Genomic DNA, 72,089 nt, shown 5'->3' on the forward strand with positions numbered 1-72,089 from the left:
GGACCCTACAAAGTGGTCTGGGAGGTGAGTAAAAGGCCGCGGGGGGCTGTAAATTAAAGAATACAATTAATAATAAACATTGTCATTATACTTAAAGGTCCCACGCTGCTTCTGCTTCCAAGTATGATCATCGCTGTGCCGCCCGGTAACCAAAGGACTTTCGTGACATCATAGCATGTGACCAGTGACATGTGAATGTTGTATATCTCATTTGCTACAGACTGGTCACATGACTATGATGTAATTCAAAGTCCTGTAGTGTCAGCATGCTCGCCGGTACTTGGTGCTCGCCCGAGCATCTCAGTATTCTCGGTATACTTGGCGAGCGCCGTGTACCGGCGAGATGCTCGGGCACATGCTCAGCTCCCCCTCCCTGCATGTTGGCGCTCTTTACAGAATGAGCCCACATGCAGGGATTGGCTGCCACACACTGTAATGCCACCACCGGTGATCGGAGATCACCGTTGCTATCGTAACCCGTTTGTTAGGTTCCTATGGCAACGAAGGCAGCGGTGACATCACCGCTTACTTACCCGCAGCCTGTGCTCACTCATTGAGTTATTACACAGCACGGGGAGTAGCAGCATTCATCCTCCCTCGTGCTTTGTGATATAGCAGAGCTAGATGGGTTGAAGACCAAGATCGTGGAAGCGTGAGAGAGAGTAATAAAGTTGGAGTCCCAAAGTGTGTCTGTGTATTTATTTCTAATAAAGTATTTTTTCTCTGTGTGATGGCTTTTTTAACCCTTTATTGGAGATTCTTAATGGCCGAGTCAAACTTGGCCTGACATTAAAAATCTCTACCTTAATACTAGCTGGTAAAGCTAAGCTGGTATTAACCCAATTTTACCCAGCATGCCACCCGATACCAGGGCCGCTGGAAGAGTGGGATACAGTGCTAGAAGATGGCGCTTCTATGAAAGCGCCATTTTCTGGAGAGGCTGTGGACTGAAATTCGCAGCGGGAGAGGGCCCAGAAAGCTTGGGCCACCCTGTGCTACAGATTCCAGTCCCCAGCTGCCTAGTTGTACCTGGCTGGACACAAAAATTGGACGAAGCCCACGTCTTTTTTTTTTAATTATTTCATGAAATTCATGAAATAATTAAAAAAAGGGCTTCCCCATATTTTTGGTTCCCAGCCGGGTATAAATAGGCAGCTGGGTGTTGGGGGCAGTCGGTACCTACCTGCTGTACCTGGCTAGCATACAAAAATATGGCAACTTCCACGTCATTTTTTTTGGCAAAATTGTTTTTTAAAAAAAAGGGCGTCCCTGTATTTTCCATTGCCAGTGAAGGTAACACTAAGCAGTGGGGGTTAGCAGCCAGTAGCTGCTTGGATTACTCTTAGCTAGCAATAGAAAATGTAGCGGGGGCCCACGCATTTTTTTTTTATTATTTATTATTATTTTTATTATTTATTATTTATAACTAAAAAAAAAATAAAACATGGGCTTGTGTGTGTGTGTGTGTGTGTGTGTACGTATATACAGCATATATATATATATATATATATATATATATATATATATATATATATATATATGGCTCTGGCAAAAACTAAGGGACCACTGCAAAATTTTCAGTTTTTCTGATTTTTCTCTTTATATTTTTGAGTAAAATGTAAATTGTTCTTTTATTCTATAAACTACTGACAACATGTCTCCGAATTTCAAAGCAATACATTTTGTATTTATTTTCTTAAAATACTAGTTCATAGAAGAAAAGAGCAATTTACATTTTACTCAAAAATATACCTAGAATGAAAAAAAATCAGAAAACTGAAAATTTTTCAGTGGTCCCTTAATTTTGGCTACAGCTGTATATATATATATGTTTACATATATCTATCTATCTACCGTATTTATCTATATACATATATATATATATATATATATATATATATACACACGCACACACACACACACACACACACAATATATACAGTAGTTGTATAATAATAAATAAATAATTAAAAAAAATTACGTAGCGCTCCACGGTATTTTTGATTCTCAGTGCGGATAAAGCAGACTGCTATGGGCTGTCACAATCACCCCATCTGCCTGGCAATCAAAATACAGCGAAGCCCATTAATTTTTTTTTATTTAAAAAAATAATAAAAAAAAGCGTGGGCTCCTGCCGTAATTTGATTGCCAGTCAGGTAAAGCAATCTGGGGCCTCCGATTCTCGGCAGAAGTGGCTGCTCCTGGAAATGGCGCATTGTTTCTTAGCACCATTTCCAGGCGCTTTACCTTGCTCGTTCAGTGGCCCTGGTGGCGGTGGCATGCTGGGCAATAAAGGGGTTAATACTAGCTTTGAATTCTCAGATGGTACTAAGCCCAAAATTCATGGTATCACACCAAATTTGACATGGCCACCATGAATTTCTAGTAAACAGTAAAAAAAACACAACACAGAGAATTCTTTTTTTTATAAGAAATAAAACAAAAAAAAAAATTTAGATACTCCATCTTTATTATAAAAAAATCCGTAGTCCACAGGTACAGCAATGTCACCTCTGATTCATCACTCTGTACAGACAGTCTATGCAGTGTGAGAAGCAAAGAGAGCAATGAGCAATGTCAACTCTGCTTCATCGCTCTGTACAGTAGCGGCTATACAGAGAGAGATGCAGGCTGACACTGAGGCCGAAGTTCCACTTACGTGTGACTCGTGCAGTCTTGCATGGGCATTTACCCGAATGGACTGACATTCTCCGGACATGAGCGCCGACTGCTCCTGTCAGAAGAGTGTGCGGCCGTACCGGCAGATGCCGACGCGACACTAGCACAGTGACTGTCAAAATTCAATTACCAGGACCTTCATAACGTCATAGTCATGTGACCAGTCTGTACCAATGTGGTAATACAGCATTCACATGTGACTGGGTCACATGGCTATGACGTTATTGACGGTCCTTTAGTAGTCAGTGCTGGTTACCGGGCGGCACAGCAATGATCGGACGGACGTAGAATCAGAATCGGCTGCGAGGCAGAGTCTGCAGGACGCGTTGCGGGACCTGTTAGTGTAATCATAATGTTTTTAATAATGTGCTTTATCTATCTTTATAGTTCGAGATCGCCCATCCTTACTCGCTACTCCTAACGAGTAATTACAAGGATACTCGCGGAGTAACGAGTAGCCCGAATACCGTACTACTTAGCGAGTACCGAGTAAAAGCCAGTATACTCGCTCATCCCTTGTGACCATCAATATAAATAACCCAGATCCTACCTCAATAACCAAATTGATGTAGATACTCATCATACGGTTAATATTGCCAACTAAAAATATGCTGAGACCACCAATACCAAATTGTGTTTATGCCCCCATATGTAGATATAGATAGAGGCATATACTGTACATACTCAGAAGGATATACAATAAGATAAAACAGGTAAATATGGAGCATAACATTAACAAATACTTAACTTGAAAAATGAGGACATAATATTCCCCTACTATGCAAAAAACTGTCCATATCACTGGACCGATGTAAATGGCAGTTTCAAAACTTAAACCCTAATGAGCCGAAGAGTTGGTACAATAATTGATAGTAATGTTGAATGACTAGAAAAAAAAAAAAAAGACATGAAACAAGACCTTCAGCACCTGGTGGTCTCAGGAGGTCTCCCATCCAAGTACTAGCCATGCCCAACCCTGCTTCGCTTCTGAGAGTGGGTGTATCCAGGGTGGTATGGCCTCAGATAAATGGTGCATATGTCAGTGTGCCGCCCCTGTGGAAGCAGCTGAGCTGCTCGGATCCGGGTTTGCTGTGGCTCGAGGGTCTCCAGACCCGGGGTCGTGCAGCAACTCAAATGAAGGGGAAGTATGTACAGGGGAATTTAGTTATAGTTTGCGAGGCCACCCGTGGTGTATGGTAATTGGGAGTACCGCCGCTGCCGTTGGGAGTACCTAGGGTGATGAAGTGGGGCAGCAAGGTGTCGTAGCCCTCCATGGGTAGTGGGAATGCCCCAGGACTCAGAGTGGGATGCCGTGGGATGCAGGGGTCACTCTCGTACTCACTCAGTCAATAAGCAGACGCTGACAACTGGGTAAACCAACTCTCTGGGTGCCGCTGCCACTAAGGGGAGCTCGTCCGGGTCCCGTCCCCTATAGTATTTCCTGGTGATCCGTGACCTGACTCCTGGCACTAAGTTTAAATTCAACATGGTGGCGCAGTAATATGGAACTTGCCGGGCCCCGTTCTCCACTGTGGCTAAATGTGGGAGCTTTCTCTCAGGGCTCACGCTTGGGATTTTTGGACCGTTTTGGATTGGAAAGTCCTATTCCCCTCGTTGCGCTAATGCCCCGATTCTGGAGCAGGTGGGAACAGATCATAAAGGCTCCGTTCTCCTCAGGTAAATTGTCGGGTTGCCTGAAGCTACTCACTGACCTAGGGTACGTGTACCCTGTCATGCCTTCGGTCCCGAACCGGTGATAGTGCTAGGCTGCCGGCTGTCCTCCTCGACAGGTCCAAGCATCTTGCCACAATCCCCTGTAACCGGGTGTCTGACTCCTCTAGGTCCAGACTACCGTCTGCAACCTAGACAGCTTCTCTTGGGAGCCAGCGCTCCCAACCTCCTCTGAGCTCCTCACAGCTCGAGGGTTCCTCACTCACTACTGACTACTAGTGTTGAGCCACCCCCTTAGTGTTCGAGTTCGGTCGTCGAACGGCGGCTTCGTTCGGCGAACGTTCAGCAAACGTTCGACGAATCCCTTCGAACCCCATTGAAAACAATAAAAAAGGCAAACACAAACACATAAAAACACATTGTACATATACACATACAGTTAATAAACAGTGCCACTAAACTTACAGGTCCCCGCAACGCATCCTGCACTCTGTCTCCTGCCGCTTTCCCTTTCGATCATCGCTGCGCCCTTCCGGTAACCAGCACTGATGATAGGACCTTCTGTGACATCAAAATAGCATGTGACTAGTCATGTGTCTATTATCTCATTGGCTACAGACTGGTCACATGGCTAGACGTCATGCTAGGTCCTGTCAGTGCATCTCTCCGGTACGCGGTGCTCATTTGAGCATCTCCGTGTACTGGCGAGATGCTCTGGCACATGGTCGACAACCCGTCCATGCATGTCGGTGCTCTTTACAGAGTCAGCCCACATGCAAAGACTGGATGCCACAGCCAGTGAATAACGGAGATCACTGTTGCTATAGCAATCCGCCTGTCAGCGGTGATGTCACCGCTTACAGCCCGCAGCCTCTGCTACCTCACTGAGTGATTAGACTGCCCGGGAGCAGCAGCGTCTTCCTCCCATGCAGTGCTGTCTGATGTAGCAGAGCTGCATGGGTTGAAGGAGAAAGAAGACAGAAGACCAGGATCGTGGAGGGTTGAGAGGGAGTAATAAACATGGAGTCTCTGATGTGTCTGTGTATTTATTTCTATTGAAGTATTTTTTCTTTGTGTGGTGTCTGTTTTTTAAACCCTTTATTGGAGATGCTTAATGGCCGGGTCAAACTTGCCTGACATTAAGAATCTCTGGCTTAATTCTAGCTAGTAAAACAAAGCTAGTATTAACCCATTATTACCCAGTGAGCCACCCGGCTTCAGGCTAGCTGGAAGAGTTGGATACAGCGCCAGATGATGGCGCTTCTATGAAAGCGCCATTTTCTGGGGCGGCTGTGGAATGCAATTCGCAGCAGAGGGGCCCAGAAAGCTCGGGCAAATCTGTGCTGAAGATTGCAATCTCCAGCTGCCTAGTTGTACCTGGCTGGACACAAAAATGGGGCAAAGCCCATGTCATTTTTTTTTAATTATTTAATGAAATTCATGAAATAATTAAAAAAACGACTTCCCTATATTTTTAGTTCCCAGCCGGACACAAATAGGCAGCTGGGGGTTGAGGCAGCCGTACCTGCCTGCTGTACCTGGCTAGCATACAAAAATATGGCGAAGCCCACGTAATTTTTTTGGGGGGCAAAAAACTTCTGCATACAGTCCTGGATGGAGTATGCTGAGCCTTGTAGTTCTGCAGCTGCTGTCTGCTCTCCTGCATACACTAGTAAATGGAGCATGCTGACCCTTGTAGTTCTGCAGCTGCTGTATGCTCTCCTGTATACACTAGTGAATGGAGCATGCTGAGCCTTGTAGTTCTGCTCCCCCTGTCTCTCCCTCCAGCATACAGTCCTGGATAAAGGATGCTGAGCCTTGTAGTTCTGCAGCTGCTGTCTGCTCTTCTCCATACAGACAGACAGCAGACAGCAGCTGCAGAACTACAAGGCTCAGCATACTCCATCCAGGACTGTATGCAGGAGTTTTTTGCCCACCCAAAACATTACGTGGGCTTCGCCATGTTTTTGTATGCTAGCTAGGTACAGCAGGCAGCTATGGACTGCCCCAACCCCCAGCTGCCTATTTGTTCCCGGCTAGGAACCAAAAATATAGCGAAGCCCTTTTTTTTTTAATTATTTTATGAATTTCATGAAATAATTAAAAAAAAAAAAATGACGTGGGCTTCGCCCAATTTTTTTGTCCAACCAGGTACAGCTAGGCAGCTTGGGATTGGAATCCACAGCGCAGGGTGCCCAAGCTTTCTGGGCACCCCTGCTGGGAATTGCAGTCTGCAGCCACCCCAGAACATGGCGCTTTCATAGAAGCGCAATTTTTGTGGCGCTATATCTAACTCTTCCAGCTGCCCTGGTGACGGGTGGCTTGCTGGGTAATAATGGGGTTAGGGCTAGCTGTATATTATCAACTGGCCCTAAGCCCGAAATTCATGGTGTCTCGCCAATATTAGACATGGCCATCATGAATTTCTAGTACAGATAAAAAAACCCCACAACACACAGAAAAATATTTTTCTTAGAAATAAAACACAACACAATTAGTGACTCCATCTTTATTGAAATAAAGAACCCCCCTCCGCGGTAATCCTGGGTCAAGGGTCCCGCGCCGTCCAATCCGGATCCAATATCATCTGATCGGTTTGCTGGAAGGCAAAGAGATCACATGATGTGTCAGGTTCAAGGGAATGAATCACATGACACAGCAGCTCATTGTATAAACGGCTTTTATACAATCAGCTGATGCATCAGTGCACAAAACCCCAAAACAGACTACACACTTCTGTGCAGACTCCTTTCCGACAGCAGCAGTTGATAGTTTAGCCGGCCGGGCGGTAAAAAGCCAGCCTCACCGCTCGACTTATAGTGTCAGCTGATTCCCTCAGGTGACCAAATCAGCTGATCATCGCCAGGTCTGAGAGAGAGAAAAGAGACAGAAAAGAGAGAGAAAAGAGAGAGAAAAGAGAAGAGAGAGAGGGAGAGAGAACAGAGAAAGAGAAGAGAGGGGGAGGGATTGAGAGGGAGAAAAGAGAGAAAAAAGAGAGAGAGGAGAGAGTGAGAGAGAGAGAAGAGAGAGGAGAGAGAGAAGAGAGAGAGGAGAGAGAGGAGAGATAGGAAAGAGCAATGCAGCCTCATTTCTTGAACTGCTCTGATTTTAGTGGTGTGTCCTGCGGCTCACAGCTGATGTCCCGCTCCTCCCCTCAGTGCATAATTAAATTAAATATAATTATAAAGAAATAATAATTATAATTTAAAATAATCAAATTGTCTCTCCAGGACTGGAGACAAACTCTAGCGCAGCGCCCCCTGTTGGAAGTAGCGATCCTAAAAGTTAAATGTGGATTTTTAACAACCCTTTACATATAACTTAGGATATATATGCCAGATCAGAATCCCAATTTGCAGACACGGTGTTTCGGAGTGCTTGCCCCTCGTCAGTGCAAAGTATGGGGTGTCTGATCTGGCTCATGAGAAAGCTATGCGGGGATCACGGGGGAACACTATTCTCCTTATGGAGACTTTGCAAGCCAGTCTGGCTTCTTTCAAGTAAGGGGACTTATAGCTGCCATGCCCCTCTGCAAAATATTCAAATTGTCTCTCCAGGACTGGAGACAAACTCTAGCGCAGCGCCACCTAATGGAAGTAGCGATCCTAAAAGTTAAATGTGGATTTTTAACAACCCTTTACATATAAGTTAGGATATATATGCCAGAGCAGAATCCCAATTTGCAGAGACGGTGTTTCGGGGTGCTTGCCCCTCGTCACTGCAAAGTATGGGGTGTCTGATGTGGCTCATGAGAAAGCTATGTGGGGATCACGGGGGAACACTAATCTCCTTATGGAGACTTTGCAAGCCAGTCTGGCTGCTTTCAAGTTCAATTTAAAATAAATTAAATTCTTTACCTGGGACGGCCGGTACTCAAATTTGTGAACTAATTCTCCTTAGGCAGTAGCTCTAAGCATTGACCGACTGCCTCTAATGAAAAGCATAGGAAGATTTGGTAGTCTTGACCTCTGTTTTGCACTTGAGAATCAAGAAGTGGATTTTTCAGCTACAAAGACGAGAGAGAGAGGGAAAAAGAGAGAAAAAGAGGGAAAAAGAGAGAAAAAGAGAGAGAGAGAAAAAGAGAGAAAAAGAGAGAGAAAAGAGAGAGAGGGAGAAAGAGAGAAAAAGAGAGAAAAAGAGTGAAAAAAAGAGAGAACAAGAGAGAACAAGAGAGAGAGACAAAAAGAGAAAAGGAGAGAAAAAAAGAGAGAAAAAGACAGAGAGAGATGAGAGAGAGAAGAGAGAGAGTGAAGAGAGAGGAGAGAGAGAGAAGAGAGAGAGAAGAGAGAAGAGAGAGATAGACAAGAGAGAGAGAAGAGAGAGAGGAGAGAGCAATGCAGCCTCATTCTGTGAACTGCTCCGATTTTAAAGGTGTGTCCCGCGGCTCACAGCTGATGTCCGACTCCTCCCGTCAGTGCATAATTAAATGAAATATAATTATAAATAAATAATAATTATAATTTAAGATTAAAAATAAATTAAATTCTTTACCTGGGATGGCCGGTACTCAAATTTGTGAACTAATTCTCCTTAGGCAGTAGCTCTAAACATTGACCCACTGCCTCTAATGAAAAGCATAGGAAGATTTCGTAGTCTTGACCTCTGTTTTGCACTTGAGAATTCAGAAGTGGATTTTTCAGCTACAAAGAGGAGAGAGAGAGGGAAAAAGAGAGAAAAAGAGAGAGAGAGAGAAAAAGAGAGAAAAAGAGAGAGAAAGAAAAAGAGAGAAAAAGAGAGAGAGAGAGGGAGAAAGAGAAAAAGAGAGAAAAAAAGAGAGAACAGTGCATAATTAAATTAAATTATAAATAAATACTAATTATATTTTACAATGAAAAATAAATTAAATTAAATTCTTTACCAGGGCAGCCGGGACTTGAACTTGTGAACTAATGCTCCTTAGGTGGGAGCTCTAACCATTGAGCCACTGCCTTTAATGAGAAGCATAGGAAGATTTGGTCATCTTGACCTCTGCATTGCAGAGCGAAGTCTCCGGTAACAGCGCGGCTCACTTCAGGTGCTGCGTGGAGAGAACACAGAGCGCTCGTGTTCTACGGCGCTCCCTGTCATCTTCATATAGCAGAGCTGACAGTGTCATGTGGATTACTTCGGCCCTGGATTGTTGTTTGGGGATTAATAAAGAGGTAAATGAGGGTTTTTTTTGTCTTTTATTCCAAATAAAGGATTTTTCATTGTGTGTGTTTATTTACTTTCACTTTCAGGATAATCATGGAAGGTATCTCGGGGAGATGCCTGCCATGATTAACCCCTTATTACCCCGATTGCCACCCCACCACGGAAATTCGGGACGAGCTGGGTAGAGTCCCGGGACTGCCGCATCTAATGGATGCGGCAATTCCGGGTGGCTGCTGGGTGATATTGTTAGGGTGGTGGGTTCCCCATAACGTGGCGCTCCCCATCCTGACAATACCAGCCTCCAGCCGTGTGGCTTTATCCTGGCTGGTATCAAAATTGGGGGGACCATAGTTTTTTTTTTAAATTATTTATTTGTTACTGCACGTTATAGACCAGCCCGCCGGCGGCTGTGATTAGTTTCAGTGAGACAGCTGCCACTCATCGTGGGGGCGTGTCTAACTGCAACCAATCATGGGCACCCGGTGGGCAGGGAAAGCAGGGAATACCTGATTGAATAATGAAGCTGCAGCCATTTTCAAAAGAGGAAAAGCTGCCGGAGATTTGTGACAGCCGTGCAGCACCGCGCCCGTGATCGGTGAGTAGGAAAGAGAGAGGGATTGTGCTGGGGATGCAGTACGCATGCAAATACACAACATGCGCACATAGCCTTACTGTGAAAAGCCATGCTTCGGTGATGGAACCGTTATCGAACGATAGCTCGAACTGCCGAGCTTTAAGCAAATCGTTCGAGTTCGTCGAACGACTTGAACACCCCCTAAAATCACTCGAATTTGAAATTGGTGAACCGTTCAAATCGAACATCGCTCAACTCTACTGACTACACTCCTCACCTCCCCTCCACTCCCTAACCCCCTAGGTGGGCGACTCTATTCCACTCCAAGGTGTCCACTGGTGTGCCTGGTGGGTGTGGTGCAGGGTGTATTTAGGATTTGATCTACTGTTGAAGGCAACACTGTCAGATAGGGACCCAGAACCATGAGGGACTTGGAATACTGCACGGAAGGGCAGTCTGTGCAGTACCCTATGACGACCTGATAGTCCAGGGGCGTCACATCAGGCGTTCATTCAAACCAAAAAGAGTCTGTGAATTTAACTGAAATATCCACTGGAAATCCTTTTGTAAAATATGCATATTTCAATCCCCCTTTCTTGGACTTGGTCTAATGACCTCTACCATGCAAAAGGGGATACATTTCTTGTTGCCCTGGTGAAATTCCCACACATGTCTTGCAATGGGGGTATCCCTCTTGTGCCTGATATCCCCCAGATGTTCCCCAATGCATATCCTGAACTCCCTCTTGGTTTTCCCAACATAAATGTATTGACATGTTCATGTGGCAACATAAACCACCCCACATGTTTTGCAATTAGCAAAATCTTGCATGTAGTATTGTCTATTAGATGCACTCAGCGTCGGACTGGCTACCGGAGGAATCTCCAGTAATACCAGGCCTGGATTCAGTTACCTGCATAGCACTCTGGTGCTCTCACCTGAACTCCGGAGATAAGCCTGCACTGTCTTCAGCTGTCGTATACTGAACCGCAATCTCCAGGAATCAATTACTTGGCGCTCGCGGCTCGGTCCTGCAGACTCTGAGATCAGTCCAGGCTGCAGCTAAGAGCTCCGGAGTGCAAAGCAGGTAACTGAATCCAGGCCTGGCATTACTGGAGATTCCGCAGGTAGCCAGTCTGACGCTGGATGTACTATCTGTAAAAAACTTAGAGGGTCTCACCCAAGTGCAAAAACGGCAGTCATCACAATGAAATGTCCCAAGAGATCATCTGTCCAGCCATGTACCTTCCTTTGGTGGTCTACGTTAATGGCTATCAACAAGTTGGTCACCCAGTGATGTGCCCTACCTAAAAGTGACAAGTGGGCGAGATGGTACAATATCACTAAGGTACCAGCAGACCTTATCTGAGGGCTTCATACAGGGTTTCTGAGGGTGAGTCTACGTTGAGCGGAGGTACCATATGCAATTTTTAGGGTGCTGACCTCCGCGGCAAGGTAGGGTCAGTTCTTAGGGCACCTTAGCTTTTGAATATCTTAAATACCTAACTTTGTTGCCTATCAACCCCCCCACCCCCTTCTTGTTCTTTGGTGCCTGCCTTTGTGTTTTTATATGTAATAAAATTGTATGTTTTAGGAATTGTTTTGCTTGTAAACTCACCATTGGATTCCTCCTGTATTGTTATTTGTTAGCCAGTTTTTATCTGGAACTGATCTATAGTGGGACTGGTATAAATTATTGCATTTATACAATTGTAGGCCAGCTTCCAAGAACAATGGGGGAGAGTTAAATTACACAAATTTATGGGTCAATTAGTTTAGATGTTTTATGGTAAAATAGATTTACGAGGCAAAAAGAAAACATACATACCAATCAGGAAAATGACTCACAAAGCAAATAAAATATACAGTGCCTACAAGTAGTATTCAACCCCCTGCAGATTTAGAAGGTTTGATAAGATGCAAATAAGTTAGAGCCTGAAAACTTCAAACAAGAGCAGGATTTATTAACAGATGCATAAATCTTACAAACCAACAAGTTATGTTGCTCAGTTAAATTTTAATAAATTTTCAACATAAAAGTGTGGGTCAATTATTATTCAACCCCTAGGTTTAATATTTTGTGGAATAACCCTTGTTTGCAATTACAGCTAATAATCGTCTTTTATAAGACCTGATCAGGCCGGCACAGGTCTCTGGAGTTATTTTGGCCCACTCCTCCATGCAGATCTTCTCCAAGTTATCTAGGTTCTTTGGGTGTCTCATGTGGACTTTAATCTTGAGCTCCTTCCACAAGTTTTCAATTGGGTTAAGGTCAGGAGACTGACTAGGCCACTGCAACACCTTGATTTTTTCCCTCTTGAACCAGGCCTTGGTTTTCTTGGCAGTGTGCTTTGGGTCGTTGTCTTTTTGGAAGATGAAATGACGACCCATCTTAAGATCCTTGATGGAGGAGCGGAGGTTCTTGGCCAAAATCTCCAGGTAGGCCGTGCTATCCATCTTCCCATGGATGCGGACCAGGTGGCCAGGCCCCTAGGCTGAGAAACAGCCCCTCAGCATGATGCTGCCACCACCATGCTTGACTGTAGGGATGATATTCTTGGGGTTGTATGCAGTGCCATCCAGTCTCCAAACGTCACGTGTGTGGTTGGCACCAAAGATCTCGATCTTGGTCTCATCAGACCAGAGAACCTTGAACCAGTCTGTCTCAGAGTCCTCCAAGTGATCATGAGCAAACTGTAGACGAGCCTTGACATGACGCTTTGAAAGTAAAAGGTACCTTACGGGCTCGTCTGGAACGGAGACCATTGCGGTGGAGTACGTTACTTATGGTATTGACTGAAACCAATGTCCCCACTGCCATGAGATCTTCCCGGAGCTCCTTCCTTGTTGTCTTTGGGTTAGCCTTCACTCTTCGGACAAGCCTGGCCTTGGCACGGGTGGAAACTTTCAAAGGCTGTCCAGGCCGTGGAAGGCTAACAGTAGTTCCATAAGCCTTCCACTTCCGGATGATGCTCCCAACAGTGGAGACAGGTAGGCTCAACTCCTTGGAAAGGGTTTTGTACCCCTTGCCAGCCTTGTGACCCTCCACGATCTTGTCTCTGATGGCCTTGGAATGCTCCTTTGTCTTTCCCATGTTGACCAAGTATGAGTGCTGTTCACAAGTTTGGGGAGGGTCTTAGTCAGAAAAGGCTGGAAAAAGAGATAATTAATCCAAACATGTGAAGCTCATTATTCTTTGTGCCTGAAATACTTCTTAATACTCTAGGGGAACCAAACAGAATTCTTGTGGTTTGAGGGGTTGAATAATAAATGACCCTCTGAATAAACTTTTCACAATTAAAAAAAAAAATAAAAAAAGAAATAACATTCTTTTTTGCTGCAGTGCATTTCACACTTCCAGGCTGATCTACAGTCCAAATGTCACAATGCCAAGTTAATTCCGAATGTGTAAACCTGCTAAATCTGCAGGGGGTTGAATACTACTTGTAGGCATTGTAGGGCCTCATTCATCAAAGCTTTAAAACCAGGATTCTGGCATGAAAACCATTGAAAATGCACAACTTATGCAACTTGAGGTGGTGCTATAAATTTGCAACTTTTTGCATTATCACAACATTTTCGCACAGCTCTGGAAAAGTGAGCAGAACTGAGATGAGACAGAGTCGTTGTGACTTCCACACGTGAAATTCATTTGCTATGCCATGCAAGAAATTTTACTCTAGTAGGGACTGGAGTAAAGGCCCCGTTACATGCAGCGACGTATCTAACAATATATCGCCGGTGTCACGGATTCCGTGACGCACGTCCGGCATCGTTAGCGACGTCATTGCGTGTGACACCAACGAGCGGCCGTTAACGATGGAAAATGCCAAATCGTCAACCGTTGACACGTCGTTCATTTTCAAAAAATCGCTGATTGTTGAGGACGCAGGTGGTTCGTCGTTCCCGAGGCAGCACACATCGCTATGTGTGACACATTGGGAATGACGAACTACAGCTTACCTGCGGCCACTGGCAATGAGGAAGGAAGGAGTTGGACGGGATGTTACGGCCGCTCATCTCTGCCCCTCCGCTTCTATTGGGCGGCCGCTTAGGGACGCCGCTGTGATGCCGCACGAACCGCCCCCTTAGAAAGGAGGCGGTTCGCCGGCCACAGAAACGTCGCAGGTAAGTCCGTGTGACGGCTCCTAGCGATATTGTGCGCAGCAAACGACGGGGCGGTTACGCTTGCTATCGATATCACTAGCGATATTGCTGCGTGTAAAGCCCCCTTAAGATAGGTGGTGAGGCACACATAGTGGTGTACATCACTCGTACGACAGTGCTGATTCATGAAGAGACATGAATCAAGAGCATCAGACTCCAGCTCATCTCCTCAAGACCGTCATTAACAATGCCAGTCTTGATGATTCGGGGCCATATACTGTATACTAGTAAAATATGTTACGGAACACTGTAATGTCTACTTAATACTGTCTCTTTTTTGGTTTAAAGATCACAAAAAAAACAATTACAAATTGAAGAACTACTTGTTAGTATAAAATTAGACAACATTTGACATCCTGCATGAGTCAGTGTAATATATTTAGCACAAGTTTTTGCTTTCTAAATGTTAGATGACTAGTAAATCTGCAGCATTCTTTTTGAGAAATTGACTCAGACCATATAGTACAGCTTTAAAAATGATTATTGTCATATCTGGGACATGGGGTTAATGGATATTACTAGCGTAGGGTCTGTATATTAGTGTGAAATGGAGAGGTTGGTATCAGAATATAGTGGGTCGCAGATCAGAAATGAAAGTAGATTTTTATGATAAAAGTGGATTGAAATAGATAGCACTGAGTAATAAAATCATAAAGGAAATATAGCATACACCTGAAATATAACTTAAACATGGACCACCATGCTGTCCAAACAACATTATCTAAAGTGCCTAGAGATTTCACAACAATTTTACGTGCGATTTGCCTTATGCAAGGGCATGAGTACTACTCTAGTGGTGCAATGAAATGCACTCAGTGTACAGGAGGACCTGTTGGTGGATCAGCACAATAGCTTACAAACGTATTTACAATACTAACCTCCCCTGCCCTGTACCCCATTCAAAGCAGCAGGCTATTTGGGTGCCAAGCTTTAACAGTCACTGGAGTAGCTACATATCCGGTGGCTGACAGCTTTCAGGAACAAATTCAACGATGGGTTTCGTACTGGTAACACCCGAGTATGTCTTCTCAATATTAGTCCTTGTTATGATAGCAAATGCACAGCTTCCCAAAAGTGATGGGTGAACCCCCCGATGGTCGTGTTCAGGAGACTCTCCCGAGCTTTTTGTAAAGTTTGAGTTTGGGTTCTGAGAAAACGCGAATACCAACTTGGACTTTACAGTTATGGGATGAGGCAGGCGGTCTGTAAAATAAAGAATATAGTTAATAATAAACATTGGCATTTTACTTACAGGTCCCGCAAACGCATCCTGCGCACTCACTCAACCGCTATCTCCCAGCCGCTTCTGCTTCTAGGACCAATCATTGACTTCCGGTGGTATTCACTGCACTGGTCGTCACTCAGCAGTCTTCGGCTATTTTTGGCCGTGTTCATGGTGATGTCAATATTCACTATGTGTTCGGTACGGACCCTGAACTTTACAGTTCAGGTTCACCTATCACTAGTTCCCAGGTGTGTAGCTCACACACTCAACAGAACAGTCATTCTGGCAACCAGTTTCAGGACTCTGGGTAAATGGGCTGAGAGCAGGTCACAGCACATCTGCACTCTACAGTTTTTGGTTCAACTCTAACCTTTGTGCACCTGACCTCAGAGAGTCTCTTGGCCAGCTTGTGCAGATGCAACCTGCAGACAATACCTCCATTCTCTTAAATTAGTACATCTCAACTGTCCGACTCTCTTTCCCAAACATATTTTTCTCACAGGTATAGGCATAGGCAGGGAGTAAAAGAGATGGAGAGGAAATAAATGATAATTAGAAATGATAGTCAGACATAGTCAAGGAAGTAAAGTACTGTCAAATTCATTTTTCTTTATTCTTTGGATAGTAGAATATTATGTTAAGTATATTATACAATAATAAGTATATTATATTAAGGCAGAGATGTAGATAGAGGGGTTCAGCACAAAACACATTTGAATGGGCCTCTAAACAAGGAGACCCGCATTTACATGTTTACAATAAAGGAGGCAGAAGAGAATGTGGTTGCTGAATAATAATCACTATTAGAGATAAGAGGATTATTCAAATTCAAGTCAAATTTCTGGAAATTTGCAATTTAATGAGCATTTGAGCACCTTACAATTAAACTGTACAATGTTTGGTTGTCATTTTGGGTTAATTGTGGGGAGCTGCAAATGGTTAAAAAAAACCCTAAGGCTATGTGCGCACTAGAAAAGTGATTTTTCTCAAGAAAATTTCTTGAGAAACTTCTGGGAGTTGAAGATTACCGCACCTGCGGTAAAAAAAATGCACCAAAACCGCGGGGAAAACGCATGCGTTTTTCCCGCGGTTTTACCGCGGTTTTGCCACGTTTTTTCCGCAGGTTGGTCCTTGCGGTTTTTTTATGCTGTAACTGCAATAAATAATATAGATAATAGATAGATAATCGATAGACAGATAGATAATGGATAGAGGGAAAGATGGATAGATGAATAGATAGATAGATAGATAGATGAGAAAGACCTATATAATGTCCCACTTCCCTGCATTTTCTAAGCTGGCACCCTTTAGTGACTTTCATGTGGCACTAAAGGGTGCCTAGCCTTGTATTTAGCCATAAAATAAATAAATAATTAAAAAAAAAACACGTGAGGTCCCCCCATCTTTTGTAGCCAGCTAGGGTAAAGCAGACGGCTGCAGCCTGCAAACCACAGCTGGCAGCTTCACCTTGGCTGGTAATCCAAAACAGAGGGCACCCCACGCTGTTATTTTACATTAAAAAAATAATTTAAAACAAAAAACATGGGGTCCCCCCCAAATTGGATCACCAGCCAAGGTAAAGCGGACAGCTGTGGTCTGGTATTCTCAGACTAGGGAGGTCCACTGTTATTGGACACTCCCCAGCCTAAAAATAGCAGGCCGCAGCCGCCCAAGAAGTGGCGCATCCATTAGACGTGCCGATCCTGGCGCTTCGCCCCAACTCATCCCGTTGCCCTGGTGCGTTGGCAAACGAGGTAATATATGGGGTTGATGCCAGATGTGTAATGTCACCTGGCATCAAGCGTCTATCAGATACCCGACATCACCAACCCAGTCAGTAAGAAATAAAAAATAGACAACAAAAAAAGTTTTATTTGAAAAAACACTGCCCCAAACATTTCTTTCACCAATTTATTGAAAAGAACAATCAATTCCACGTCTGGCGTAATACAATAAGGGGAGGGGGGGGTCCCATCGCGATCCATACCATAGTGACTGTCCCATTCAATGAAGAACAGAATGTTCCCCATTGGCTGGGAGAGCAATGCAGTGACCTGAGCTAACATCAATAGCCCAGGTCACTGCAGGGAATGATGAGCACTGCTGTCAGGAGGATAGATGAGATCATTACCTGCTGTGATCATCTCCTGTACTGCTGACATCAGCGCTGTCACTGACTTCTATGCCCGCCGCATTGTCAGCAGTATCGCGAGAGCCCGTGATGTCACCGCTAGTGACAGTCTCGGGCCGCTCACGAGACGGGCATAGACAGCAGTGTCCGCGGTGACGTCAGGAGGCAGGAGATCGTCACAGCAGGTAATGATCTCTTCTCACCTCCTGACAGCAGCGCTCAGCATCCCCGCCGCTGCCAGCACTGCAGGGTGTCAGTGTCTGCCTGCGCTGCAGCGTGACAAGCTGCTGATACTGTGGGCAGACACTGACACTGCAGGGCTGGCAGCCGCGGGGTTGGAGCGGGACACAGACTGCACGGGCACCTGGAGGTCACACGGAAGTGCTTCTGTGCGGCGTCCAGGGAGTGTGACGTGTGTTTACTCTGCTCTGCTTCCTCTTCCTGGCATAATGACATCACTTCCTGCAAAACCGCAGGCAGCGATGAGCATTACCGCAGGTAAATCGTGGCTATACCGGGGGTATACCGCACATCATTTGCTACCTGCGGTATACCCCTGGTATTTCGCGATTACATTACAGTGAATGGAGTGAAATACCGGGGGCAAGTACCTACGGAAAAGAAGTGACATGCACATTTTCTCAAGAAATTTTCTCAAGAAAATCTTTAGTAAAAATTTCTGGAGAAAAAAACGCAGTGTGCGCACAGCTATTTTTTTTTCCCATAGGTTTTGCTGGGAAATGTCTGCAGAAAGATTTCAAACATTTCTCAAGAAATTTCCGCAGCAAAACCGCAGGTAAATCCGCGGGTAAAAACGGCTAGTACGCACAGGGCCTTAATACTTCACTGCTCACCTCTCCTGCTGCCCTGACGTTCACTGCCTGATGTTCAGTCCTCGGGGTCGCTTCTTTCAGCCATTCTACACTTCAATTGCCTGTTCTTCAGTATGGGACTTCTAGCCAGAAACAAGATATAGGGAGGCACTAGATGAGTATTTGAGGACACTTTTTGATCAAATTTTAAAAATCCACTCACCATATCATGAAAATCTTTTTTTTTTTCTAAAAAATGTGCAGAACCAGATTCCAGGAAATCTATTTAAGCCTGTCATGGTTACTAGATTAATGAATCTTTAGGTATTTGGATATGGTTATAAGATTTCATATTCAAATGTGTGGATCTATGTTTTGGCATCCTAAAATATTTATGGTCCCACCCATGATTTACCTTCTTATGCCTTAAAGGGTTTGTCGAGGCTTCGGGCGCTAAGCTGCAAACAACCTCTTTAAGGTGTACATAGTGTTTCTTACATCACAGATTTATATAGAAATTGTGAAAAATATTGTGATGTATTTTATCCAAAGCTGATGAAAGTGTTTTATCCATGAATTATGACAATATGGTGGTATATTCAAGCGCAATAAAGTGAAACACGGTGGCTATAGAATTGTAGATCCAGATTTTATACAGTATCTGAGCATACAGCTTCATCCAAATCAAATAGTACAAACATATTTGGATTTATTCCTATTTTTTTAAAACTACTGCATGGATAAAGCCATCCATTGTGTGTGTTTATCACAGAGAAAAAGAAGTAAATCCCTTGAGTTTATCCTAGAACTCTATTACAAATTAAGGTACATAGGTCAAGTTTCTTTCTTAGATTCAGTACAGAATTTCCACTGGTGTTTTGAAATGTGAACCTTGCGGTGGTTGCCTTCTTCAAGGAAACATTGCTGGTGCTTGTCATTGATAGCTACACAGCTATATGAACTGGTTTCCTATAATAGACTTAAGAAGCAAACTATGCCCTGGACTACAACTTGCAATTCAAAACGGCCTTCTAAAATAGTTCTCGGAAACTAATACAAATATATAAATTAACCAGCCTTGTTTTCAAATCCTAGATAACCTTCCTGCCCATGCCAGATGCTAACACGCTGGTATCATGTACTCAACTATGTTTTTGTTATACAGATTAAAATTTTGAATTCAATGTAGTTAGATTCAAAAGAAATGTTAACCTATGTTATTTAAAACAAAGGTTAAAATTTAATTGGACTGTTTATTGGCATTTTCTAGGTAATTTGTACTTTCAAAGAAGAGTTAATAAATAAGAATTTGGAGAAACATTGCAAGTAATCTAAGATTGTTTACCTACAGAGATCATATACAGAGACTGTTTTTCCTATTCAGATGTATTGGCCATATTTACCAAAAGAGAACAGAAAATACTGACAAGACTTCACTGTACTATTGCTAGGACATTCTGGCAGAATAAAAGTCGGGTCAATATAATTGTACTTACTGTTTTTATTTCTGCAAATAGCATAACAATGATATAAAAAACACCAATATCTCTGTAAACATTCGCCAATTTATAGCCAGAAACTCGTGGCCACAAATACTGTATGTATGTGCATACTCCTCATCAGAATTGACTAGATGGGCGAACCCAAGCTCATTACAAGTGTATTGAGTGAGGCCGCACCAATCTAGTCTGAATGTTGCCACTACATGACATCTTTGCCTGATCTATCACCGGCAAATCCCCACAACGCATAGTGCCTGCAATGTGAGGATTTACAAGTCTGCAGTAAAAAAGAGTGACAGAAGACTTGTGGATTTTGGCCGGGCAACGTCTTTAAAGGGTTGGTTTAGTACCTCAAATGTCGTTTCTAAATATCTATTTTTACCACCTAACCACTTTTGTAATTAGCTTTATTACACTGTACCCTACATATCTATAAAGGAGTCTCAAATGTGATGTCAAAGGAAGCTGGAGCTGCACTCACTACCACAGTGTCAATCTTCCTTCTGAAAAAGGATGTTATTAGAGGGTGGCATTGCATTTTTTTTTTACTTTTTTTATGCATTGTCAACCTCTGTAGATCCATGATGATAGACACTGTAGGAGATGTGGGTCCAGCGCTTGCACTCTACTTCTATCTATCTCTGGAGGTAAAAAGCTTGAGTGACTCCAGCAGCGGCCCACAACTTCTAGCACCCCTGTTAAATGAATCATCATCAGGGGGGGTCCTGGTGTCACTCACTGCTTCTATAATTGCCCCCTGATGTTGATTTGCTTAAAGGTGGTAATAGAAGCAGTGAGTGACACCATCAACACCCAGTGATTACTGCTTGCACTAAAAACTACTCTAATCGTGGGTCACAAGTGCCTAGTTACAACTAAAACAAAATTATAGTTAATTTATGAGTATATTTTATATTTGTTGCTATTAGATGTTCAATCTAACATATCTGTTATTACAATATTTATATCTTGCATAAGTTGTGTTCACATCCAGGGGTTAGGGAGAATATATAGAGGCAGAGACAAGGTTTAGTTAGACAGAGAATAGTGTAAAGAAGAGTTTAAAGAGAACTGGTAGTGTAAAAGTCAGCAAATACCTAGTTTCTAGAATAGGTGTATGTGGCGAGGTCCAAAACCAGAAACAGAAACTGTAATGTAGAATGGAACAATGCAGTGCTCTACCCCATCAAAGTGAGCACCAGACCCCAACCCGGGCATCCTGGGTCATATCTGCAACCAGCGCAGTGGCGTACCATCAATAGAGGCAGGCCACACCACTGCTATGGGGCCCGTGACCTGATAGGGGCCCCGTGGTGGCTGCCCGCTGTGTCTGCGATTTCACTTTCCTCATTCCAAGAACGGGCTACCCGGTCACCAAGCAGCTGATTAAGGCTGCAGGGGGCCCACACTGTTTATATAACTGCAGTCCGCCGCAACACAGAGGAGCAGACACGCCCACACTGCACACCAGGTGGCCTCTGCTGAAATGGAGGGAATGGACAGGCAGCATCTCCTCCCAATCAGAGAGGTATGCTACATGCCAGGAGGAGAACAGCCAATCAGGAAAGGGGGCAGAGCATGTTCATTAAGAGCGGGAGAAAAGAACATATGGAGCTAAGCAGGGCAGAAGGAGCCCAGACCTGAGCATTGCAGCAGAGAAAAGAGGGAGATTGAGCAGAGAAAACGAGGAGAAGTGAGAACAGAAGGAATAGAAAGAAAAAGCAAAGGACAGGATCTGAGCACAGCCATGAGAAGTAGTAGCAGGTGAGTAATATGTGCAAATGTTACTGCTCTGTCTTGTCACTTCACTGTGTGTGTTAACCCTGTACTGTGACATCACTGTGTGTGTTAACCCTGTACTGTGACATCTGTGTGTGTTAATCCTGTACTGTGACATCTCTGTGTGTTAATCCTGTACTGTGACATCACTGTGTGTGTTAACCCTGTACTGTGACATCTGTGTGTGTTAATCCTGTACTGTGACATCTGTGTGTGTTAATCCTGTACTGTGACATCACTGTGTGTGTTAACCCTGTACTGTGACATCTGTGTGTGTTAACCCTGTACTGTGACATCTGTGTGTGTTTGTGTGTGTGTTAACTCTTTACTGTGATATCACTATTTGTTATCCCTATCTCTGTACTGTGACATGTTTGTGTGTGTGTGTTAACCCTGTATTGTGACATCTCTGTATGTATTATCTCTGTATTGTGACATCACTGTGTGTATTACCCCTGTACTGTGACATCACTGTGTGTATTACCCCTGTATTGTGACATCACTGTGTATTATCCCTGTACTGTGACATCACTGTGTGTACTATCCCTGTGCTGTGCAGTGATTTATTATGGTACCTAAGACTATGAAGAGGGTCATAATCGTTACTATTATATGGGGGAGACAGATGTGAAAATGTATATTGTGTGTGGTGAGGGGCACGAAAGAGGACATCGCTGCTTTAGGCCAAGTTCACACGCTGCAGATTTTGGTGGGGGGGGGGGGTCTGCAGTGTGATCCCACTGGTCTTGGTGCAGTGGGCTCTGCTCATTAACTGGAGAGTGGTTATATTCAGACTCTATGTGGTGATAATATTTGGTCATGGTGTGGCGGCATTATTTTGCAATATATATTAGTATTACTGGTTTTGGTATGGTGGGTGCTGTTCAGTAACACTATATAGTACAGTTAGGTCCAGAAATATTTGGACAGTGACACAAGTTTTGTTATTTTAGCTGTTTACAAAAACATGTTCAGAAATACAATTATATATATAATATGGGCTGAAAGTGCACACTCCCAGCTGCAATATGAGAGTTTTCACATCCAAATCGGAGAAAGGGTTTAGGAATCATAGCTCTGTAATGAATAGCCTCCTCTTTTTCAAGGGACCAAAAGTAATTGGACAAGGGACTCTAAGGGCTGCGATTAACTCTGAAGGCGTCTCCCTCGTTAACCTGTAATCAATGAAGTAGTTAAAAGGTCTGGGGTTGATTACAGGTGTGTGGTTTTGCATTTGGAAGCTGTTGCTGTGACCAGAAAACATGCGATCTAAGGAACTCTCAATTGAGGTGAAGCAGAACATCCTGAGGCTGAAAAAAAAGAAAAAATCCATCAGAGAGATAGCAGACATGCTTGGAGTAGCAAAATCAACAGTCGGGTACATTCTGAGAAAAAAGGAATTGACTGGTGAGCTTGGGAACTCAAAAAGGCCTGGGCGTCCACGGATGACAACAGTGGTGGATGATCGCCGCATACTTTCTTTGGTGAAGAAGAACCCGTTCACAACATCAACTGAAGTCCAGAACACTCTCAGTGAAGTAGGTGTAGCTGTCTCTAAGTCAACAGTAAAGAGAAGTCTCCATGAAAGTAAATACAAAGGGTTCACATCTAGATGCAAACCATTCATCAATTCAAAAAATAGACAGGCCAGAGTTAAATTTGCTGAAAAACACCTCATGAAGCCAGCTCAGTTCTGGAAAAGTATTCTATGGACAGATGAGACAAAGATCAACCTGTACCAGAATGATGGGAAGAAAAAAGTTTGGAGAAGAAAGGGAACGGCACATGATCCAAGGCACACCACATCCTCTGTAAAACATGGTGGAGGCAACGTGATGGCATGGGCATGCATGGCTTTCAATGGCACTGGGTCACTTGTGTTTATTGATGACATAACAGCAGACAAGAGTAGCCGGATGAATTCTGAAGTGTATCGGGATATACTTTCAGCCCAGATTCAGCCAAATGCCGCAAAGTTGATCGGACGGCGCTTCATAGTACAGATGGACAATGACCCCAAGCATACAGCCAAAGCTACCCAGGAGTTCATGAGTGCAAAAAAGTGGAACATTCTGCAATGGCCAAGTCAATCACCAGATCTTAACCCAATTGAGCATGCATTTCACTTGCTCAAATCCAGACTTAAGACGGAAAGACCCACAAACAAGCAAGACCTGAAGGCTGCGGCTGTAAAGGCCTGGCTAAGCATTAAGAAGGAGGAAACTCAGCGTTTGGTGATGTCCATGGGTTCCAGACTTAAGGCAGTGATTGCCTCCAAAGGATTCGCAACAAAATATTGAAAATAAAAATATTTTGTTTGGGTTTGGTTTATTTGTCCAATTACTTTTGACCTCCTAAAATGTGGAGTGTTTGTAAAGAAATGTGTACAATTCCTACAATTTCTATCAGATATTTTTGTTCAAACCTTCAAATTAAACGTTACAATCTGCACTTGAATTCTGTTGTAGAGGTTTCATTTCAAATCCAATGTGGTGGCATGCAGAGACCAACTCGCGAAAATTGTGTCACTGTCCAAATATTTCTGGACCTAACTGTATGTGTTATTTGGTAATTGTATGACTATTTTGTCAGAGCATTACTAAAAAAAAGGTAGACATTTAGAGGTTTGCATTATTTAATCTATTTTATCTTTGCAGTAAATGTATCACTAATTACTGCGAGACACTTTGGTAGAACTATTTTTAGTACTGTTTACTCTGGAGATCCTTGGTTTGTTGGCTGCGGCTGATTCAGTCGCGGGCGAAGGAGGGGACGCTGCGCTCTCCCACTGCTCGGGTCCGGCCGCTGCTGCGGCTGCTCGGTGGTGGCTCGAGCGGTGGGCCGGATCCCGGGGACTCGAGCGGCATTCCTCGCCTGTGAGTGAAAAGGGGATTTTGATTGTGGGGGTTTTGGTTATTGTCCGTGACGCCACCCACGGTTGTGGTGATATTGGTGTCACCATCGCTGCTCTAGACGGGGATACCGGAAGCGGTGACAGGGAGCAGCTTGGTTGTTATTTCTCCCCTCCGTGGGTAGGGGGTTGGTTGTCCCGGGGCCCAGGGATGGGGGTAGGGATGGATGTCAGGCGGGTTACGGAACCTGGTGAGGTGCAGGGTTGCGGGGGCAGCTCTGTGCCGCACGGCACGGTGGTACTCACTCAGCCAATGATGAGGACACAGTTCTCGGTAAAACACACGGCTGGATGGACGGGTCCCACAGGCGGCTCCGGTGTTGTTTCTCCTGGCAGGTTGGTGATGACTGCCTTTCCCTGCACCTATATACAGTAGATGGTTCCAATGGGTTCCCACTGGTAACCCGCTCCCCAGCTTGGATATGGGCTGGAGGAGCCCCTTTTGCCTGCAGGCGCTGGCCCTGAGAAACGGTTGCATTGACGGTGGCGGTGTCTCCCTCACTTGGTTGGACTGTTGCCTTCTGTCGGGACTTGGCTGTTGGGAAACCCAGGAGGTTCCCTTCGCTAACGAATTTGGCAAATTCACGGCGACTCCTAGCCTTGCCGGGGTCCGTAAGCCCCTGCCAGATGGTGCTGGCTTCTCTTTGCGTACCGGTCCGGTACCGCCGGGCCACCGCCCGTCCACGGTCCTTACGGTAGACTCCAATCAGCCACTCCTGCAGACGGTCACCACCGTCTGCCAACCTTGCTGTCCCGCCCGGGCGCAGGGGTTTCGCCGCTGTTAGTTGGTGCGGACATCTTAGCAATCGTGCTCTCCAGGAACTAGCAACAAGATGGCCACAGGGTCCTGGCGTCCCTGCCCTTATAGCCGCACTCACATGCGACCAGCCGCCATTCCGTCCCCCTTAGCCTCTTTCCGGCTCCTCCTCTACAGGGGCGGGGTTTTGGCTTTCGCGCCTCCACTACTCGAGGAGACGCTCGAGCGGGAATTCTTCGCGCCCAAGATGGCGGCTTCTCAAATTTTCCTGTCGGACACCTCCGGCGGTAACAAGGCGCACCTCTACCAGACGGCAGAGAGGTAGGATCCTGTTCGTGACGCCAAGTTGTCGCGGGTGGAGGAGGGGACGCTGCTCTCTCCCACTGCTCGGGTCCAGCTGCTGCTGGTGCTGCTGCTCGGTGGTGGCTCGAGCGGTGGTCCGGATCCCGGGGACTCGAGTGGCGTTCCTCGCCCGTGAGTGAAAAGGGGATTTTGATTGTGGGGGTTTTGGTTATTGTCCGTGACGCCACCCACGGTTGTGGTGATATTGGTGACACCACCGCTGCTCTAGACGGGGATCCCGGGAGCGGTGACAGGGAGCAGCTTGGTTGTTATTTCTCCCCTCCGTGGGTGGGGGGTTGGTTGTCCCGGGGCCCGGTGATGGGGTAGGGATGGATGGCAGGCGGGTTACGGAGCCTGGTGAAGTGCAGGGTCGCGGGGGCAGCTCTGTGCCGCACGACACGGTGGTACTCACTCAGCCAATGATGAAGACACAGTTCTCGGTAAAACACACGGCTGGATGGACGGGTCCCACAGGCGGCTGCGGTGTTGTTTCTCCCGGCAGGTTGGTGATGACTGCCTTTCCCTGCACCTATATACGGTAGATGGTTCCAATGGGTTCCCACTGGTAACCCGCTCCCCAGCTTGGATATGGGCTGGAGGAGCCCCTTTTGCCCGCAGGCGGTGTCTCCTTCACTTGGTGTGACTGTTGCCTTCTGTTGGGACTTGGCTGTTGGGAAACCCAGGAGGTTCCCTTCACTAACGAATTTGGCAAATTCACAGCGACTCCTAGCCTTGCCGGGGTCCGTAAGCCCCTGCCAGATGGTGCTGGCTTCTCTTTGCGTACCGGTCCAGTACCGCCGGGCCACCACCTGTCCACGGTCCTTACGGTAGACTCCAATCAGCAACTCCTGCAGACGGTCACCACCGTCTGCCAACCTTGCTGTCCCGCCCGGGCCACACACCCGGACGCTGTCAGTTAGTTGCTCAACTACCACTTCTCCTCCTTCCACTTTCACCTCCAAAACTAATCTGTCTGTTTTCCCGCCTCCAGGACTGTGAACTCCTCGGTGGGCGGGACCAACTGCCTGGCCCACCCCCTGGTGTGAACATCAGCCCCTGGAGGAAGGCAACAAGGGTTTTATGTCTGACCTCGGTGTGCCTGCTGGGAGTGTGGGGTGTGTTGATGTTGTTCTCTGTGGCCCCTGGCTTGTCCAGGGCGCCACAATTCCACTGTTTGCAGGCACTGCGGTGCTCAGCGAACATCAGGCGCTGTGTTGCTCAGCGAGCGTCAGGCGCTGCGGTGCTCAGCGAGCATAAGGCGCTGCGGTGCTCAGTGAGCGTCAGGCGCTGCGGTGCTCACCGAGCGTCAGGCGCTGCGGTGCTCACCGAGCATCAGGCGCTGCGCTGCTCAATGCATCTCCCACAGTTACAAGACAGGAGCACAGGCACAGTCTACTGCCTAGACTGGTGCTATGCAGATGGAGCCGGGCCTGGTAATAGTCTACTTACTGGACTGGTAGATGTAGAGCCTGGCTAGGATAAAGATTAATTCATAAATGTGTATATGCGCCCCCAGTAACTTGTATGGCCCCCCAGTAACATTTATGCTGTTTATTATGTTAATATTTTATTGTATTCTTTCTTTTTTATTCGGGGTGTGGGCCAAATTTTGCAGCTGGAACCATGGTGTCAGCTGCAAAAGCAAACAAGATTTTAGGGTGTATAAAAAGAGAGATTAGATCCCATGATCCCTACGTAATGTTACCCCCTCTATAATGTAACTCACTTGTAAGGACACATCTGGAATATAGGATGCAGTTTTGGCTCCACATTTTAAAAAGGATATTAAGAAGTTAAGGGGGCTTTACATGCAACAACATCGCTAACGAGATGTCGTTGGGGTCACGGAATTCGTGACGCACATCCGGCCTCGTTAGCGATGTCGTTGCATGTGAAACGCACGAACAACTGCTAACGATCAAAATTACCCACCTAATCGTTGATCGTTGACACGTCGTTCTAATCCCAAATATCGTTCCTGTTGCAGGACGCTGGTTGTTCGTCGTTCCTGCGGCAGCACACATGGCTATGTGTGACACCGCAGGAACGAGGGACAACATTGCACCTGCGGCCGCTGGCAATGAGGAAGGAAGGAGGTGGGCGGGATGTTCCGGCCGCTCATCTCCGCCCCTCCGCTTCTATTGGGCGGCAGCTTAGTGATGCCGCTGTGACGCCGAAGGAACCTCCCCCTTAAAGGAGAGATTGTTTGGCGGCCACAGCGACGTCGGTGAAGAGGTAATTGCATGTGACGCTGCCATAGCAATATTGTTCGCTACGGCAGCGATCACCCTGTGACGGGCCACCGACGTGGGCGGGTGCTATCGCTCGCAACATCGCTAGCGATGTCACAGCATGTAAAGCCCGCTTTAGCACTAGGGGGTATACACTGCGAGTTGAAGAAAAATTATTCCGGCAGCTAAATAGGAAAGGGTTCTTTACAGTTAGAGCAGTCAGATTGTGGAATGCCCTACCACAAGAGGTAGTAATGTCAGACACTAAATCAACTTTTAAAATAGGGCTGGATTATTTCCTCAGTACACACAAAATTGTTGGTTATAAATGATTTAATGACAGCAGATATAATTGGTGGAGAAAGGGTGAACTACGGTAGATGGACATAGGTCTTTTTTAATCTATATAACTATGTAATAATGTAGCTAGTGAAGGAAAGAACAGTTTAAGAGAAGCAGTTGTACCAAGAGCCCAGGAGCAGTCTGCGGTAGAAGTGCCTTTTGAAGTAAAGTGTTCCATGGCTACGATGTTCAAGTGTTCTGCCCAAAGTAATGATGTGACTGAAGTACTCTGTGTAACTGTTAGTAAAAGATATTGAATAAGAAAACTAAATCTGTGTCCCTCCATTCCCAGAGAGAGTATCCTAGATTATTTGAGGACTTGCACAAAAGTATGGCTTGTACACAAAGTCCACCCTCCCGACCAAGACCTCCACCAACACCCAATCCCCTTGCTTTGTGAAGTCGACTAGGGCATGGTTAAAGTGAGAGAAGGGCCGCATCACAACAGTAGGACAAAGTCCCACTTGTGGCCACGGCTGCCTCTCTACAATAGCAGCACTGCCACTTATCCATCAGTAGTCTCCAGGCAACAGCAAAGCGGCGATACTACAAGTTTTCAATTTGTAAGGATTGAAGGGGTTAAATTTAGCGATGGGCGGATCCAAACTGTAAAATTCCAGATCCGCATGGTTTGAAATGTACCCAAATGTTGGACCCGGGCCCGGAATTCTCAAGGAATTCCAGCTAATGATCTGGATCTGGCACTCGGGAAATACAACAGGAAAAAGGAAAAATAAGGCAAAAAATAATAAAGCAAGGAGCGCTATACTTACCAAGCCTCTGGCTTGGCTGAAACTGCTCCCAAAGCCTCTCATTATTCTCATGCATAGTCACTGCTTTCCCCATCCATTGGCATCTGTGTGGTTGTCAGATGCGCCCCACACTGAGTGACAGTGTGTCTGACGCTTCCAATCACTGACCCAGTCCTCGGGTCTATATCGTACAGTAAAAATAAATAAATAGAAAAAACTTGTCATAGGGTCCCCCCATATTAGGATACCCGGCACAGATAAAGCCCACGACTAAAGGATGTAACCTCCAGCCTTGCGCTTAGTGACAGCTGTGGGCTGTTATTAACCCCTCATTACCCCGATTGCTACCACACTAGGGTATTCAGAAGAGCCAGGTAAAGCGCCAAGTTTGTCGCATCTATTGGATGCAACAATCTCAGGCAGCTACAGGTTGCTATTTTTAGGCTGGTGTGCCTAATAACCATAGCCCTCCCCAGTCTGAGAATACCAGCCCCAGCTGTCGGGCTTTCTCATGGCTGGGTATCAAAATTGGGGCCCAAGCTGTTTTTTTTTTTATTTTTAATTTAAATAGTTAAGAAAAAGCTGCATGCGGTTCCTGTTATTTTGATACTCATCCAAGATAAGCGCTGGGCTGGGGGTTGCACCGTATAGCCATATGCTTTATTTGTGCAGGGTACTTTAATATTGGTTAATATTGGGAGACCCTACAACAATTTTTTTGTTTATTTATTTTTATACCATTATACTGACTCGCAGACAGTTGCACTGATTTCCCCAAACATCAGCCGTCCTGGCGCCTGTGAGTAGTTGCAGTCAGATGCTGTCACACAGGTTGGGGGTATGTCTGACTGCAACCAATCACAGACTTCAGGACGGCTGGTGGGTGGGGAAAGAAGTGCATATGGATGAGCCACCCAGGAAGGCCACAGGAGCAGCGTACAGCTGCGTAGGAGCAGTTTACTGCCGCGGTGGAGCCTTGGTAACTATGAAGCGCTTGCTTCATTCTTATTTTCCCTTTATTTTTTTAATTTCTTGAGTGCCGGATCAAACACCCAGAATCCTGGGCCTGGGTCCAGCACACAGTCACCTTTGACTCCGCGTGGATCCAGAATTTTACAGTCTGGGTCCACTCATCCCTAATTAAGAGCTAGATTCAATGTAAAGAATAAGAAGGAGTCCTGCTGATGATATCGCCCCAATATGAGTGTTTCTGTGTGGGACTACACGAAGAGAGGAAATATTTTTGCAAGCTAAAATATACAGAAGATGTGGGGCTCATTCTTAAGATGTTTGGAACAACCTCCCTTCTGAGTTCCTACACTGTGTGTACGTGTATCTACAAGAAAAAATGCTTTATCCCAGGAATTTCGAGCTCCATAGGGTTCCAATGGTAGAAATGTTAAATAACCCCTCTCTGGGACTTCTAGTGTTAAAAAGAACTAATCAGCAGGATTTTCCTATATGAGGCAAAGGCAGTGCCATAAAGGCACTAAGATGCTCATTGCAGGCATTCCTGTTATAGAAAGATCTGATGCTTGGTTAAGAAATATCTTTAATCAAAGTTGCAGATTTGTACTGCCCATTGACTGATGCAACATGGGCTGGACTTTGTGGGTCGGGTCCTTGCTTTTATTCCTCCTCCTCTGGCATCCTCTGGCATACCCCCTTTTCTGTATTTAAATATCACGGCGTGCAGCCATTGCAGTAGTTAGTGGTGCGTGTGCATTGCCACAATACTCAGGTCTTCATTAAAATGGTGCCGGAGTCCATGCATGCGCGTACCATAATCTCCAGCACCATTTTATTGAACACACTGTGTCGCGGGCGCGTGGCGCTGCGCTTATTAACGCTCGGGTCTGGCGCTGCTGCTGCTGCTCGGTGGCTCGAGCGGTGGGCCGGATCCGGGGCCTCGAGCGGCGCTCCTCGCCCGTGAGTGAAAGGGGGTGGCTTGGTTTGGGGATTTAGTCCGTGACACCACCCACAGTTTGTGGTGAGGTTGGGGGCACCACCGCTGCTCTGGACGGGAATCCCAGGAGCGATGACAGGGAGCAGCCGAGATGTTTCTCTCCCCTCCGTGGAAAGGGGGATTTTGGTGGTCCTGGGGCCCGGTGATGGGGACTGTAAGGTGGATGGCGGGGTTTGGCGAGGTGCAGGGTCGCGGGGGGCGGCAGCGCAGTGCCAGGCGGCATGGTGGTACTCATTCAGCCAATAACGTAGACGGAGTCTCTGATAAAACAAACGGCTGGATGGACGAGTCCCGCAGGCGGCTGCGGTGGTCACTCCCAGTAGGTTGGCGGTGACTGCCTCTCCCTGCACCTGTGATGTGTTTTCGGCTCCGATGGCTTCCCACTGGTAACCCACTCCTCAGCGGTGTAATTGCCAGAGGAGCCCCTTTTTGCCCGCAGGCTCTGGCCCTGGGAACTCTAGCTGTGGCGGTAGCTGTATTTTCCTTCACAGTTGAGCGGTTGCCTTCAGTCGGGTCTTTGGTGCTGAGAAACCCCAGAGGTTCCCGTCGCTGACGGATTTGACCGGTTTAACGGCGACTCCAAGCCTGGTCGGGGTCCGTGCTGGCTTCCCTTCGCTCCCAGATTCGGTACCGGCGGGCCACCGCCCGTCCCCGGTCCTCAAGGTTGTGCGTCAATCGGCCTCGCCTGCAGACGGTCACCACCGTCTGCCAACCTTGCTCTTGAGTGCCCGGGCCACGTACCCGGACACCGTCAGTCTGCTCTTGCTCCTCCACTACTACTTCTCGCTCCTCCACTTCCACTCTCCCTCACTCAACTCCCTTCCTTTCCCGCCTCCAGGACTGTGAACTCCTTGGTGGGTGGGGCCAACCACCTGGCCCCGCCCCACCTGGTGTGGACATCAGCCCCTGGAGGGAGGCAACAAGGATTTGTGTGTGTGAATGATGTGCCTAACCAGGGTGTGGGGTGTGTTGTTATAGTACCTGTGACGTCCTGGCTTGTCCAGGGCGCCACAACTGCAGTGTAAAAAATCTGCGCTGATGCTTCTCATAGTCTTCATCACAGTGTGTTCATAAAATAACAAATTTGAACATTTCATCACTCAGTCTGCAAGGATTCAATTAGTGCAATTTCACATGCTGCTAAGTATTGCAGCAGGCAAAGAGCGGGCTCATGTTGTCAGGCGTGGCCACACAGGCTTCCCCATAGTGCTATGCAGCTATCCCATTACATGGTTTATGACTGCCTATCAGGAAAAACTATCACAAACTATAAAAGATGCGTGGCCACAAAGTCTTCCCCATAATGCTTTGCAGCTATCACATCACATGGTTTATCATTGCCTATCAGGAAAAACTATCACAGACAGTATAAAAAATGAAGGCAGGGCAAGCAGAAGTCATTTTAGGCCCCTTTCACGCATCAGCTTTTTGCCATCAGTCACAATCCATTGTCTCGGTGGATCCGTAGCAAATTGTAAAAAAACTGATGATCCGTCGAAAAAACTGATCTGTCACATCAGTTTTTTCAGCCCAACAGTGTTTTTACACCACATCAGAGCATGCGCAGTTAAAAAAAAAAAACGAAATCCATCACCAGATTGCGTCATTTGATGGATTACGACGGATTCTGCGCCCATAGGCTTTCATTTTACCAAACGACGGACGGCAATGGGTCCGTCGCTGTCTGTTTTTTCGACATGGACAAAAAACATTTCTTTGTCCAATGTCTCCATCCGACGGACAAACAATTGTTGATGGATCCGTCGAACGACGGATGAAACGTGAGGCTATCCGTCGCAATCCATTGCTAATAACAGTCGATGAGAAAAAAACGGATCCAGCGGCATCAATCGTTGGATCCATTTTTTTCAAAATTTGACGGATTGTGACTGATGGCAAAAAACTGATGCGTGAAAAGAGCCTGAGAGAGAGCGAGAGAGAGAGGGAGAGAGATGATAAAACCTGAAAGATGTGCGCTGGTATTCTCAGACTGGAAAGACCCATGGTTTTTGAGAGCCCCCAGCCTAAAAATATCAACCTGCAGCCACCCGGAATTGCTGCATCCATTAGATGTGACAGTCCCAACGCTTTACCCAGCTCCTTCCGATTGCTCTGGTGCAGTGGCAATCGGGGTAATAAGGGGTTAATGTCAGCTCCCAGCTGCTACTAAGCTCTAGATTAGTGATGGGAGGCATCTATGAGACTGCCTGATCTGTAAGTGAAAGTAAATAAACACAAACACCCAAAAAATCCAAAATTTGAAATAAAAGACAAAAAAACCTCTTTCACCACTTTATTGACTCCAAAGACACCCAGATTAAACATAATCTCCAAGAGGTTCCCAGAGCTTCCATCATCATTTAACATGACCGAACGCTGGGAGGTTCAGGCTGAGACTGAGCCACAGCGATCAGCGATGATGTCACTCTGGATATTTGCGGTCACAGCTGGAAATCCCCACGGTCCGCTACCTGTGATCGCAGGTAACCTGACCTCAGGTGACCTCAATAAATTCTCACTGAGTTCACAGATCTGCATTCCCTGGCAGAAAACTGTTTTTTTGCAAAGAGATGCAGATTTGATGCTAAAATTTTTACACCATATTCCTGCATCCAATCTCCACCTCCTGGGAAAATAAACGCATCACAACCGCATGCATTTTTTACTAGGAGGTGTAAATTGGGTGCAGGAATATGGTGTAAAAATTTCAGCACCAAATCTTCATCTCTTGGCAAAAATATACCCAAACACGGTTTTGACACCGTTTCAGTTCAGTTGTCTTTCAGTATGTGTGAATTTGCTGCTGAAATGTCTGCACCAGATTTCAGCAGCAAATTTGCTCCTCCTGGAAGAAAACGGCACCAAAATGGCATCAAAAAGTTTTTGTGCATTTTTTTTTACCAAGGGATGCAGATTTGATGCTGAAATTTTCACACACTATTCCTGAATCCAATCTATGTCTAATGGCAAAAAAAAAAATTATCATTACCAAATCATAATGCATGTTGTAGTGATGCATTTGTTTTGCCAGGTGGTGTAGATTGGGTACAGGAATATGGATATGCATCTCTTGGCAAAATCCCCCCTCAGTTGTCTGCCAAGAGATGCAGGTATGTGAACTCAGAGTTCATTGAGGTCCAGTGAGGTCAGGTTACCTGCAGGCACAGGTGAGGGGCTGTGGGAACCTCCAGTTGAATCCTGAGTGATGTCACCAGTAATCTCAAGGCTCAGTCTCTGCCTGAAGCTCACAGAGGGCAGTGATGGTCTGTGGCGTCCACTGTGAATTCAGATGTAGCAGAGCTGGAAGTGTCGTGAGACCCGGGTAATTTGAGGGTTAATAAATTGTTGAAAGAGGATTTTTTAAATATTTTTTTAAAATAAAGGATTTTTCTGTGTGTTTGTGTTTATTTCATTTTCTTACAGTTTTACTGGTGGGGGGAGGGTTTCATAGACTCCCTCTATCACTGATTGAGGGCTTAGTTTCAGCTGTGAGCTGACATTAACACCTTATTACCCCGATTGTCACTACACCAGGGCAATCGGGAAGAGCCTGGTAAAGTGTCGAGATCGTCGCATCTAATGGATAAAACAAGATTGGGAGGCTGCAGGCTCCTATTTTTAGCCTGGGGGGCTTCCGATAACCATGGGTCTCCCCAGCCTGAGAATACCAGCCCCCAGCTGTCAGTTTTTATCATGGCTGGGTATCAAAATTGGGGGAACCACATGTCGTTTTTTTAATTATTTATTTATTTATTTAAATAATTTAAAAAAAAGCATGCAGTTCCTCTTATTTTGATCCACAGAAAAAATAAGCGCATGGCTGGGGGCTGCAGCCTCTAGCCGTATGCTTTATCTTGTACTGCGTATCATATTATGGGGGATTCTATGCCAATTGTTTTATTTATTTATTTACAGTATGATATAGACGCACACAGGAATCTGTGATTTCAAGTAGTCAGATACGCTGTCACTCAGGGTGGGTGTGCTGTCTGACTGCAATCAATAACAGACGCTGGTAGGCAGGGAAAACAGTGAATATGTGTGGCGCTCCTGAGGCTTCAGTCACCACAGAGGTACTGAATCTCATCCAGAGGTGTGGTATTCCATCCTGGATAAGGAGGAGGTCAACACCGGTTCCCACAGAAGCACGACACCCAGGCTCAGAAACACCTCATCAGACATGGTAGAGGGTGTGATTATACCCGAACCAGGCTTGGAGAGTGGAGTCTTAGGAGTGGGAACACAATAGTACAAGTGGGAACACAGTGTGGAGTGTGGAGGAGAGAAAGAGGAGCAGGAGAGGAGCTATGACTCGCGGCCTGGAGCAGGTACCGCTCGGCCCGGGCACAGACAGAAGGGGTCCAAGAGACCACGGGAGCATCATAACCTCTCGTGGCATTGTTCCACATATAATCTACGGGTGGAAGGACTTGATTGAAACACAGGGACTGGTCCCTAGGCCAGAGGAGAAGAACCTACGGGCTCCACTAGCAAAACCAGTGGCTGAGGTGACTGCAAGCACCGCAGCCACACACCGCACATGAATTTGCTGGAAGGTGACCCAAAAGGACCAAGGGAGAGAGCTTCATGCCACCCCGATAGGGTCCATGGGCACTGGCATAGGGTTCAGTGAGCGAGGGTGCAAGACAAGAGGGTGAAGCAAGCGCAGAGACAACCAGGAAAGAGACATTTATGAAAGGTGCACCTGATTTGACCTCCAAACTACCCGGGATCGGCTGGAGCTCATTACAGTGAATCCCGGCAGTCCAAATGCGGTCAATGACTAATATATGTAACCTTGGAATGAGCTACAGTGAGTAAAAACTTTGAGACTGCATCCCAGTGTTGCTCCGTTATCCACCTGCGACAGCCATCATAGACTACTACAACCCCTCATCCGCCCTGGGACCTAGCTCTGCCTGTGGAGAGCTATACCATCTAAGCTGCTTCACCATCTGCCCCAGAGGTCCCCATGCTGCGGCGGTGGCACCTCACTTACCGCATACCACAGGTGGCAGCACGAACTACCATCGCCATCATCCATTCATTCCCCTTCCCATTTGATTGACCGCCGGGGTCACAGAGCTGGGCCACGCCATCGCAGCGTCCCAGGAGCAGAACCACTGCCCGGTAATGAGTCACCCCACGGCCCCGGTCCGGGCATGTCATATGCATTAGTGATAATTATCAGACCCAGAAGTAGCACTGCAGCTGTATGTATTACTTTAAAGCCTTTTGCTTCCTTTTTTTACAGTGGCCAATCACAGTTATGTCAATACATGAAATGGCATTAATGGGCAGGGAAAAGGGGATTTTTGCCAACGACGTAAACATCCCGCCCACCTCCTTCCTTCCGCATTGCTGGCCGGGAGCCGCAGGACGCAGGTAAGATCTGTTCATCGTTCCCGGGGTGTCACACACTGCGATGTGTGCTACCCGGGTACGATGAACAACCTGACATTCAATTCATGAGGAATGAACGACGTGCGTGCGATGAACGTTTTACTGTTCAATCGCAATCGCACGTAGCTGTTACACACTACAATGTACCTTATGATGCCGGTTGTGCGTCACTTACGACGTGACCCCGCCGACACATCGTAAGATATATTGTAGTGTTTAAAGCGGGCTTTAGAGATATTATTCTACCTACACACTTATTTATGTATTTTGTCGTGTGGTCTGCATAGGTTCTTATCATTATTGTGGCCAAATCCCTATTGTTAAATATTACATAGTTACATAGTTACATAGTTACTTAGGTTGAAAAAAGACCTAGGTCCATCTAGTTCAACCTTCCTCCACCAGTTCTACATTTAGTCACTAAGTCATTTATAACCAACAATGTTTTGTGTACTGAGGAAATCATCCAGCCCTTTTTTAAAAGCTGTTATAGTATCTGCCATTACAACCTCTTGTGGTAGTGTATTCCACAGTCTGACCACTCTAACTGTAAAGAACCCTTTCCTATTTAGGTGTCGGAATCGCTTTTCTTCCACTCGCAGTGAGTCCTGGTCCTTAGTATTGCTTTTGGAAGAAATAAGTCATGTGCCAGTCCTTTATATTGACCACACATGTATTTATACATATAAATGAGATCTCCTCTGAGACGTCTTTTTTCTAAGCTAAACATATCTAACTTTTTCAACCTGCCATCATATGGGAGGCCTTCCATTCCTTGTAATAGTCTAGTTGCCCGCCTTTGAACTGACTCTAACTTCTGAATGTCCTTTTTAAAATGTGGAGCCCAAAACTGGATCCCGTATTCCAGATGTGGCCTTACAAGTGATTTATAGAGGGGTAACAATACGTTGGGATCACGGGATCTAATCTCTCTTTTTATACACCCTAAAATCTTGTTTGCTTTAGCAGCTGCTGCTTGACATTGAGTGCTGCTGCTCAGCTTATTTGTAATGAGAATACCCAAGTCCTTCTCCTGTTCTGTAGTCCCGAGTTTACTTCCATTTAATGTATACGCAGCTATAGGATTACTCCGTCCTAGGTGCATTACTTTACATTTATCAACATTAAATCTCATTTGCCAAGTATCTGCCCATTCTGACATCTTATCCAGATCTTTTTGTAATATTGTATTATCCAGGTCAGTTTTTAATATCCTACATAGTTTGGTGTCATCGGCAAAGACTGACACTGTACTACCAATCCCATCCACAAGGTCATTAATAAAGAGAGTAAAAAGAATCGGTCCAAGCACAGATCCCTGCGGCACCCCACTGCTGACTATAGCCCATTTAGAGAATGTACCATTTATGACTACTCTTTGTTTCCTATCTTTTAGCCAATTCCTTACCCAGTTGCATATTGTGTCCCCTAGTCCTTGCTTCTGGAGCTTTAGTATAAGGCTATTATGTGGTACAGTATCAAATGCCTTTGCAAAGTCCAAATAAATCACATCAGCTGCATTACCAATATCCAGATTTGAACTTACCCCCTCATAGAACCCCAACAGGTTGGTTAGACACGACTTATCTTTCATGAATCCATGCTGTTTGTCAGTTATCATATTATTTTCTGCAATATATTTTTGCATGTCATCCCTTAAAATGCCCTCAAAAACTTTGCATACTACTGATGTCAGGCTTACTGGACGGTAGTTGCCTGGATCTACCCTCTTACCTTTCTTAAATATCGGTACCACATCAGCAATCCTCCAATCCTGAGGCACCAACCCCGTTACAAGTGAGTCTAAAAAGATGAGATACAGCGGTCTGTCGATTACGGAGCTCAATTCCCTCAATATTCGTGGATGAATGCCATCTGGCCCTGGGGATTTGTCAATGTTTAATTTACTCAGACGTAGGCGTACTTCATCTTGTGTTAAATTAATTATATCGGGTGGTGGACTTTGATTTTTCACTTGTTGAATGATCCCTGGTACAGTCAGTTCCTTGGTGAATACAGATGAGAAATGCCTATTTAATATCTCTGTCTTTTGTTTGTCCTCTATAACTAACTTGTTATTATATTTTAAGGGTCCGATACTATCCTTTGTTTTCCTTTGGCATTAATGTATTTATAAAAGATTTTGGGATTTATTTAATTACCATTAAAAGTTATATTTTAACAATAGAATTTGTTATTGCTATTTACTAACATCAAAACCTCACCAAAAGCTCATTGTGGAAATACAGGCTATGGTTGCAAGCTGCTTTTTTTGCCATGTTTTTGGCACGTTTTTTGGTGCAGTGGGAAAAAAATACATTAAATATATGCATGCTTTTTTTGTTGCATTTTCTGGCACAAGGTGCAGTTTTTTGGGAACAAAATTTCTGCGCACAATTCTAATACCTGTCTCTAAAAATGTAGATAGCTGCCTTTTAGGTGTTCATGCACAGGTAGTGCAAACGGAAGGATCTGTAGCTTTTTCATACTGACTGGTGCAAAAATATTTACCATGTTCACTATATTGTAAGGCTGGTTTCAGATGTACGTGTTTAATCAGGTACAAGCCACACACATGGGTATGGTCGTATGTGTGTCATATGTGTGTCATACGTGTGTCATGCGTATGTCACACGTGTGGCATCTGTGTTTTCATATGTGTGACACGTACCAGAGAAAACGTGCCTTTGAAATAAAACGTTTTTCTATATTTACCTGTATCCAGCAATGCTGTCTTCGGCTCTGCTGTCCCCTGCTTAGTATGCTCATTGAATATTCACTGCACCTCGTACCAGGAGCATCGCAGGGGACAGCATCACCGGGGACTTCATCGCTGGGGACAGCATTGCAAGTAACAAGTGAGTATTCAGCAAGCAGTGTGTGTGCAGTGACGTTCAGGAGGTCATCGGAGTTCCCAATGAACTCTGATCTCTGATGACATCCTGATGACACTGACGCGACACCAGTGCTACAGCAGATGTCATTACGGTGACTTCACGGGTTCATCAGAGTTCATTGGGAACTCCGATGACCTCCTGGACGTCACTGCTTGCTGGATATTCACCTGTCACCGGCGATGCTGTCCCCGGCGATGCTGTCCCCGGGGATGCTCCTGCTTCCAGGTCCTCGGTGCGGTAAATAATCAATGAATATAATGAGTGGGGGTCAGAAGCAGGAGACAGCAGAGCTGCAGAAAGCAGCTCTGGATACAAGTGAATATGGAAAATCTTTTCATTTCAAAGACTCGTGTTTTCTCCGGTACGTGTCACACTGATGTCACATGGATCACATCAGTGTCCTATCCGTGTGACACCCGTGATGCCGGAAAAGAAACGGACATGTCACTGTGTGTACGTGCGGGGCCACGTGGGGTCACACGGTCTGTGTGAAAATACGGATGTGTGTGTAACTCCAGAGAATAACATGGGTACGTGTGGCATCCATGTTAAAAATGGATGCCACATGTACTTGAATCTGAAACCGGCCTAAAACTGATCTGGCAGTATCATTCTCCAGGTCAGTACAAGGTCGTAGATATCAAATATGAATAGTTTCACTTTTATCTAAGTGGTGAAAAAAAATGTCAATTAAAAAGAATTGTGCTATTGTTGCCATTTTCCTAGAACCGTAACTTTGCTATTTTTTTCATCTGAGGCTGTTTTCCATCTTATTTTTTGTGTCCTGAGCTGACATTTTTATTTATACCATTTTTGTGTAGATGCGCTGTTTTGATCGCCTGTTCTTGCATTTTATTTCAATGTTGTGGCGACCAAAACAATGTCATTCTGACGGGGTTTTTTTTTGCTATGCCCTTTACAGATCAGATTAATTTATTTTATATTTCAATAGACCAGGCATTTCTGAATGCACCGATTTCAAATATGTGTATTTTTTAAAAACTTTTATTTTTCAATGGCCAAAAGGGGGTGATTTGAAGTTTTTTTTCTATTTTTAAAAACTTTTTTTTTTTACACTTTTATTGATTTCACAAGCCCCCTTAGGGGACTTGAAGATAACACTGTCCGATCTCTTCAGCATCCCTCTGAACAGCAGAAATGCTGCTCTCCTGTGAATGTCGGGGCTCTGCATGCTTTCACAGAAAAACTGTGGTGCACCTCCGCTGGTAGGTAGGTGAAAGGTAGGGATAGATATCTCATCCCCAATCTCCTTACAAAAGCTACTGGAGTAAGAAGTGCAACTATTATAGTTGTCCCTACCTTGAGAATAGTAAACAACTAGCACTATCCTCACAAATCGGATCTATCACCCTTCTACACCCACTTAAACAAAACTAGTTTATATAACGATCATGTAAAAGCAATTTTGTTTTTATACTTATAGATTTTAATATTTAATCATAATAAAGTCATTTTTTAGGAGTTATGCTTTCACAGAAACAAGGTCATGACAGTGACAGGGGTCATCAGAAGACCCATGGCTGTAATGACTACCCATTGGTGTCCCATGATCACGTCACAGGGCCGTTGATGGCAGAGGTCAGTGATGCACACTCCAACAGCACCTGCCAGCTGCACTTGTCAGCTGATCAGATCATCTGACATATGAAGGGAAACATGCGGGTTTGCCACACATGCCCGCATTAAAGGTATAGACACGGCCTTGGACGTACTGGTACCTCCAGGGTCTTGAAGGGGATAAAAACACATCTGTAACTCAAGCTAAGCAGTGCAGCGAGAAGCAAGCAATGACATACCTCAGCTTCTACCCATCTTCGGCACCTGGTCCCTGCACCTAATTTAAAGTATATTTTACTGCAAATTGTGAAGCATTTCAGAGTGAAATATACATTATATATTGCAATAACAGAGCCTTTGTTTGCCCTTGAGTCATGCAGAATGAATGATCTGGCAAGTTTCCTGTAAAGATATAAAGAAAGCAATTTTTTCATGATAAAAGATGGATAACTACTAGAAATAACCAAATCTGATGAATTTCAAATTCAGGAGATAGAATTCGGACAGAAAATTTGAGCCTCCGCAACATCATTTGATGCAATGATATATTAATATTAGGACCCCAAATCATATTAAACCTAGGGTATTAAAAAAACTAAACTCACCTCACCCCGGCTCTCATCTATCTCTTTGCACAGCTCTAAACTCTGTCCACTGGACAGCTAGCTCCCTCCAGTCTGGTCTTCTTACTTCACAGGGTTCTTCTACACCTCTTGTGCTTACAAGGCAAATGTCTAGTTCTAATAAACTTTGGATCCCTCTGTTGCGGGCAAGGGCCTCTGCCGCTTCTTTCTCTTGGGTGCCTGCTCGGATCCTGGTTCGCTGCTATGGCTCGAGTGGTGACCGGACCCAGGCTCTCACGGCCGCCCATCCTCACAACTGTCGGAAAGGGGATATTTACAGGGAAGTTGTTGTGTCTGTGACGCCACCCATGGGTTGCGGTGAGGGATGGTGGCACCGCCGCTGCCTGGTGATGGGGCGCCCGGGGCTGATGGAGCGGGACAGCAAGGTGGGATCCCCTCCACGGGTAGGAGAGGTGTAGTCCTGGGCCCGAGGATGTAACACGGGAGTGATGGCTGCAGGAGGTGGCGCGCCGGGCTGGACCAGGGGACAATGGTGTACTCACAGTTCATTAATTTCACACAAGTCCAGTAGTAAACCAAGTTGCCAGTGGTCGGCTGCCTTAAGAGGGTGCATTCAGGTCCCGCACCCAGGTTAATGAACAGGTATTCCTTCCTCCTACACTTTGTGTTTGTCTTTCCTTCTGGACGACTTCGCATGGAACGGAAAGGTTCACTCCCGGTTCTGTATGTGTTGGGAGCTGTGGCGCGCGAAAGCTGACCCTTGGGATCTCAGTGGGTTCTGACGGACACCCTATCCCCCCCGTTGGGCTTCCATTTCGCTCTATCTGGGCAGTTAATGGGACAAAGCCTGGAACCTTGTCCCCGGCTGGTCAATTGGAGAGGGTCTTGAAACCTTTCTCCCCCTAGGGTCCAGGCACCCCGACTGTGCACGGCCTCCGGACCGGATTCCCGCTGTCAGTACCGGTGGGCTACAACCCTGCCCCTGTCCACTTTAGGTCTCCTGCGACCGGATCTCTGTCGCCTGTGGCCCTGCTCACTGCCTGCCACCTAGCCGGGTAGTCCAAGGGCTACTACCCCTGACTACACTGCACACTTCGCTCCCCTCCCTTCTAGTGTCCACACTGATCTATTGTGTTCCCGCCTCTGACACCTCCATTCTGGTCTTCTTGCTTCATAGTGTCCTTCTACGCCTCTGGTGCTTATAGGCAAATGTCTAGTCCTAATAGACTTTAGCTCCCTCCAGTCTGGTTTTCTAAGTTCACGATATCCTTCTACACCTCTGGTGCTTACTAGGCAAATATCTAGTCCTAATAGAATTCAGCTCCCTCCAGTCTGGTCTTCTTACTTCACAGTGTCCTTCTACGCCTCTGGTGCTTACTAGGCAAATGTCTAGTCTTAATAGTCTTCAGGTCCCTCTAGTCTGGTCTACTTACTTCACAGTGTCCTTCTACACTTCTGGTGCTTAGTAAGCAAATGTCTAGTACTCATAGACTTCATGCCATAAGTTGCCCAATGAAGTAATGGCATCTTCTGAGGCCTAGTGAGCACCAGAAGCATAGAAAGACACTTTGAAGACAGAAATTGGACCAAAGGTAGCCAATTGTGCAGAGGAGCACGTATGGGGAGACAACTGAGAGCTTGAGTGTGGTGAGTGTAATTGCTAAAAATTTTCATTTTTTCTTAGAGCTAAAATGACTTTAGTGAATCAAATCACAATAAATTGAGATTCTGGTGAAGCCAAATATTTTATGAAATTAAAAAGGGAAATAAATTGTTTAATTTATCTCTTATATTATTGTTGTTTTTTTCAATATCACTAAAAAGTGTCAGGTCATTTAAAACTTAAAGATTCATTAAATAGATTGAGTTAAAGGTATATTCTAGAAAAATGTGGCTTTATTTAAATGTGTTTGGATAGATTACCACTAGATGGCACCAGTGCAACAAATATAAAAATACAACACCGCCAATTGCTCTAACAGACCTTTTGGAGCTGTGATTGTCTATTATCCACTTGAAAATTATTTAGATGATGCTTACAAATTGATTGTATATGCATTGTCACACCTGGTCATGCAATAAGAGATTAATGCATCAAAAATGGGTAAACTTAAAATAAAATATAAAGTGGTAAACACTTATAAATAAAAGAATTATTATAGGTAAACTATAATTTACATATAAAACCTCATTTCGCATGGAACTGTATTTAGAGTCATTTAATTTCTCTAATTCACATATTTCTTATTTTGTTCCAGTTTCTCACTATTAAAGGAACAATTATTATGTTAAAAAGGTAGAAAAGAGTTACGGCAAAAGCAAATACCCTGTAACCCAACATCCTTGCTAAAATCTAGTATAATTAGGAGGGTTTTGTTTGATAAAGTTAGGGAATGAAAAGCTGATGACAAGTGGCATGATTGTTAAGAATATATTAGAAAAACTATAGGGGTCATTCACTTCCAAACTGTAGTCAAATACTATCTGGCTCGATCTGTCGCAGAGAGAGTATAAATTCATGAAAGAGCTGTATTCAGTAGAGAACATAAAGCTGAAGTATAGAAAATAGACACATTTACTTTTATAATATTCAATGAATATTGAAATCCTCTATGATAATACATATGGACTGTCCTGTGTACTACAATTAGTTAATAGAATACTTTAAACTTTAAATTCTGTAAGTAGACATTTTAAATTCGTGTATGTGGAAATAATGCTTCAGTTACTAGCAGTAAAGATGAACAAGTCTACAAAGTTTCAAATTCATCAGATTTCCTGTATTTGGCAGGGGAATTCAATTCGCAAATCGAATTTTCTTTTTTATGCTCTGGGGTCTCTCAAGGACCCCAGAGAAGCATAAATGTAGGATGTAGAAAATATAAAAAAAAATGAATACAAAAAGTAGTAGTTACCACCATTCGCCTTTTCCATCAACTCTGAAGCCCAATAGTTATATCTGGCTTTTGGCCCAGGTAGAGGAATTCAAAATAGGGTCCCAACAACGGGTACTCCTTGTCGATGGCGTATCATGAATTGGCCAAATTATGCACCAAGTACTTCATTTTTAACCTAGTTTCCTTGGCAGTAATACAGTTCCAAATTGCTTATATTCAATGATTACCTAGTATAGCAATTTGGTGTGCAGCTGTTTTCGCTATAATTGTATCGACTAGTTCCTTCAGTATGCACCAGTTCACATTTCCCTGTTTCTTTGATGTACAGGTCAGTTTTTTGATATTCCCAATATAGTGCCTTCAGACTGAGCGCTCCGCAGACTAGCCAAAGGTATGTTAATTATAATTATAGCTGGATCCTACCTGCCCTTTTAATTGTAGGCTTAGCCTAGGTAGAGCCATTCAAAGATAGTGTTCAAACAACGGGGTACACCTTGTCGCTGGGTGTTGGGCTTTTCACATACTGTCCAAATTGTGCACCAAATACATCATTTTTAATCTAGTTTCCATGGTAGAAATGCAGTTCTAAATTTCTTATATTCAATGTTTACCTAGTAAAGCATTTCAGTGTGCAGCTGTATTCAACATTCAATTTATATTGTGATTAGTGAAGTAACTGTGTGTTGTATGTACACAGTGTTTATGTGACATACGTGTGTAGGGTGATGTGAAGTATGTCCACAGGATTTATGTAATGTATGTGCACATTGTTTATGTGACAAATGTGCACAGGATTGTAAGACGTATGTGTACAGGGCTTATGTGATGTGCAGTATGTGCATGGGATTGTGTGTTGTATTTGCAATGTAACAGTGTTCACTTACATTATAGTGCACTGCAGCAATAGCATTATAGGATCTATAGACGTTCAATGTCTGTTACAACTAAAATAACTATGTAGTCTCAGCCTAAGCCTAAGACCTCATTCAGACACTAGTGCTTTTTCTAATACATTAAAACAGTCTGAATTTTATGTCTTTTTCAGACTGTCACCCCGGTTTGGTCAGTGTATTTTTAGTTTTTACCATCAGAGTTTGGTCACAGTCTCACCAGTTTTTCTTGAATGAAAAAATATTATGGAGGTTTTTAAAGCTTCTCCCTTCAATCAGTTAATGAAAAATGGACAATATTTAGATTACGTCAGAGTACTATGGGATTTTTTTCATGGACCCACAGACTTACTGGTGAGTTTACTTTTAGTCTCAAATCAATATCCTTAAATGCCGCTGTCAGAGATTGAGAGCTGCATTTAACAGATTAATAGACGCTGGCGGAGCTTCACTCCACCTGCGGTAATTAGAGGCAGATTAAGGGGTACTTTACACGCTGCGACATAGCTGCCGATATATCGTCGGGGTCACGTCATTAGTGACGCACATCTGGCGCCGTTAGCGACATCCCAGCGTGTAACACAAATAAGTGACGATCAACGAGCACAAAAACGTGAAAAATCGTTGCTCATTGACACGTAGTTCATTTCCATAATATCGGTGCTGCTGCAGGTACGATGTTGTTTGTCGTTCCTGCGGCAGCACACATCGCTATGTGTGACGCCGCTGGAACGACAAACATCTCCTTACCTGCGTCCACCGGAAAAGGAGGAAGGAAGGAGGTGGGCGGCATGTTCCGGCCGCTCATCTCCTCCCCTCCTTTTCTATTGGGCGGCGGTTCAGTGACGCTGCTGTGACATCGCTGTGACGCTGAACGAATTTCCCTCTTAGAAAGGAGGCGGTTCGCCGGTCACAGCGTCATTGCAGAGCAGATATGTGCGTGTGAAGCTGCCGTAGTGATAATGTTTGCTACAGCAGCGATCACCACATATCGCATGTACGACGGGGATGAGTGCTATCGCGCTCGACATCGCTAGCAATTGATAGCGATGTCGCAGCGTGTAAAGTACCCCTAAGACTAAATCATTCAACCTTCATTTCCAGGGAAAGATGCAGGACTGGCATGTAAGCCCGCATCAAAGGCAGGGAGACGACCCATGATGCATACATAGCACATCATGGGTTGTTAAGGGGTTAAAATGAGTAAAAGTGTAAACTCCACCATTTTCATTCTTAGAGATGATTAGGTCCAGAAACTACAGTATAGGGTGAATTCAGAATAAGAAAAGATGAACTCCGAACCTCAAAGGTTTACGTAATAATCATCCACAAAGATTAGAGCCTCCTCACGTGTCGCTGTCCAAATGAAAGATAAATTATCTATCAACCTTCTGCAAAAAATTATCTCACCCATCAGCAGGAAAGACTGTGCAATGTGCATGGGTTGAAACAACCCCATGGAAAGGATGATATTACTTGGTGCAAATCCTATGGCCATTGCTCAGGCCCTCATCTGCCGATAGGCTACACCCAAAAATGAAAAAAAATATTGTGATTAAGTATAAACTCAATACCATGAAGAATAAACTATCCACAGCTTTGATCCCAATATGGTGTTCAATGTTAGAATTAGAGTTCCGCGATGTTCGAGTCCAACGGTTCGCCAATTTCAAATTTGAGTGATTTTGGGGGGTGTTCATGTCGTTCGACGAACTCGAACGATTTGCTTCAAGTTCGGCAGTTCGAGTTAGCGTTCGATAAGGGCTCGATCACCAAATAGTATAGCTAGTTACTAGCTGGCTTTTCACTGTAAGGCCTCTGCCACACTCACGTGAAATTCACGCACGTGCCGAGAGACACGTATTTTCCCTGCGTGTTGCGTGCAGGTAAGTACGTGTCTCTGGTACGTGCGTGACACGTGTGTTCTACGTGTGCTATCCGCGATAGCACACGTAGAACCGGTAATTATTATACTCACCTGGTCCTTACTGATGTCCGCGCTGCTGTCCGTGGTGCTGATCCTCGGTCTCCAGCCCTCCCGTCTCCCCGCTGCTGCTGCTGCCAGGCAGTGAAGTGAATATTCTATGAGATTAATGAGCGGCGGTCGGCAGCAAGAGGCAGCAGCGGCAGAGACAGGAGGGCTGGAGAAGGTGAGTTAATGTTTTGTTTTTTTTTCAATGACATGTGTGTTTTCTCAGGCGCGTGTCACACGGGACCGCATCCACACTACACCCGTGTGGTGCGGGTGCGGGCCGTGTGACAGCAGTGCTGCCGGTGAAAAAACGGACATGTCAGCGCTTTCAAAAACGCACACACGTACAAACGCACACGGACACACGTTCCGTGTGGTTTTACGTGTGTGTGCCTGCTACAATAGGGTAGCATTGGTTAAAGTGTCTCCGTGCCGCCGGTACGTGTAAAAAATGACAAACACGTGCCGGAGGCACGGATGTGTGGCGCAGGCCTCATACTGTGAGTCACTGTGAATCATGATTTTATCAAAATTCATCGTATAGTGTGCGGGGGGGACGGGGTTTAGATCAATGCTGCTGCAGAGTGCTGAAAAAATGGTGATCACCATTTTTTTTTTCCTAATCGCGCGTACAGTGGGGCGGGCCAGGCTGTCAGCCAATCACAGACAGACACACAGCAGAGTGGATTTTTGCCAAACAAGCAAGGGCATGTGTCATTGGCTGTGCATGTCACATGTCCTTGCCCTATATGACCCGGACATTTTCCCCGTCGCCGCCGTTATCTCTCTGCTGCGGGTGGGTGACGATCACCACTCCCGCTCCCGCTGCTGCTGCTTTGTGCGCTATGGACATACAGTGCAATCTCCACATCGCTTTAGGGATGAGGGACTACTTGTAATTTCAGCCCTTTTAAGGGCTACATTACAGCCGTTCATAGCCATTTTTGCTACGGAGGTCTGTGCCAGCGCTGTGCAGGGGTTTATATCACAGCGTCTGGCTAAACCAGTTCAGGCAATTTCTTGGGGCATTGTTTCATTGGCAGGGATAGAAAGTGAAGCTTCCTCTGTTGACAAACTAGCTACAGCACCTGTGCATTCTACACACCTCTCCATTTTTGCTTTGCAATTTTAATTGCAAACAGTGCTGATACTTTTAGGGGCATAGTAAAATTGTCTGGGATACTAACTTAGAGTTCCTCTCCTGTCAAGTAAGGTACACCAAGTGTGCATTCTACACACCTCTTTTTATTGCTACGCAATTTTAATTTCCAAAAGTGCTGCCACTTTTAGGGGCATAGTAAAATTGTCTGGGATACTAACTTAGGGTTCCTCTCCTGTCAAGCAAGGTACACCACGTGTGCATAATACACCACCTGTCCATTTTTGCTTTGCAATTTTAATTGCAAACAGTGCTGCCACTTTTAGGGGCATATATTCATTGTCTGGGATAGTCAGTGTTGGTTCTTCTGCTGTCAATAAAGCTAGACCACCTCTGCAATCTACACCACCTCTCCATTTTTGCTACCACATTTTAAGTGTCCAATTTAGTCACAAACAAAATGAGTGGCAAAAGGACAGGTGCTGGTGGAAAGGGGAACAGGCTTGTTGGAAAGGGAAAAAACATTTGTGTCCGTGGGGTAGGTGGTAAAGCTACAGTAACATCTGCTGAAGAAAGGCCATCTTCCAGCAAAAGTAAGCTGTCTACTACTTTCCGTGGACAATCTGATGTGATCCCTTTTTTTACTGAACCGACCAACTCTACCAAAGGTAGATGATGCACAAAAAAGCACATGCTTGAATGGATCTCAAGTGCTCCATCAAGTGGCCTCTCCTCCACATCAACTTCAACATCCAAAAAACTCCAGTCCTCTGAGTTGTCACCCCAATCGCACTTGCTTTCCACCAGCTCTCAAGTGTCCACCCGCCCTGCAGAGTATGGGGTAATAGAGATGGGTGAGTCTGCAGAGCTGTTCAGTCACACTATAGCCTGGGAATCTGAGGTCTGCTCCAAAACTACAGTGAGTCCAGACAAGGAAATGATCTGCAGTGATGCCCAGAAGCTTTGTGATTCAGATTCAGGCCCTGATGAAGATGTTTATGAGCATAATGTAGACCCTCATTCCCAAACTTTAACTACTCTTGGTGGAGAAAATGAAGAACATACTGATGACGGTGAGACTCAGATACCTGATTGGAATGACAACTTAACTATGCAGTCAGGGCAGGAAGAGGTTAGGTCTGAGGATGAGGGGAGTGCAAACACACAGGTTGATGATGAGGTTGTAGATCCCACTTACTGTCAACCCACAGTCAGGCACTCAAGGAGGTCAGCAGAGGCGGTGGAGGAGGATGCGACTGTTGATGAGGTTAGCTTGCGCCTTTCTGGACACAGACAGAGTACTGGAAGCACGTCAACAACTGCTTCCTCAGCCACAATTCTGCCTCTGAGCACAAGTCATGGTGGCTCTGCAAGTCGCATGGGCTCAAGCCTTGCCTAGCCTGGTACTTTTTTGACATTGCAAAGGATCTACCAAATCATGTTATCTGTAAGATTTGTCGCCAAAAACTCACTAGTTTGACTACTTTGTCCATGAACCGTCACATAAATAACAAGCATAAGTCCCAGTGGGAAGCTCACTGTGCTACAATGTGGCCTAGTGGAGCGGGCCAACCACCGTCTTCCCCTTCAAGTGCATCCACGCGCTTTTCATCCTCTATGACTGTGGGGACAGCATTCCCACATGCTTTGCGATGCAGACCTTCCACTTCTTTAACCGCAACAGGCAGTGTGATTGGCAGGTCGACAGTTGTTTTGGAAGGGGAAACAGCTGCTGGTGTAGAGCTCTCTCAGACATCGAGAGCAACACCTTTCGATGAAGGGAACATTATGTCTCCGACTGCACTTTCCTCACAGATGAGCAGTTTTCATGGGACACCCTACTCAATGCCATCTCAGCACAGCAGCCAGCCCTCGGTCCTTCAGATGTGGACAAATAAAAGGCCATTGCCTCCTAGCCATGACAAAGTTAAGAGGTTGACTTTCACCCTCTGCAAGCTGTTGGTTACAGAAATGCTGCCTTTCCACCTGGTGGACACAGAGGATTTTCGAGATCTTATGTCTGTCGCAGTGCCCCAGTACCAGATGCCCAGTCGCCACTACTTCTCCAAGAAAGGTGTGCCTGCGCTACACCAGCATGTTGCACACAACATCACCACTTCCTTGAAAAACTCTGTGTGACAGGGTGCATTTCACCACCGATACTTGGACAAGTAAGCATGGACAGGGACATTACATGTCACTGACTGGTCACTGGGTAACTATGGTGAGAGATGGAGAAGGGTCTGCTGTACAAGTCTTGCCGTCCCCACGAGTTGTGCGTCAATCCTCTGTATGTAGAAGTTCCTCCACTGCTTCTGCCTCCTCAACCTGGTCTGGGTCCTCCACCTCCGCCGAAAGTTTGTCTGGTTAGGCCACCCGCATTGTAAATGTGCAGAAGGAATCCTGCACACCTCCTTACTATGCTGGCAGCAGAGCTCAACAGCATCAGGTGGTCTTTATGTTGAAATGTCTGGGAAATAAGAGTCACACAGCTGACCAGTTGTGGTCAGCTCTGGAGACCGAGTTTCGTAAATGGTTGTCTCCACTCAACCTGCAGCCAGGTAAGGCCGTGTGTGACAATGCTGCAAACCTGGGTGCGGCCCTTCGTTTGGGCCAGGTGACACACGTGCCTTGTATGGCTCACGTGTTGAACCTTGTTGTCCAGCAATTTTTAACCCACTATCCTGGCCTAGATGGGTTTTTGCGCAGGGCACGGTAACTATCTGCTCACTTCCGCCACTCAAACGGCGCAGCTGACCGACTTGCATCGCTACAGAAGTCTTTCGGCCTGCCAGTTCACCACCTGAAATGCAATGTGGCGGCACGCTGGAATTCAACTCCACATGTTGCAGCGACTGTGGCAGCACCGCAGAGCCCTGGTGCAATACGTTATAACATATAGCCTGGGCCAACGAGATGCAGATGTGGGGCAGATCACACTGATGGAGTGGTCTCAGATCAAGGACCTATGCACCCTTCTGCACAGTTTTGACATGGCGACGAATATGTTTAGCGTTGACAATGCCATTATCAGCATGACAATTCCAGTCATTTACATGCTGGAGCAAACTGTTAACAGTATTCGGAGTCAGTTGGTGGGACAAGAGGAAGGGGAAGAAGTACAGGAGGATTCATGTGCGGAAGGGATACCAAGATCTACAAGGTCCACATGTTCAGCATCACCAAGGCGGCAGGCATGGGATAGTGGGGGAGAGGGATTAACAAGGGCGCATGGTAGCAGTCAAACTGTTGAGGAAGGTGCAGGAGCCCAGGAAGAAATGGAGGACGAACTGGAGATGGTCATAGAAGACTCAGCAGATGAGAGAGACCTTGGTCAAATTTCGGTTGTTCAAGGTTGGGGGGAGATGTCAGAGGAAGGAAGCACGGTTATCACCTCGCCGACACAAACAAGCAAGGACTTGGTCCGCATGGATGCGCAAGACATGTGAGCACCTTCGGATTGTCAAAATTTGCTGAAATAATTCCAGCCATAGAAAGGGACGCACATATGCAGGAGTATCAGCAGAAGCTGTTATGCAATCTTAGCTCGGCTTTTCCACTAAACACCAGTGGTGCACTGAGTGAATCTCACAGTTGTAACTTGCCAACCTTGGGACTGTCGAGTAATCATCAGTCAAACCGTACCAGCAACACCGTATGTGGTGGTAACAGCAATTTTATGGAATCGTTTCATAATTTTTTTAGACCATCCTTTGCAAGGCCACAAGAGACAAGAAGTCTGACACATAGTTAACGGCTGGAGAGTATGATACAGGAGTATCTCCAAGTGAATATGTACCGCCTCATGCTCGACTGCAGCCGAGCTGCTCGTATCCGGGCTCGCTGGTGGGTGGCTCGAGCGTCTCTGGACCCGGGGGCCCTGTGTTCACTCCGATCTGAAAAGGGCTGGCGGTTTATGGGACGTAGGGGTACGGCCGGAGCCGTGTTAAGTTCATGACGCCACCCACGGGATGTGGGGAAGGTGGACACCACCGCTGCAGTTTACGGGACACCCGGGGGAGATGTTGTGCAGCAAGTTGTTAACCCCTCCGTGGGTAGGGATGGTGGCCCCGGGACCCGTTGAGGGGCAGTAGTTGGGCGGTGCAGGGAGATGGGTAGCTGGAGGGCATTGATGTACTCACGATTAGTAACACACTCAAGTCTCTGGTAAACCAACTTGATGGTGGTCGGTGCCCGCAGCCGGCTCCGTCTGGTCCCCCTCCCGGTTGGTGGTCTCTGCCTTTCTCCTGCACCGTGTTGTGTATTGGTGGGCTACCTGCGCTTCAGCGTTGGAAGTCCGCTCCCCGGCTTTGTGGATGTCGGGAGAGCCCTTTTGCCCGCAGACGCTGGCCCGTGGGATCTCTCTGCCTGTGCGATGGCTTTCTATCCCTCTCGTTAGGCTGTTGTCTTCAGTCGGGACTTTGGGTGGGAAAGGACCTATAGTCCAGACCACAATCAGTTAATTAACTCAGTCCAGTGGCTTCTGGACCTTGTTTCAGGGTCTGAGTACCCCCTTTGTGCTCCGGTTTCTGAGTCGGTTCCCCGGGTCGGTACCGGCAGGCCACTACCCTGTCCATCACGGTTCCACCGGACCATCTTCCCGGCTCCTCCAGGCTGAGGCCACCGTATGCCTTCTAGCCAAAGGAGCCCGAGCTCCAACCCTGGCACCTGTCAGACTGCTGCAGACCTGGGCACAGGCCTGCTTCCACTCTCCTTCACTCCTGTGAACTAATCTGCACTGTTTTCCTGCCTCAGGCTCTCTGAACTTCTCGGTGGGCTTGGACAACTGCCTGGCTCCACCCCCTGGTGTGTCCATCAAGCTCTGAGGGAGATGACTAGGTTTTAATGGTTAAGATTAGCCACTGGTAAGGTACCACATCAATTAATTAAGGTAGTCAGCCGGGGTACAAGAACTAAAACTTAACTTTTAATAAATTCCTTAAAAGAAGCCGGAGATCCCAACCTCAATAAAATGTTATCTTAAAATAGCCAGAACAACACACAGTTCCCCTCAGCATGTAAAATGGGTTCAAATGTCCAGAAGGTCACTTCTTAATGATAACAATAGTCTGGTAAGCTGCCCGATGCAAATCTGCAAAAATAGGACAGCTACCTACAGGATTTGGACCACCTCAGTACCACTGGGTCCCAGAAATCACTGTTCTTATATATAGAAAAGATGGAATGGTCTCACCCAGAAACGATCCCTCCACCTTTACTTTAAAGGATCCTCATAGTATTCAGGGTGTCCCAATGGTCCTTACATGGACTGAGCATATGGTCCCCTTATTAAGAAATGAGGTCCTGGTGTCCCCGTTCTCCCGACGCGTTTCCTACATTTAGTATTCGTCAGGGGAGTTTACAACAGGCACCAGTCCTAAGTTCACAAGGACTGGACAGGACATGCTGAAAACAAATAAACAACAAAATCAGGTACTTATTACAAAGGATCACATTGCCCAGCAAACCGCTAGGAAAATAGCTGACAAGGACTCACCAAGCAGCAGCAGCGGGCCTTTCAAAACACTGTCCACCGCTATGCTGCGCCCGCCATATTTAAATCCTTGAACAGCTGCCTGCGTGTTACGCTGCATCCACGCCGCCCCTCTCTTCCGGGACATTCCCGACTCTAAGTCATTGGAGCCGATGCAGCTCTATGTGCAGATTATGTACTGTATTAAGCGCTGCGATAGCCTGGCGTTGATGGGTTAAAGCCCTCCTGCACTGTGTGAGGAGGCGTGACGATTCGCATCTCTCATTGGCTTCTGTGTTAGTGAGTATCTGCGCATGCGTTAGCAACGTCACGTTCAGTGACGTGTGCGCTTCAAGCGTGCGTTCCACTGTGCGTCCCAGAAGAGAGGGGCGGCGTGGATGCAGCGTCACACGCAGGCAGCTGTTCAAGGATTTAAATATGGCGGGCGCAGCATAGCGGTGCACAGTGTTTTGAAAGGCCCGCTGCTGCTGCTTGGTGAGTCCTTGTCAGCTATTTTCCTAGCGGTTTGCTGGGCAATGTGATCCTTTGTAATAAGTACCTGATTTTGTTGTTTATTTGTTTTCAGCATGTCCTGTCCAGTCCTTGTGAACTTAGGACTGGTGCCTGTTGTAAACTCCCCTGACGAATACAAAATGTAGGAAACGCGTCGGGAGAACGGGGACACCAGGACCTCATTTCTTAATAAGGGGACCATATGCTCAGTCCATGTAACGACCATTGGGACACCCTGAATACTATGAGGATCCTTTAAAGTAAAGGTGGATGGATCGTTTCTGGGTGAGACCATTCCATCTTTTCTATATATAAGAACAGTGATTTCTGGGACCCAGTGGTACTGAGGTGGTCCAAATCCTGTAGGTAGCTGTCCTATTTTTGCAGATTTGCATCGGTCAGCTTACCAGACTATTGTTATCATTAAGAAGTGACCTTCTGGCCATTTGAACCCCTTTTACATGCTATGGGGAACTGTGTGTTGTTCTGGCTCTTTTAAGATACCATTTTATTGAGGTTGGGATCTCCGGCTTCTTTTAAGGAATTTATTAAAAGTTAAGTTTTAGTTCTTGTACCCCGGCTGACTACCTTTAGGTTTTAATGGTTGGCTGATGACACCTTTTTAGGGGACAGGTGTTGTGCGGGGCTCTAACTGTGACTACCTGGCTAGTCCAGGGCGTCAAAAATATAGATGCCATGACTCTGCAACTGGAGTCTTGCTCATTTTGGGCTTCCAATCTTGAAAAATGGCCTGAGCTCACCACTTATGCCTTGGAGATCTTGTCGTGTCCCACAGCCAGCGTTCTCTCGGAATGTGTCTTCAGTGCTGTTGGCTGTGTGCTGACAGTGTAATATAGCAATATACAATATATATCCAATTAGAAGAAGGCAAAGTAGCTGGATAAATGGGGCATAGAAAAAAAATTCAGACATAAAACGTAACTTTTACTGTGTTCCAATAAAACATGAACTTGTGTTCATAAAGTGAGTTAAAATCATAGGGTGACATTCATCCGATCACTCATGTATGCACCCTCAGGGTCAATGGAAAGACCCAAATGATATGCGCTACCTTAGTTAACTTAGAGTGGAAATACGGCTATACCACCTCAAACCACTATACCAGACCAAGATAGTAGTATCATATACACACAGAACAGTATATATTCTGAACTCCCAGCTCAAGGGAAAAAGAACGTTCATGTGTGTGTATCAAAAGGGATACTCATAGGGGGAAGACCATATAAAGCAGTGGTCCCTATAAGCGGGAATGGTCTTACCACATCCCTCGATGCACGGCGGGCATAATCTATGGAATACCGGTTCCGTAGGGGGGGTTGTCACTCAGCACTTTAGATCCCAAACCAGCCGGTTATACCATGTCAGGCATGTCTCAGTAGGCTCCCACTCCCAACGTTTCAAAAATGGATCATCAGGGGAGTCCAAGTGGGATATAGGTAGCGGACATCAGTATATCATTATCATCCACCGATGTCCCGCACACTATAAGAGCAATGAACAATAATCAGAAAAGCCCAAAAAGGGTAGCAATGAACCGCATATCAATCGATTATAGTAACTCACCGCTCACTGGCGTATCTCCAGTCTCATTCAAAATAGCCGCGCTTCGCACCCGGAAGAGCGCTCCAGATAAAGCCCGGCGCATGCGCGGAATGGCTGGATTTTCGTGACGCGTACTCCCAGAACACCCCTTACCGGAAGTTACGCGTCATCCAGGCAACGTCACTGAAGCGACGTGGCCGTCCTCACCCGATGCAATCACATCCGGTTGAGTGGAACGCACGCATATCCATTACCAGGAAGCCGCTGACAGATAGGCACACGCGTCTATCCAGTGACATTTGTGGACAGACTAACGTTCATCAAGATGAACAAGTCATGGATCCGCAAGGACTTTTCTACCCCTGTGTCATCCTGGGCGGAGTAAAGGCTGGCGTATTTTTGAATGTGCTTGATGCAAATCAACATGTCAAGTTTGCAACTGGGGGACAAGTGATGCCACTGAAGTGGTGTGTGTGGCCCATTTTTTGGAAAAAAGGGAGACTCTGCTTGGAGACCCCTTGCTGTTTTTTTAAAAAACGTTCCAAGATGAACAAGTCATGGTTCAGCAAGGACTTTGCTACCCCTGTGTCATCCTAGGGACAGTAAAGGCTGGCGTATTTTTGAATGTGCTTGATGCAAATCAACATGTCAAGTTTGCAACTGGGGGATAAGTGATGCCACTGAAGTGGTGTGTGTGGCCCAATTTTTGGAAAAAAGGGAGACTCTGCTTGGAGTCCCCTTGCTGTGTTTTACATGATTTTAGAAGGGCATGACATGCCTATATCTATGTCTCCTCCTTTTTACTCATATAGCTCTTTTGTTCCAGCATGACTATTTGTCCTTGTCACTTTTCCATGTGTTTGTGGTGTGTTGTGAGTTTTTTTGTCACCTTCTTGACAGCTTAGAAGGTGTTTTCTATGTGTTTGTATGTGCCTGCCATTGTTTTCACTGGGGTTCGAATGGGTTCGTCGAATGTTCGCCGAACTGAACCACCGTTCGACGAACCGAAACGAACTCGAACACTAGGGGGGTGGCTCAACACTAGTTAGAATACAGTAAACTTACATCCAGGGTGAAAGAAGCAAACTTGGCAGGAAATATAATTTTAACCAGCTCACTTATTAAATGTGAGGAATCGTGGATGTAAAAGGTTAAGTGAGCGACATATTGTTGAAGAATTAAATCAATAATGAGATATATTAGCAGTGATGGATTGAATCCCTTAAATTATGAGACTTAATCGGGCTTTACACACTACGATATCGTTAATGATTTATTGTCGGGGTCACGTCGTAGTGACGCACATCTGGCATCATTAACGATATCGCAGTGTGTGACACTTATGTGCGACCTAAAACGATTGCAAAAGCGGCCAAAATCGTTTGCCGCGGAGAGGTCGTCCTAAAACAAAAAATCATTCTCTTCTAATTAGCAATGTAGTTCGTCATTCCTGCGGCACCACACATCGCTGTGTGTGACACCGCAGGAGCGACGAACATCTCCTTACCTGCCTCCATTGCCAATGCGGAGGGAATGAGGTGGGCGGGATATTTACGTCCCGCTCATCTCTGCCCCTTCGCTTCTATTGGACGGCTGCCGTGTGACGTCGCTGTGATGCCGTACAACCCACCCCCTTAGAAAGGAGGCGGATCACCGGCCAGAGCGACGTCGCAGGACAGGTAAGTCCGTGTGATGTGGGTAAACGAGGTTGTGCGCGACGGGCAACGATTTGTCCGTGTTGCACAACCGACGGGTGCGGGTCCGATTGCTTGCGATCTCGCTAGCAAGATCGCAGCATGTAAAGCCCGCTTTACTGTTGACTGGTTAGGTTCTTGTGAATTTTGTGAAGTAAAACAAAAATATGGGAATTGATGCTGCTTAATATGCAGAAAGTTCCTTTCCGGTTTTTTTTTTTTAAATATTTTAGCAGATGGCTCTTCCCTCAAAGGTTGAATTGGAAAAAGATGATATTTAGGAAAAAATCTTCTTTTCTTGATTTAAATCGATATGGGCACTATGCTTTGTAGTAGACCACCTGCTTAAGTAAGCTAAAAATTAGGAACAGTTTCTTGAACAACCAAACCTGATGAAGAGAATGGATCATTCCTGAAATGCATTGTTTTTATTAAGAAACTTTTTTTATTATATTAATCTTTGTGACAGCACCAGAAAAATCTAAATTTTTCCTCTTGTGGTTTGCTAAAGAATTGGGAACACATTTTTGAACATATTTTAATAATTTTTTTGTGCTTATAAAAATAAAATTTAAAAATGGGAATAACCGATACTTGTTTCCTTTTTTTCAACTGATATCAGCAAGAAAAAGCCTCTCTTGCAGTGCCACTCTGAGCCTGCCCTACCTGTGTGCCATTTATTGGGTTGTATTAGGCATTAAGAACAGATGCCAGTCTGTGCTTAGCTGGGTTCTAATGGCCACTACGAATATAGCTTTAATGGATGCCTTGGATACATGAAACATGCACATTGGAACACAGAAATATTGTCCCGTAGAACAGTGACAACGTCTTAGTCCATGTCCATTTCAGAAACCATTACCACATATTTTTTTTTAAAAAAAATCATCAACTTCACTAGTAACAGCAGTATAAAAGCAGCACATTTATAACTTAATGGGGTTTATTCCTACTTTAAAAGTTTTTTTTTAAGTGGACTCAAAGTCAGATAAGTAAAAAAAAAGCAAAACATTTTTTTTTTGCTCTCAGAAGAGCGCTGCACCATTGGATTCACTACAGTGTTCCATTCCCATCTTAGGACTTTTGGTTTAAATTGCAGCAGCAAGGACTGTAAGGCCATAATCCCTGCCTATATGCCTTTTATACAAAACTAATACACTATCCCTTCTCCAGCAACTCTCCCTACACTAAATGCAGCTAAGCGCTGTATTAATAGGGACTAGGAGAGAATAGATGTAGGACTGAAAAGAACTTTTGGTTTAATATTGCAGCAACAATTACTGTAAGGCAATAATCTCTGCCTATATGAATTCTATCCTAAACTAATACACTATCCCTTCTCCAGCAACTCTCCCTACACTAAACGCAGCTAAGCGCTGTATTAATAGGGACTAGAAGAGAATAGATATAGGACTGAAAATAACTTTTGGTTTAATGTTGCAGCAACAAGGAGTGTAAGGCAATAATCCCTGCTTATATGAATTCTATGCAAAACTAACACACTATCCCTTCTTCAGCAACTCTCCCTACACTAAATGCAGCTAAGCACTGTATTATTAAGGACTAGAAGAGAATAGATGTAGGACTGAAAATAACTTTTGGTTTAATGTTGTAGCAACAAGGAGTGTAAGGCAATAATCCCTGCCCATATGAATTCTATGCAAAACTAATACACTATCCCTTCTCCAGCGGCTCTCCCTACACATAATGCAGCTAACATTGATATTAATAGGGACTGTAATAGAATAGATATAGGACTGAAATATACTTTTGGTTTTACATTGCAAAAGCAAGTATTTTAACCCAAGAACGCGCAACCATAGAAATCTACCATAGAAAACAAGTAACCTATCAGACCTGTGAGGCCCCAGGTATGCATTCTAGGGTTAAGGCATTAATCCCTACCTATTTGCCTTTAAGGCAAAACTAATACACTATCCCTTCTCTAGCAACTCTCTCTACACTAAATGCAGCTAAGAGTGGTACTAATATGGACTAGAATAGAATATATGTGGTCCTCAACCCTAGAACGCATACCTGGGGCCTCGCAGGCCTGCTAGGTTGCTTGTTTTCTTTTTTCCGCAAGATTATAATAACTATAATGTTTTGAAATATTCACATCTCAAATAAACTTTGAAAAGTATTTCTATTTGAGTTACTCCATGTTATTTGCAAAAAGGCCTAAAAGGTCCCAGGTATGTGAAAGTGTAGATTTATATGGTTGCGCGTTCTAGGTAGAGTTGAGCGCGGTTCGCGGTTCGAGGTTCTCCAGTTCTAGGCTCGAGTGATTTTGGGGCCTGTTCTAGATCGAACTAGAACTCGAGCTTTTTGCAAAAGCTCGATAGTTCTAGAAACGTTCAAGAACGGTTCTAGCAGCAAAAAAACAGCTAATTCCTAGCTGGCTTTCCGCTGTAATAGTGTAAGTCACTCTGTGACTCACACTATTATGACATTTCAGTGTATAGTGTGCGGGAACAGCGCCTTCAGATCACTGCTGTTCGTATAATGGCGATCGCCATTTTTTTTTTTTTCCTTGTCTTCCTTCCCTAAGCGCGCGCGTGTAGTGGGGTGGGCCAGCATGTCAGCCAATCCCAGACACACACACAGCTAAGTTGACTTTTAGCCAGAGAAGCAACGGCATGTGTGATAGGATGTCCATGTCACATGTCCCTGCATTATAAAACCGGACATTTTCCTCCAGGACGCCATTATCTCTTCTGCGTCCTTGGTGTCAGACATCACTTGGGCAGCTGCGTCCTGAGTCCTATCGCTGATACAGCTGTATGCGCTCCATACACAGCGCTGGACAGCTTAGGGATAGCACTTTCCATCAGTCCTTTTAAGGGCTCGTACCGGCAGGGTCAGAGCCATAGGTGACAGGTCCTGAAAACAGCGACAGCGTCTGTGTAGCAAAGGTCAGGGATTTCGTCGCTGCATTTCCCCATTAGGAGGGATAAAAAGGCAGGCTTCCATTCCTCTACCCAGAGCCCCACAATCCTGGCACTGTACCCTCCTGTCCTCTGCACACTCCAACTCATTATAACTAAGCCATTATACTAGCAAACACTCAGTGTACCTAGTGGCATCCTAAACGTGGCTATTGGACTTTGCTATAGTCCCACTAGTGCAAAGACATTTGCAGCACCTCTGCCTGCATTGCACACTCCAACTCATTATAACTAAGCCATTATACTAGCAAACACTCAGTGTACCTAGTGGCATCCTAAACGTGGCTATTGGACTGTTGTCTAGTAACACTAGTGCAAAGACATTTGCAGCACCTCTACCTGCATTGCACACTCCAACTCATTATAACTAAGCCATTATACTAGCAAACACTCAGTGTACCTAGTGGCATCCTAAACGTGGCTATTGGACTTTGCTATAGTCCCACTAGTGCAAAGACATTTGCAGCACCTCTGCCTGCATTGCACACTCCAACTCATTATAACTAAGCCATTATACTAGCAAACACTCAGTGTACCTAGTGGCATCCTAAACGTGGCTATTGGACTTTGCTATAGTCCCTCTAGTGCAAAGACATTTGCAGCACCTCTGCCTGCATTGCACACTCCAACTCATTATAACTAAGCCATTATACTAGCAAACACTCAGTGTACCTAGTGGCATCCTAAACGTGGCTATTGGACTGTTGTCTAGTCACACTAGTGCAAAGATATTTGCAGCACCTCTACCTGCATTGCACACTCCAACTCATTATAACTAAGCCATTATACTAGCAAACACTCAGTGTACCTAGTGGCATCCCAAACGTGGCTATTGGACTTTGCTATATTCCCACTAGTGCAAAGATATTTGCAGCACCTCTGCCTGCATTGCACACTCCAACTAATTATAACTAAGCCATTATACTAGCAAACACTCAGTGTACCTAGTGGAATCCTAAACGTGGCTATTGGACTGTTTTCTAGTCACACTAGTGCAAAGGCATTTGCAGCACCTCTGCCTGCATTGCACACTCCAACTCATTATAACTAAGCCATTATACTAGCAAACACTCAGTGTACCTAGTGGCATCCTAAACGTGGCTATTGGACTTTGCTATAGTCCCACTAGTGCAAAGACATTTGCAGCACCTCTGCCTGCATTGCACACTCCAACTCATTATAACTAAGCCATTATACTATCAAACACTCAGTGTACCTAGTGGCATCCTAAACGTGGCAATTGGACTGTTGTCTAGTCACACTAGTGCAAAGACATTTGCAGCACCTCTACCTGCATTGCACACTCCAACTCATTATAACTAAGCCATTATACTAGCAAACACTCAGTGTACCTAGTGGCATCCTAAACGTGGCTATTGGACTGTTGTCTAGTCACACTAGTGCAAAGACATTTGCAGCACCTCTACCTGCATTGCACACTCCAACTCATTATAACTAAGCCATTATACTAGCAATTTTTGCTGCAAGTTTAAGGGCCGTAGTTGCATTGTCAGGGATATTTATTCTTTATTATTCTGCTGTTAATAAAGCTAGACCACCACTGCAATCTACACCACCTCTCAATTTTTACTACCACATTTTCAGTGCACAATCTTGTCACAATCAACATGAGTGGCAAAATGACAGATGCTGGTGGAAAGGGGAAGAGGCGTGGTGGAAAAGGCAAAAAAGGTTTTGTCCGTGGGGAAGGTGGCAAAGCTCCATTATCATCTGCTGAAGATAGAGCATATACCAGCAAAAGTAAGATGTCTACTACTTACCATGGACAATCCGATGTGCTCCCTTTTTTACGGACACGAACAACAGGAACAAAGGTAGATGATGGCCAAAAAAGGAAAATGCTTGAATGGATCTCAAGTGGTCCAACAAGTGCCCTCTCAGCCACTTCAAGTACCGCATCCAAAAAACACCAGTCCTCTGAGTTGTCATCCCAATCAAACTTGCTTTCTCCCAGCTCTGAAGTCTCCATCAGCCCTGCACAGTATGGTGGAACTGAGATGGCTGAGTCTGCAGAGCTGTTCAGTCACACTAGAGCCTGGGAATCAGAGGTCTGCTCCCAAGCTACAGTGAGTACAGAACAGGAAATGGTCTGCAGTGATGCCCAGAACCTTTGTGACTCTGATTCAGGCCGTGAGGACCAAGTTTCTGAGCATAATGTTGACCCTTTGTCACAAACTGTAATACCTGTAGTTATAGACAATGAGGAACATACTGATGCAGATGAGACGCAGATACCCGATTGGGATGACAACTTAAATATTCGGTCAGGACAAGAAGAGGCTCGGTCTGAGGGGGAGGGGAGTGCAAACACAACAATTGATGATGAAGTTCTAGATCCCACCTACTGTCAACCCACAGTCAGGCACTCGAGGAGGTCAACAGAGGTGGTGGAGGAGGATGCAACTGATGACGAAGTTACCTTGCGCCTTCCTGGACAGAGTCGGAGTACTGGTAGCACATCTACAACTGCATCCTCAGCCACCACTCTGCCTCTGAGCATTATTCGGGGTGGATCAACAGGTCGCATGGCCTCTAAGCCTTGCCTAGCCTGGTCCTTTTATGACATAGAAAAAGATCGCCCAAATTATGTGATCTGTAAAATTTGTCATGGTTCTCTTAGTAGAGGTCAAAACCTCAGCAGTTTGACAACTTCTTCCATGAATCGTCACATGAATAAATATCATATGGCCCGGTGGGAAGCTCACCGTGCTGCAATGCGGCCTAGCGGAGCGAACCATCCACCGCCTGCCCCTTCCAGTGCATCCGCACGCTCGTCATCTTCTAGGACTGTGCGGACAGCTGTCACACCTGTTTTTCCACCCACAACTTCCACCACTGTAACTGCAACAGGCAGTTTGCTTGGTAGGTCGTCAGTTGGTTTGGAAGGGGAAACAAGTGAGTGTGTACAGCTCTCTCAGACATCGATAGCACCAACGTTGGATGAAGGCAACATCATGTCTCCGCCAGCACTTTCCTCACAAACCTGCATTTTTCCAGGGGAACCCTACTCAACACCGTCTACACACAGCAGCCAGATCTCTGTCCCTCAGATGTGGTCAAATAAAAGGCCACTTCCTGCGACCCATGACAAAGCGAAGAGGTTGACTCTATCCCTCTGTAAGCTGTTGGCTACCGAAATGCTGCCTTTCCGCCTAGTGGACACACAGGATTTTAGAGACCTTATGTCTGTTGCTGTGCCCCAGTACCAGATGCCTAGTCGCCACTACTTCTCTAAGAAAGGTGTGCCCGTGCTACACCAGCATGTCGCACACAACATCACTGCTTCCTTGAGAAACTCTGTGTGTGAACGGGTGCATTTCACCACCTATACTTGGACCAGTAAGCATGGACAGGGACGTTACATGTCGCTGACTGGGCACTGGGTAACTTTGGTGATAGATGGTGAAGGGTCTGCTGCACAAGTCTTGCCGTCCCCACGACTTGTGTGTCAATCCTCTGTCTGTCCAAGTTCCGCCACTGCTTCTGCATCCTCCACCTCATCTGGGTCCTCCACCTCCGCCCCAAGCCTGCCTGGTCAGGCCACCAGCGTTCTCACAGCACAAAAGGAATCACGCACCCCTCATTACTATGCTGGCAGCAGAGCGCAACGGCATCAGGCGGTCTTTAGCTTGACATGTCTTGGGAATAAGAGTCACACAGCTGAGGAGTTGTGGTCAGCTCTGCGGTCCGAGTTTAATAAATGGTTGTCTCCACTCAACCTGCAGCCTGGTAAGGCCGTGTGCGACAATGCTGCAAACCTGGGTGCGGCCCTTCGCCTGGGCAAGGTGACACAGGTACCTTGTATGGCTCACGTGTTGAACCTTGTCGTCCAGCAATTTTTAACACACTATCCCGGCCTAGATGGCCTTCTGAACAGGGCACGAAAACTGTCTGCTCACTTCCGCCGTTCAAGCGCCGCAGCTGAGCGACTTGCATCGCTCCAGAAGTCTTTCGGCCTGCCGGTTCATCGCCTGAAATGCGATGTGGCGACACGCTGGAATTCAACTCTCCACATGTTACAGCGACTGTGGCAGCACCGCCGAGCCCTGGTGCAATACGTCATGACGTATAGCCTGGGCCAACGAGATGCAAAGGTGGGTCAGATCACCCTGATGGAGTGGTCTCAGATCAAGGACCTATGCACCCTTCTGCACAGTTTCGACATGGCGACGAATATGTTTAGCGCTGACAATGCCATTATCAGCATGACGATTCCAGTCATTTACATGCTGGAGCACACACTAAACACTATTCGGAGTCAGGGGGTGGGACAACAGGAAGGGGAGGAACTACAGGAGGATTCATATGCGCAAGACACAACAACATCACCAAGGTCCAGACGTTCATCATCACCAAGGCGGCAGGCATGGGACCATGGGGGACAGGGATCAACAAGGGCGCATGGTAGCAGGCGAGATGTTGAGGAAGGTGCAGGAGAACATGAAGAAATGGAGGACGAACTGTCCATGGACATGGAAGACTCAGCGGATGAGGGAGACCTTGGTCAAATTTCAGTTGAAAGAGGTTGGGGGGAGATGTCAGAGGAAGAAAGAACGGGTAGCACCTCTATGCCACAAACACAGCGTGGACTTGGTCCGCATGGCTGCGCAAGACACATGAGTGCCTTCTTGCTGCACTACCTCCAACATGACCCTCGTATTTTCAAAATTAGAAGTGACGATGACTACTGGATTGCCACACTATTAGATCCCCGGTACAAGTCCAAATTTTGTGACATAATTCCCGCCATAGAAAGGGACGCACGTATGCAGGAGTATCAGCAGAAGCTGTTACTCGATCTTAGCTCGGCTTTTCCACCAAACAACCGTGCAGGTGCAGGGAGTGATTCTCCCAGTTGTAACTTGCCAAACATGGGACGGTCTCGTCATCTTCAACAGTCTACCCGTACCAGTAGGACCGTATCTGGTGCTGGTAACAGCAATTTTATGGAATCTTTTCATAATTTTTTTAGACCCTCTTTTGCAAGGCCACCAGAGACAACAAGTCTGACACATAGTCAACGGCTGGAGAGGATGATACAGGAGTATCTCCAAATGAACATCGATGCCATGACTTTGCAAATGGAGCCTTGCTCCTTTTGGGCTTCAAATCTAGAAAAATGGCCAGAGCTCTCCAGTTACGCCTTGGAGATTTTCTCGTGTCCAGCTGCCAGCGTTGTCTCTGAACGTGTCTTCAGTGCTGCTGGGTGTGTGCTGACAGATAAGCGCACGCGTCTGTCCAGTGACAATGTGGACAGACTGACGTTCATCAAAATGAACAAGTCATGGATCCAGAAGGAATTTACTACCCCTGTGTCATCCTGGGGAGAGTAAATGCTTGTGGATTTGGAATGTGCTTGATGCAAATCAAAACATCCTGTTTGCAACTAGGGCACAAGTGCTGCCACTGAAGGGGTGGGTGTGTGTGGGGCCCAATTTTTGGAAAAAAGGGAGACTCCGCTTGGAGTAACCCTTGCTTGCTGTGTTTTTTAAAAATGATCCAAGATGAACAGAGCTGGGATCAGGAAAGACTTTGCTACCTACCCCGGTGTCATCCTGGGGACGGATAAGAATGGCGTATTTTTGAATGTGCTTGATGCAAATCTAGCTGTGAAGTGTACAACTGGGGCACAACTGCTGCCACTGAAGGGGTGGGTGTGTGTGGGGCACAATTTTTGGAAAAAAGGGAGACTCCGCTTGGAGTAACCCTTGCTTGCTGTGTTTTTTAAAAATGATCCAAGATGAACAGAGCTGGGATCAGGAAAGACTTTGCTACCTACCCCGGTGTCATCCTGGGGACGGATAAGAATGGCGTATTTTTGAATGTGCTTGATGCAAATCTAGCTGTGAAGTGTACAACTGGGGCACAACTGCTGCCACTGAAGGGGTGGGTGTGTGTGGGGCACAATTTTTGGAAAAAAGGGAGACTCCGCTTGGAGTAACCCTTGCTTGCTGTGTTTTTAAAAGAAGCCAAGATGAACAGAGCTGGGATCAGGAAAGACTTTGCTACCTACCCCGGTGTCATCCTGGGGACGGATAAGAATGGCGTATTTTTGAATGTGCTTGATGCAAATCTAGCTGTGAAGTGTACAACTGGGGCACAACTGCTGCCACTGAAGGGGTGGGTGTGTGTGGGGCACAATTTTTGGAAAAAAGGGAGACTACGCTTGGAGTAACCCTTGCTTGCTGTGTTTTTAAAAGAAGCCAAGATGAACAGAGCTGGGATCAGGAAAGACTTTGCTACCTACCCCGGTGTCATCCTGGGGACGGATAAGAATGGCGTATTTTTGAATGTGCTTGATGCAAATCTAGCTGTGAAGTGTACAACTGGGGCACTACTGCTGCCACTTAAGGGGTGGGTGTGTGTGGGGCACAATTTTTGGAAAAAAGGGAGACTCCGCTTGGAGTAACCCTTGCTTGCTGTGTTTTTTAAAAATGATCCAAGATGAACAGAGCTGGGATCAGGAAAGACTTTGCTACCTACCCCGGTGTCATCCTGGGGACGGATAAGAATGGCGTATTTTTGAATGTGCTTGATGCAAATCTAGCTGTGAAGTGTACAACTGGGGCACAACTGCTGCCACTGAAGGGGTGGGTGTGTGTGGGGCCCAATTTTTGGAAAAAAGGGAGACTCCGCTTGGAGTAACCCTTGCTTGCTGTGTTTTTTAAAAATGATCCAAGATGAACAGAGCTGGGATTAGGAAAGACTTTTCTACCTACCCCGGTGTCATCCTGGGGACGGATAAGAATGGCGTATTTTTGAATGTGCTTGATGCAAATCTAGCTGTGAAGTGTACAACTGGGGCACAACTGCTGCCACTGAAGGGGTGGGTGTGTGTGGGGCCCAATTTTTGGAAAAAATGGAGACTCCGCTTGGAGTAACCCTTGCTTGCTGTGTTTTTAAAAGAAGCCAAGATGAACAGAGCTGGGATCAGGAAAGACTTTGCTACCTACCCCGGTGTCATCCTGGGGACGGATAAGAATGGCGTATTTTTTAATGAGCTTGATGCAAATCTAGCTGTGCAGTGTACAACTGGGGCACAACTGCTGCCACTGAAGGGGTGGGTGTGTGTGGGGCACAATTTTTGGAAAAAAGGGAGACTACGCTTGGAGTAACCTTTGCTTGCTGTGTTTTTAAAAGAAGCCAAGATGAACAGAGCTGGGATCAGGAAAGACTTTGCTACCTACCCCGGTGTCATCCTGGGGACGGATAAGAATGGCGTATTTTTGAATGTGCTTGATGCAAATCTAGCTGTGAAGAGTACAACTGGGGCACAACAGCTGCCACTGAAGGGGTGGGTGTGTGTGGGGCCCAATTTTTGGAAAAAAGGGAGACTCCGCTTGGAGTAACCCTTGCTTGCTGTGTTTTTTAAAAATGATCCAAGATGAACAGAGCTGGGATCAGGAAAGACTTTGCTACCTACCCCGGTGTCATCCTGGGGACGGATAAGAATGGCGTATTTTTGAATGTGCTTGATGCAAATCTAGCTGTGAAGTGTACAACTGGGGCACAACTGCTGCCACTGAAGGGGTGGGTGTGTGTGGGACCCAATTTTTGGAAAAAAGGGAGACTCCGCTTGGAGTAACCCTTGCTTGCTGTGTTATTAAAAGAAGCCAAGATGAACAGAGCTGGGATCAGGAAAGACTTTGCTACCTACCCCGGTGTCATCCTGGGGACGGATAAGAATGGCGTATTTTTTAATGTGCTTGATGCAAATCTAGCTGTGAAGAGTACAACTGGGGCACAACTGCTGCCACTGAAGGGGTGGGTGTGTGTGGGGCCCAATTTTTGGAAAAAAGGGAGACTCCGCTTGGAGTAACCCTTGCTTGCTGTGTTTTTTAAAAATGATCCAAGATGAACAGAGCTGGAATCAGGATAGACTTTGCTACCTACCCCGGTGTCATCCTGGGGACGGATAAGAATGGCGTATTTTTGAATGTGCTTGATGCAAATCTAGCTGTGAAGTGTACAACTGGGGCACAACTGCTGCCACTGAAGGGGTGGGTGTGTGTGGGGCCCAATTTTTGGAAAAAAAGGGAGACTACGCTTGGAGTCACCTTGCGGTGTTTTACATGATTTTAGAAGGGCGTGCCATGCCTATATCTGTGTGTCCTCCTCTTTTTCCTTGTCCAGCTGTTTTTGTTTTCGCATGAGTATATGTCCTTGTCACTTTCCCATGTGTTTGTGTTGTGTTGTGAGTTGTTTGTCACCTTTTGGACACCTTTGAGGGTGTTTTCTAGGTGTTTTTCTGTGTTTGTGATTGCCTGCTATCGTTTCCTATGTAGTTCGAGTTCGGTTCGTCGAACGTTCGACGAACCGAACGTTTTGTTCCTGTTATGCTAGTTAAAGTCATGTGATCCTGATGGTTATCTTCCTGTAATGTTCCATCAGATAATTTTTCCTTCCTGCTTTTAGACATTACAGTGAGTTAGTCAAGATTTTGCGTCAACGAGGATGTGGAAGTTCCATTAAGGTGCTATAATAATTGAGACTTTTTCCTTTTTCCTTCACTGGCTATAATAATTGAGACTGGTAGATAGGGTTTTGTGCACATCGAAAAATATTTATCATGGATGAGTCAGATTTTAATCTGATTAACCAATTATACAAAAACAATTTAGCTTTCTATAGGTTTAAATGGACAGCAATAAATCAGACCTCTGTATGTGTGAAAGTTAGTATGCCGGAGAGATCTGTGCTGCATCTATGCATATCTCCTAAAAGAATACTACCATCACTTTTTAAGCCATAGCTGTGTTAAAGAATGAATGTGAAAGTGAATAATAAAAAGGTTTTTTTCTGCATGTATTCAACTCCATATTGTATTCTCATCCCTAATTCAATAAGGAGCTTTCACCAAAATTCTGGCTTAAATTCCAAAGTATCACATTTTTAAGCAATTTTCTTGATCTGGGATAGCATGAAAAAAGGGCCAAATTACGACACCGTGAAAAAATGGCTAAGTTGGTATAACATTGGGCATGATCCACTCTCCTGATGATTTAATCATAATTAATGCTTTAAAAGGGGCATAAATTATAACAGAAATATAATACAGTAGCTGAAGTAACATTTCTGGCGGAGGCGCACAGCAGTTGTAATGTTCCAAATTCATTAGGAGGCGCATACTTCTGAAAGGGATTATCCCACAAACAACATTAATTCTAATCAATACATCTTGGAATAATAATAATTGATACAATTGGATGTGTTTTAAAAAAAAATGTCCCTGGGCTGAGATAATCTTATACATGTGCCCCTGCTATGTACTGTGTAATGATTGTGACTGAGCGTACAGGGACATGGTGTGAACATACCTCATCTCCTAAGGCGGGGAGGAATAAAAAAAAAAAGTATGCAGACATTACAGCATGGGATGCAAATAATTCTCTCCGTGAGGAAATGTTTCACCTTACAAAATGAATCAGAAATAATGTTGTAATGCCTTTAAACTCTTTTGCATCATCCGTTGCCCAGATTTTACGGTATGATCAGATCATGTTCTGTGCATGGTCAGACACATCCATTACACAGATCCAACACAGGAAAAAGGAAAAAAGCAGCAACTCACCGGGGAATGAGATCAAGTCTTCTTTATTGTGCAAACTCGGGTACATGTAGTGCAGGGAGGGGGAGCTGAAGCCTCGGACAATGGTGACCGTTCTGCGCTAGTGTGGCGCTTCCACGGGGACCCATAGAAGCGCCACTGTAGTGTGAAACTGTCACCATTGTCCAAGGCTTCGGCTCCCCCTCCCTGCATTACATGTTACCCGAGTTTGCACAATAAAGAAGACTTGAGCTCATTCCCGGTGAGTTGCTGCTTTTTTCCTTCTTCTTGTGTTGGATTTGAATTTTGGCACTGCAGTCTGTTTTTGAGCATGCACAACCAGAGGACAAAGGAGATAAAGCAAAATTTACATTTAGAAAATTACATTTTATTGGGTAAAATCACATAGTGTCATATAGTACAAAAAACACATAATTTAGGACAGGTCTAACATTAGTGTGGGAGTATGAGACGTGGTTAATGTGTGGGCAACCAATTGCCTCACAACCAGCCAATTTATTTTTGACAGGAGTAGAGATCTATATTGCCATCACATACCATAACAATGTGGTGTAAAGAGCTTGTAACAGAGTGATGGCCCGGTGGAGAGATGGAAAAGGGGGGGAGGAATACCATGAATATATATTCATTAGTTTAAGAGACAAAGTGTCAGAGTATATCTCTCCATTGGGACACACCACCACAGCAGTAAGGGTTAACTCAGGCGCTGCAGGGACACCCCGGCTAGGATGGAAAGAAAGTTACATGTCCCAGCATAAGTATGCACACTTAGTTTATCCCAGCCTGGGTGGCCCAGCAAGCAGGAAGAGTCAACCTGTGGATGGCAAGACGGATTACAATACCTGAGTTATGTGACAGGGCTGGTTGTAGAGGTAAGAGAGCCTCCTTGACAGCTGTTTCGCCGCGTTGCTTTATCAAAAGGAGGTGTTGGTACAGTGTGTATGCAGGAATTTTATTAGGGGCAAGCAGGGTGTACACAATCAGCCTGATTGTGATGGTTCAACTGCGCGTGCGCTGGTGCCGGAGTACGGAGGGCAGGAGGGAACAGAGGGACCCGCTGCGTACGCCGCACACGCGGGACCACGGGACGCGTCACCTTGGTACCCGCGCACGCGCACCAGACAGGCTCGTTCCCAGCCGCCGTCCACAGTCAGTATGCCGGAGGACGCGCAGCATCACAGTCAGGTAACAATAGAAAGCCTGCACTAGCAATAATACAGTTGTATATATCACATGAAATGTAACGGAATGGGAATTCCAAGTACAGGACCACAATTTTCACAGTGGGGCTACTGTGCAATGGAAGGATGTTCTTGTCCCAAAGAAAGGATTAAAAGGACCTTTCTTTGGGACAAGAACATCCTTCCATTGCACACTGGCCCCACTGTATCTATTGATTAAAATGAATTTTGCTTATGGGACAACCCCTTTCATGAATTAGTCACATCTTACTCTAACACCCAATTAAAACTGGCATATAAAATGTCAGTTTTAATGAATCAGGGCCTGAATGTCTGCTATCAAGCTATAAGGCCCCTTTACATGCAACAACATATCTAACAATATGTCGTCTGGGTCACGGATTTCAAGACGCACATCCAGCGTCGTTAGCGATGCGATGCGTGTAACAGCTACGACCGTGTGTTAACGATCAAAAATACTCACCTAATCGTTGATCCTTGACACGTCGTTCATTTTCAAAATCTTGTTGGTCGTTGTGGACGTAGGTTGTTCATCGTTCCTGAGGCATCACACATCGCTACGTGTTACACCCCGGGATCGACGAACAACACCATACCTGTGTCCTCCGGCAATGAGGTGGGCGTGTCGTTAATGCGGCTGCTCTCCGCCCCTCCGCTTCTATTGGTCGACCGCTGTGTGATGTCGCTGTGACGGCGCATGAACCTCCCGCTTAACGAAGAGGCTCTTCGCCGCCCACAGCGATGTTGCTAGGAAGATAAGTACGTGGGACAGGTGTTAGCAATATTGTGCGCCACGGGCAGCGATTTGCCCGT

The sequence above is a fragment of the Anomaloglossus baeobatrachus genome, chromosome 2, assembly GCF_048569485.1.
Source record: "Anomaloglossus baeobatrachus isolate aAnoBae1 chromosome 2, aAnoBae1.hap1, whole genome shotgun sequence".
In the NCBI taxonomy this organism is placed as follows: Eukaryota; Metazoa; Chordata; class Amphibia; order Anura; family Aromobatidae; genus Anomaloglossus; species Anomaloglossus baeobatrachus.